Source organism: Anabas testudineus, chromosome 7 (assembly GCF_900324465.2).
Source record: "Anabas testudineus chromosome 7, fAnaTes1.2, whole genome shotgun sequence".
In the NCBI taxonomy this organism is placed as follows: Eukaryota; Metazoa; Chordata; class Actinopteri; order Anabantiformes; family Anabantidae; genus Anabas; species Anabas testudineus.
The window spans coordinates 22,357,020-22,414,294 of record NC_046616.1 but is presented as its reverse complement, the minus strand read 5'-3'; the positions used below and the strand labels follow the sequence as shown (position 1 = coordinate 22,414,294).

General features: G+C 40.9%; 4 protein-coding genes and 1 pseudogene across 4 annotated transcripts; all 5 read left to right on the top strand.

Moving 5' to 3' along the window:
- Positions 1 to 10,701: 10,701 nt before the first annotated feature.
- Positions 10,702 to 11,688, top strand: LOC113167738 (P2Y purinoceptor 1-like). The gene has a single exon (XM_026368560.1). The coding sequence runs from the start codon at positions 10,702 to 10,704 to the stop codon at positions 11,686 to 11,688; it is 987 nt and encodes a 328-aa protein (XP_026224345.1).
- Positions 11,689 to 16,245: 4,557 nt separating this feature from the next.
- Positions 16,246 to 25,788, top strand: LOC113167218 (P2Y purinoceptor 1-like). The gene is made up of 3 exons (XM_026367639.1): positions 16,246 to 16,984; positions 25,369 to 25,647; positions 25,771 to 25,788. Exons 1-3 carry the CDS (start codon positions 16,343 to 16,345, stop codon positions 25,786 to 25,788), a joined length of 939 nt encoding a protein of 312 aa, XP_026223424.1. The 5' UTR covers positions 16,246 to 16,342.
- Positions 25,789 to 27,093: 1,305 nt separating this feature from the next.
- LOC113167704 lies at positions 27,094 to 28,086 on the top strand (annotated as a pseudogene).
- Positions 28,087 to 44,466: 16,380 nt separating this feature from the next.
- Positions 44,467 to 46,486, top strand: LOC113166896 (P2Y purinoceptor 1-like). Its single transcript, XM_026367098.1, has one exon. The coding sequence runs from the start codon at positions 44,559 to 44,561 to the stop codon at positions 45,543 to 45,545; it is 987 nt and encodes a 328-aa protein (XP_026222883.1). The 5' UTR covers positions 44,467 to 44,558; the 3' UTR covers positions 45,546 to 46,486.
- Positions 46,487 to 55,161: 8,675 nt separating this feature from the next.
- On the top strand, positions 55,162 to 56,188 carry LOC113167722 (P2Y purinoceptor 1-like). Its single transcript, XM_026368538.1, has one exon. It carries the CDS (start codon positions 55,202 to 55,204, stop codon positions 56,186 to 56,188), a length of 987 nt encoding a protein of 328 aa, XP_026224323.1. The 5' UTR covers positions 55,162 to 55,201.
- Positions 56,189 to 57,275: the final 1,087 nt, after the last annotated feature.

Here is a 57,275-nt window from a genome sequence, read left to right as displayed (position 1 = left end):
TGTTTCTAAATGTCCTGGTATAGAACATGTGTGGAAGACTTTGAACACTCACCAGCAGCCAAACTACGACTGAGATAGTCATAGAACGAGTTCCCCTGACTCTCAGTGGATGACCAATAGCCAGGAATCTGTACAAAAGAATTGTGGCTTTGTACATTGTGTCACTGAGCACACAATGACCAGAGGGGAAAGCTCTGTGTGTAGGGGTGATTCTATTTTAGTGTAGCTATGTATAGTATTTGTGCTCTGCATTAACTCAACCCTGCTGATTTTAATTCAGGTCCATCTTGTGACCTAGACCCATAAAGTTTAATTCATAAAGACAAAAATTCATAAAGATATACTTTATTGATTTTTATTGTCAGCACTACTTTGGGGTTTTAGTGTCTTGTCCAACTGCTTTGTAGATGACTGCTCTACCAACTGAGCTACAGGGACAGCTGATTCACTGTGTTAGCAAATCCATGATCAGCATCACTGGAGGAGGAAATGACATACATGGTGCCATCACAGTCCAGCAGCTCCTCCACCGAGCCCTAAAACACCGTCAGTCTGGGAGTTCCCAGCAGCTCAGACTAAATGAGAAACAGTCGGACACACCGATGGTTAATGGCATTTTCAATTCATTCCCAGATTTAAAACAAACAAACAAAACAAAAAACACACAGCAAATTATACCTGAATGAATTCGGTATACCCGTCCAGACTGATGGGCTGTCTGTATCACTGCTGAGCCCACACACCCTGCACACAAACTGTTTAAGCTCCTACCCTCTGGTAGGCGCCACAGAGCTATAGCCACAAGAACCACCAGACACAGAGTCAGCTTCTTCCCCAGGCTGTGTCTGAGCTGAACTCTCCAATCACATAAAGCAAGGACTGTGCAATAACCCCATGTGATATAGTGTGCTGTATATTATGTAAATAATTGTAATTAAATATGTAAATAATTAATGTTCCATGCCACCAGAGGGCACAAAAAGACAGAGTCAGACCGTATCCAATTCCTGTTTGTCCTGTGCAAACTTGGCCTGTAAAGCTGATTCTGTACAGCTCCACATTCAAGCAGCGTAGGCCTGGCCCATTGTGACTGATTGCCCATCCCATCAGCCTCCCTGCAAGGTAGTATTTCTTCTTAGCAAAGGCCTGTTGGTCACAGGTAAACAGGAGGTCTCCATGTTTCCCTTCAAAGACCCCCATGGAAGACTGAACTTCCATCATTAGCAGTCTGCAATTAAGCATAAGTAAAGGAGAATATTGTTCTATGTTAAGACAAAGAATGGGAATTTCACAATTCTATGTTATAACATTAGGAACAATGAGGCATGCTCTTTGATGTACATACAGTACATCTGTATGTCTGAGATGACATAGAAGTCCTCTCTAGAATCCACCTTACATGGTGAGCTAGGTTGTGATGTATTCCAAGTTTATATAATGTGAAATTAATCAATGTCAAGTACAACCAGAAACATGTATTGGGTGAATACATATTGTTTATGTATTTATTTATTGATATGTATGTCGTTAGCCTTTTACTACATTGTAAAAGTATAGTTTTTCATTGTGAAAGAAGAAGACAGTGAGAATGAATTGCTGACAGGTTTGACAGAGGTTTACTATCAAGTGTAACAGCTTACAGGATGATACACAGAAGATATGCATACTATCATAAAGTAACTTCAGTGCAGGTGTTTTGCATGAGATGTCATTGGCCTTTAACTACAATGTACACAAATAGTGGTTTAACGTAACGTTATCAGAAAGAAGTCACTTGACATCATTATCTGAGGACATCAGTGTTCACTTAGTCTGAACAGTTCTGGGTCAACTGTGATTGGGTCAGTTAAGTTTGAATTTATAGGCTGTGAAAACCAGAGAGCGGAAATTATTTTACTATAACAGAGTGGCATTGTCGACGGCTTCCCACGTGACTGGAAGTAGAGTGGCATTTATCGATTTTTACGGCGCTTACGGCAGGGTTTATTGTTTGACAAAATTGAAAACAGCAACAGAGGTTTAACGTACCAGAAAGTGGCAAATATTGATACTTGTGGCTTTCCATACAAAGGACCAAGGAGATCTCCAGAGGGTGCTGTTGACTTAATGTGGTGAGGTTGATGAGCTACCTGGTGGGGAAGGATCAGTGTTCGAGTCTGGAGAGGGCAGTTTCTGTCACGTTGAAGAGGACTGCAGGCTGGTGTGGACATCCCCAAGTTTATTAGTTCTGGCTGCCAGAAACCAGAACCCTCTTGATCAGTTTGATTTTGTGATGTCACTTCTGAGAGGTCCAGCATTAGAAAAAGTGCATTTACGTAAGGATGAAGAAACTGACTAGACAAACAACCTGTTTAACTACCTTAGAGAAGCTTTTGGAGATAGGTGCAGGGCTTTGCAGTTGATTTTATAGCTGCAAAATGCTAAGCTCAGTTTTGAAACACTACCCAAACACTGTTGCCAGTGAGTTGCAATATCAGTTTGTGGAAGGTGTAAGAGATCCTGGATTGAGACCAGAGCAACGCAAATATGCATCACAACCGATACACAATGTTGAGTTGTCAATGCTTGTTAGAATCAAGGCTACCTTGAGGATGTCATGCAAGTTCTAGCTGTTAAAAGAAAAGTTAGTGCTAGAGGCCCAGCTGAGAAAAGTGTCTAAATTAATAATGTTGTGAGAGTTTTAGAACAGAATAAGAACAAGGCAAAATGGTTGCTGAACTAACCAAGGCAGTGAAGCATTTGACTACTTGTAATCAAAACCCTAGCTATACAGTAACTAGTAGACCCAAGACACTACCAAAGCTTGCAGCTGATGGTAAACCAAAATGCTTCAGAAGTCAAACTAAAGGTCTCATAGCAAAACCGTGCCCACAGAAGCTACGTAAAGATTCAGAGGGTTCCTGTGTTTCAAGTCAGTGGGGAAATGAGAACCCCTGGTTGCAGTGAGTCGGGCAATGCAGGCACAAATGTTAGACTCAACCAAACCTGAACTTACAAGAGAGTAAGTGATTGAACATGCAATAGGTCTGTCCAGTTGTTGAGCTCAGACCCAACAATGTGACAACTTGTTGCTTCATTATTTGTTGGGTAATGATGCTATGCTTGCTACTTCTAGCTGGCTCAAGATCACTGCTGCAAATGGGCTTGAAATCCCATACCTAGGCTATGTTGAACTAGAGGTCAAGACAATGGGCTTGGAAATCCCTAACTGTGGATTCTTGGTTTTAAAGGATTCTGATATTGTAGCCAGAACAGAACACTGTATCATTGGTATGAATGTCATCCGCAGATGCCAGCAGCTTGTTACAACAGAGTTTGAAACAGTGTTGGGTGAAACTTTGGATTCATGGTGGAGGCATGCCTTCCAGCAAATTGCGACATGTACTGTTGAAAGAAAATTCATGGCCAGGATTGCAGGTAGAAATAAGGCGTGTGTACCAGCAGCCTCAGTTGCAACAGTCATAGTTAAGCGCAACCTGTCAGCTGCAGACAAAGATTCACAACTGCTAATTGAGCCAGCAAATACACCATTTCCACCAGGTGTGGCTGTCATCCCAACACTTGTAGATAACCAAAGCCACAGCCACCCAGTACAGATTGTGAATGCCTCACAAGAGGATGTCTGGTTGTGTCCCATCTGCACTATCACCTCTACTGTTGAGTGTGTTGAAAGTAACCAACGCTGTGAAGTCAAGTTTTGTTGTATTTCTGCAGATGTCAAACAGGTTTCTGTGGATACCAGAAATAACCCGATTGTCAGCAAGGTACAGTCTGTATTAGACAAACTTGATATTGGTCACCTTGATATAAGCAAGCTGCTCTGTGTGCATTATTTGTCACAATTTAAGGAGGGGGGATGAGGCAGGAATGAACTGAAACAGGATTTATTATTGAAAAGTACAAAAACAAGGGAAACTAAGGGGGGTGTCAACAGACACTACAAAAACGGAAACATGATGACAAAGTAACAACTCAGGGATCAAAGGACAAAACAAAAACCACTGCACAAAGGCAGGAAAACACTCACGGGGAAAAAACAGGTAACACAGTCCAAGGTCCAGAGGGGGGAAAACAAGTCCAGGGAATCCGGGGGGAAGCAGACGGGGCCGAGGAGGACGAGCAGGGGCAGGCAGGGTTGAGTAACAGGCATGGAAACAGATAAGCAGGACACAGGTTGGGATCGATGCTGGAAACAGGTGGGGAAACAACGACGATCTGACAGAGGAAAGAGGGCTGAGGAGAGCTTATGTAGTCTGAGGGGAACACAGGTGAGTCCAATATGCAGCTGATTGCTGGGAGCAGAGGGAGAGAAGTGGCTGGTGGGCGGAGTCCAGAGGGAGAGCGAGAGGAAAATCCAAGACCGGCCGGGGCCAGGCCGAAACCATGACATTATTAGCTTGTTACGTTGATGTGTTTGCAGATGATGATAATGACCTTTGTTTTACTGACACAGTTAAACATGAAATCAAGATGGTTGATGACACACCTGTTACCCAGCCCTATCGAAGGATCCCACCCAGCCAATACAAAAAAGTCAAAGATCACATATCAAAGCTGGTAAAAAGGGGTATAATCCAGGAAAGTGAGAGCTCTTATGCATCCCCTGTAGTTATAGTGCGCAAGAGGGCGAGCAGCATCTGCTTATGTGTGGACTATACGAAAACCAAGAAAGATGCATTTCCACCACCACGGATTGATGAGCGCTTTGATGCGTTGAAAGGTGCAAGATACTTTAACCAATATAGATCTGGCAAGTCGATACCACCACCAACTTGTAGTAGATGAGTGTGACAGGCATAAGTCCCCGTTCGCAAAAACCCTTCCGGATTTTTAAGTATTTGCGCATGCCGATGGGTGTCCGCGATGCTCCTGGAAGCTTTCAGAGGTTGATGCAGGCAACTATGAATGACCTAATCTTTGAGATAATGCTAGTGTATCTTGATGACATCCTAGTATACTCCCCATCCTTTCAGTCCCACCTGGAAATGCTTGATGTAGTGTTTGCATGCCTAAAAAAACAGAGGACTCAAGGTTAAGTGGGGAAAATGCCACTTCCTTTAGCAAGAAGTCATGTTCCTAGGGCATCAGATATCTACAGGTGGCATTGCCTGCTAAGGTGGTAGCTGTTAATTAATGGCCAGTGCTATTCACCGTGAGAGAGCTGCAGTCCTTTTTAGGTCTGTGTAGCTACTACAGACGTTATGTTAAAGGATTTTCAGAGATTGCTGCCCCTTTGCATGAGGTAGTGAATTAGTGTCGGAATGTTTGCAGTTCAGCTAAGGCTAGTTTCATTCAGTGCATTGTGGGACTCTGACTGACAAAGGGCTTTTTACACGTTAAAGTAAAGATTTGTGACTGCACCAGTTGTAGGGTTTGCAGATTTCACTCGCCCTTTCATTCTGGAAACTGATGCAAGTGGTCAGGGTTTAGGCGCTATCTTGTATCAGGAGCAAGGGGGCGGGGGAAAGAGTGACTGCCTATTCAAGCAGATGGCTCCGAAATGCAGAAAGAAATTATAAAAACTACAGCAGCAAGAAGTTTGAACTTCTGGCACTCAAGTGGGCCATAGTTGAGAAATTTTGTGTACTTACTTGGCTCAAAGTTCAGTGTTCTAACGGATAACAACCCTCTGTGTCATCCAAAAAATACAAAGCTCGGAGCCATTGAATAGAGATGGGTGGCACAGCCAGCTTCCTTAGATTTTGATGTACAATATCAATACTGCTGAAGACGCTCTCTCACAGCACTCATTAGCAGGAGAGCCCACCACTGATAAAGATGACGAGGGATTTATTGATTGTGTTGCCATCTGTAACATGATTTGTAAAGAAACTCCTCTTGAAACTGAACTGGATACTGCTGGATTGGAGTGTTGCCAGGTCAATTAGATCAGGGCCTTGGGAGCTTCTAAGTGTCAGCTGACTGACAAGGAGACAACTGAGCCTCTGTCAGGTTATTCTAAAGAAGATCTGCAAACATTTCAAGTTCAGGATGCAGTGCTTGGTAAAAGACCCTATAGTTGCTGAGACACAGAGAAATTTTGCTGAGCTTTATAAACTGTATGGGGTAAAGAAGACACACACAACCTTGCATCATCCTCCTGGTAATGCACGGTGTGAGCGGTTCAGTTGCATGTTGCATGAGTTGTTGAGGACACTTTCAGCTAACAAAAAGCATTTGTCATATATGCCTACAATGTGAGTCCTCATGCCACAACAGGCTATTCTATATTCCATATTATTTGCTTTATGTAGTGGAACCACATGTGCCAGTTGATGCGCTTCTTGCCAATGAGCATCCTGGAGACAAGAAATTTGACTGGCTTGCTGTTTACTAGCAAAGACTCAAAGAGGCTCATGCCAGAGCTAAGATCTATGCAGAACAAAAAGAACACATTGCTCTCTAGTGTGAAAAGGTTAACTGTCCACCTGTAGATATAGGCTGGCACGTTTATCTGCGACATATGCCTGCGGGTTGCAACAAAATCCCAGATGCCTGGAGTGCAACTCTATACCAGGTTGTAGATATACCAAGGGAACACTTACACCGTACAGCCTGTAGAGGGAGGACCAGCAAAGAGGGCAAATAGACCCACCTGTACCAGTTCCCAGAAATGTGACAGGACGTGAGTGTGAGCCTCCTGTGTTCAGTGAGGCAAAGGCTGAATCAGAGGTCAGATGAGGAAAGAGAAGGGAGTTATGGTTGAAAAAATTTTTCTTTGGGTTACAACCAGAACTAAAAAATTAGAGTTTACCTGGGGAACTGTAACAGTGCATCAGCATATTCTGACACTGAAATGGAAAATGTAGAGCTGCGTACAGTTGATCTCAGAGAAGAAATGTCTGTTGAATCTGAGTCTAGGTTGCAACAAGACCAGGATGTAGAGACCCCTGTCCCAGTTGGTCATAAGAGATCACAACCCAGTTTGGAGCTAGGTGTTAAGCTCCTCATACCTGCTCTTCTGAGAAGTACAAGAACTAATGCAAGGACTCATTTAAACCCTTATCATGAGCCTAGGTCAGTTTTGGAGTCACTGAGCCTTGCAGTGGTATCACATATTCCTGCAGATTTGGGTACCGTATTATTCAGGGAAGCTCTAAAAGGAGTTACAAATAAGTACACTGTCACTGAGGACAGTGACAGTTAAGCAGGGGAGAATGTATCTAGGTGGAAAAAATGTGTGGTTATCCTGTCAATAAACCCTGTAAATAGGATGTAGTGACTATGGCAGATTTTCTGGAGATTTACACTTTGAGGGCTCCATCTAGCTGTTTTGCATGGTGGTGCAGTCTGTGAGAATTCAGGTTTTATGGTGAATTTGAATGTTTCAAATATATAGTAAACCTAAAGGTTGAATGTTTGGGGTCTCGGTTCACAAGGGCATCCCATGTCTCTCATCTCTTGAACTAAAAAAATCAGCATATATTTCATCTGAGGAATGCTGTATTGCCTCCCAGATCTGCTGTTTTTGTTGGTATGCTTCCACCCATCTAGAAGATCTCATTTAATAATAATGCATCCCAGAACAAGATTCTACAACCTCTGCATATCAAACACCTGTTTCATAAACAGGAACAAGTCTACCACCAGATGGAGACTCTTCTACTTGTGTTACAGTAATGATGCAACTCCTGCATCAAGTGTCTGTTTCCTTACATCTCATATTAAAGCAGCATGTGCCTGTACTCTGTGTGCTACAACTGGTGGTTTATGTGCAGCAAATGGGAATCATGACTGAAACTCTCAAACGCAGAATGCTGGTCACTCTTTGCATATAGGGTATAGGTTTTACACCTTAGAAGGTGACCTGGACATTCATTGACAGTTTAAACAGTGTGTTCACAGAAAATCTACGTTTACAAATGATTGTGTTTTCCAAATAATAAAAATTAGCTATTGATTTGTTTACAGTCAATTCAATGGACCAAGTTTGCCTGCTTGTGCAGAGATGTTGCACAATTGCAGATGAACTGCAGAACTTCAAACAGGAAATCCTCTTTTATCTGTGGTTGATCTCGTATCGTAGCTTAACCACAGCTAAAATGATTGGTACTAACTTCACATCAGAACTCAGAATAAACAAACCTCAAACACAGCCAATTGATACAGTCCTTGCTGCATAAATGACCAAAAACCTGGGTCACGTTTTTGTTCTCAGCCCTGGACTTGGTGATATTTTGTATTTGCTCACACTCTGCCATGATCCAAGACCTTGTTTTTGTTTATCTTGGTTTTCTTCTCCTTTTCCTTTATACACACCCCCTGACTATTTAATTCTATTAAAGATTTCTTGTACTTCAACTTCCCTGTTCTGTGTTGCATTCAGGTTCACTGTGTAATGTCCAAGTAAGCCGAGGTGGAAACACAGCAGGTAATAGTCGAGAGTATTCACAGTCAATGTTAACTTTTTTAATTGAACAGTGAGAATTAGCCAGTCATGAGAGGTGGAAGTTGTCAACTTACATACCGAACTGATCGCATGCTGGGTTAACAACAACTGCCACTGGTGCTGTTGATCTACAGGGTGCCAATGGAAACTAGGCTACTGTTGGTCAAAGAAGGAGAGGAGTAAGTCGTGCTCATAGGCAGAGAGTGAAGTGGAAAGGCAAGAATGTAGAAATGACACTATAGACTTTGAATGTTGGGACTCTGACAGTGAAGGCTACAGAGTTGGTTGACGTGATGCAGAGAAGGACGGTGGACATATTGTGTGTCCATGTGACCAGGTGGAAAGTTAGCAAGGCTAGAAGTTTAGGATCAGGGTTCATGTTCTTCTACCACAGTTTGTATGGGAGGGAGGGTGGGGAAGAGATGGAAATTGAAGGTGTAATGTTAAATTTTGTTAGTGGTTTTGGCCCACAGGTAAAATGTGTTAATTCTAGACATTGTGGAGAGATAGCTCAGGTGGTAGAGTGGTCGTCTTCAAACCCCAGGGTGAGAGTTTTGATTCCTGCTTCCTCTTGGCTACTTGCCGAGGTGTTCTTGGACATTGAAACCCTGTAGTAGCGCTGAAATGTACTGTCCAACCAAGTAGGGAATCAATAAAGTATTTAATTATTCTTATTCTTATCTGTAATAATGGGTGAATGCTGAGGTTGAAGCTGCCAGGCAGGAGATCTAGAGGAAGACCAAAAAGAAGATGAATGTAATGAGAGAAGACATGAAGTTAGTGAGAGAAAAGGATGCAGAGGATAGGATTAAATGGAGACAGATGATTTGTTGTGGTGACCCCTAAAAAGGAACAGTCGAAAGCAGAAGAAGAAAAAGACCAGCTAAAGGTTCCTAATAACCCACTTTATGAGGTAGGAGGGGTTGGTAGAGGTGTGACTATTAGATCTGTTCAGACCCTCTCCTTCCATTGTTTCACCTAACAAGATTATTCAGAGAAGATGTGATGTGAAACCAACATGGAGGATATATTTGTGGTCTCCAACCAACTATCCTCAAATTCGACCTAACAAGAGGTCCAGTTGAAGTCCCCCAAGCTTGGGGATTTATAAATTACTTTGGGGATACATGTTTTACACTATGAAATCAGGGCTCCAAACAGCTTCAAATGGGGGGCTGCACAATAGGTCAGTTTTTAGAGCAGACTGAAGCTGAAGATGTCTTTGTCTCATCCAAGCAGAGATGTCAGAGAGACAGGCAGAGATGCGTGATGTGAAAGTAGAGTCATCTGGCAGAAAGGACAGGAAGAACTGTGTGTAGGTTTGATTCCTGGTTCCTCTTAGCTACATGTCTAAGTGTCCTTGGACAAGACACAGAAATCCCACTGTAGCACTGATATGTACTGCTGGCACCTGTCCAGAAATCATATTTTTGAGGAGGACATGTAATTGGTAAATATGTATAGTCTTAATGTTATTTAATGTATTACTCAACTGTTAATTGATGCTGATTTCCACATTAAGTGAGGGTAATAGGGTTGTTTTAAACAGTAGGTTAAAGTATAAAGTAATACTTTAGTTAACATTAACATCTTTAGTGGATGCATTTGTTAACTGTACTTACCTGTTAATCATAGTTCATTACTGCTTTAAATAATGCCAATAATAAGTGTTACCAGTCTAACAGAATAAAAACAGCATGATTGACCTATTGTATAGTGTTAAACGTGTTAAAAGAAGGGAATACAGTGTTTAGTTCAGCCATCTGCTGAGACTATACGCTCCAAAAGAACAACAGCATTATTAGTGTCAGCTAGTGCTCGATAACGTAGTACATGTATGCTGTTGTTTTAACATTCACACATGGTCTACATTAAAGTACACCACCACTGGTTTCGAACCTCTAAGCTACAATCAACACGAGTGTACATATACTTTATATATGTCAGGTTGTGGGCTCAGGTACAGTTTATCATGTGTCCCTTCGCATTCTCTTTTTTAGTTTTTTAGTCTGTGCCCAGAGGCCCAATATTTTACAATCTATCCAGGGTTGTATGGATGCATCCTCTGTTACAGAGTGTAGACAGAGTACGAATTTAGTAAGTTATTTTAGTATAGTTAGTAAGTAATTTTGAAGAAGTATTAATAGGAAGTCCTCTGTGAACAAAAAGCCACAAAGTTGTCTCTCGCATCTCAGAATTCATATTTCTTTTATAGAAAACACCATCACCCTCACAGAGAGAAGGAACCGTTTCTTTCACTTCTAATCTGCCAGATCATCAACAGAGGAGAGGATTTAGACAGAGAAGACAGAATGAATCAAACATCCTGTACTCCAGTCAGTTCTGACTTTGAACACAAATTCCTGCCTTCTGTTTTTATCTTGGTGTTCATCATTGGTCTGGTAGCTAATGGATTGGGATTGAAGTCTTTGCTGCACAAATGGAAAAAACTAAAGATCATCAACATTTTTGTTCTCAACCTTGGAGTTGCTGATATTTTGTACCTGCTCACACTCCCGTTCCTGATGGTGTACTACTTCATGAAGAGTACATGGATCTTCGGAGATGTATTCTGCAAGATAACAAGATTCTGCTTCAATCTGAATTTGTATAGCAGCATTGGATTCCTTACCTGTATAAGTGTGTACAGGTACCTGGCTATTCTTCATCCAGTCAGAGTCCGGGGAAAATTAACTCTCACTCATTCTGTGGTTATCTCAGTCATAGTTTGGCTGTTGGTGAGTGTTCAAAGTCTTCCAGACATGTTGTACACCAAGAACTTTGGAAACAAATCTGAGAATTGCTATGATACAACATCAACAAAATATGTTGATGATTATCTGAAATACAGCCTTGGACGGACACTCACTGCATTTTGTATCCCATTCCTCATCATAGTGGGCTGCTATGGACATTTAGCTGTAGTTTTATGGACAATGAAGAGAATTGACAAGGTACAGAAACAACAAAGCATAAAACTGTTGTTCATTTTGATTCTTCTCTTCTCAGTTTGTTACATCCCATTTCATGTTTTTAAGAACCTCAACCTCTGGTCAAGAGTTCTGACCGAACAGGAGAAATGCCACAAATGGAATGATGGAGTCTACATCGCTCATCAGATAAGTCGTGGTCTTGTTTGTCTGAACAGTGCTCTCAACCCTCTGGTTTACCTTCATGGAAATGAAGACATTGGTGTTCAGTTCAGACAGCTGCTCCAGCGAGCCCACCACATGGTAAACCGGGCACAGAGCTGGAACTCCAGCTCTTTGCCTGTGACGCAAACTGCAGACGAAGTTTAGAACAAAAGAGTATGATTTGGAATGATTTTTTGAAGATAAATCTATGCAATTATGTCTTAAAATAAAAAGCTCTGTCCTATCTTGTATTTACATTTCATGAAATGGAAAGATTCCTGCCTGTAGCACTTTGCTCTAATGTTTTCTTGGCAACTTAGTTTTTTTGGTTGCCTTGAACCTCAATTGTGTGTACACCAAATGACAGAATGTATATGTAAATAGCTCCCATAATTTCCTCCTTTGTCGCCTTCATAAAACAATTTTGTCCTTATTTTCATAAGCTTATTTATATTTCATTTAAAAATAAACAATAAACTCCTTCAGTTTTTATATGAATTGAAGTGTCTTATACTTTGTTAATTAATTAACACAATTACATTGTAAAATCACCATTTTTGAAATCTGCTGAGATCATAAAAGGATTATTGCAATGTCTCATGTATGTTTCAAGGGTTTCATTTTGTGTAGAGCAGTGACTACGGCTAATAATGCATTCTAAAGATGATTTTAGGTGTACTGGATCAAAGTGTTCCTGCCATACAAACGGGGTGGTGGAGAACTGTAGCTGAGGCTATAACCACAGAGCTGGCCCCTGTAAGATCCGTCACAGTTGGGGTGTGCTGGGGCTGAGGCTGTACCACCCTTTACTTGTTCCAGAACATGATCTTTGGTAAAGTAACCTTACGCTACTGCCTAATGAGAGTGACTGGAGTGGCTGTGCTCGTAGGCATCATTCAGAGATCAGAATCAGAGATAGTCTCTGTTGTTGTTATTGTAATAACCAGTGGTTATCTTATTTTTCAACAGTGATATGACCTGAAATAAAATCTTGCCAATGAAGTTATTGTAGGTACAGCAAGTCCAGCAAAGTGATACAGATTATCTACTAGAATATTACTGCAGTGATCAATATGTTTCATCTGGCAAAACAACAAGCTCAACTGACTAGCTGAATATGCAAATGACCAGATTTTTCCATCCATGCATTTTATTCATCCCAGATTGCATGGCCAGAATTCATTGGAATCAAATTGTGAAAGAGTTGTTCAGGGAGCATGAGACACAATTTTCAACCATGGATTGGCCACCACAGAGTCCAGACCTTAACCCTATTGAGAATCTTTGGGATGTTCTGGAGACGACTTTACACTGGTCCAATTCCATCATTAATTCAAGATCTTTACTGCAAGTCTAGAAAGAATGTTTGCTACAATCAAAGCAAAAGGGGATTTAAGATTAGAGTGTGTGATTATTTTTTTCCAGCTCATTTATCTACATACTTAATGTGTAACTAATGCTAGCAATGCAACAAATTGCATATTTTCAGACTTTCAGCACAATAAAAGATGGTTAACAATGACAAAATGAGTTGTTTTTGCTGTATCTAGAAAATTGCGTTTTACACCTTACACTTTTAGATGAATGAAAAAATTATTTTCATGATGAAAGCAAGTAGTAAATTGATCACCAGGGGGCGAAGAAAAAGCCCTGGTAAAGGTCACTAATGATCTATTAGAATCAGACAATTGTCTACTCTCTATACTCGTCTTGTTAGATCTTAGTGCTGCATTCGACACTATAGATCACAACATTTTATTACACAGACTTGATAAGAATCTATCAGATAGATTTCCATTGTTATGCAGATGATACCCAGCTATATTTATCTATGAAACCAAAAGAAGCTAATCAATTAGTCAAACTTCAAGCATGAAAGACATACAGCCCTGGATGTCCTCCAATTTCTTTCTCCTAAATCCAGACCAGACACTATGTGTAATCACATTCTCACCCTTGATGATTTAGTATTGGCCTCAAGTAATAATGTTATCTTTGACCAGGATATCTTTAACTTCTACTTCTACTTTAACTTCTCTCCATTGGCTCCCTGTAAAACCAAGAATTTAATTTAAAATTCTTCTCCTCACATATAAAGCACTTAATAATCAGGCTCCATCTTATCTTAAAGAACTCATAGTTCCATATTCTTCAAGCAGAACTCTACGTTCTCAGGCTGCAGGTTTACTTGTGGTTCCTGGAGTATCCAAATGTTTAATGGGAGCCAGAGCCTTTAGCTATCAAGCTCCTCTCCTGTGGAACCAGCTCCTAGTTCAGGTTCAGGAGGCAGACACCATCTCCACATTTAAGACTAAACTTAAAACTTTTAAAACTTTTTTTTATAAAGCTTATAGTTAGAGATGGATCAGGTGACTCAGAACCATCTCTTAGTCATGCTGATATTAGTTATGTTATAAATAAGCGCTATACAAATGAAACTGAATTGAAATGAATTTAATAATTACAGATTGGTACCACCTGTGTTACCCTCTTTCTATGAAATCTCTTCTCAGTCCTCTGCCCACTGCCAGATTGTCATGTCTTTTCTTAACTCCCCACCTGCTACCAGCCCCACTCCTAGCCCTGCTACCAGCCATCTTCCTCGGCCCTGCTCTCTTCTCCCTGGACCCTCTGGACTTTGTCCCTCCTGCACTTTGGACTCTGTTACCTGTTTTTGTAAGTTGTTTGCCTGCCCCCGTGCAGTGACCTTTGGTTGTATTTTCATCTCTGGTTTCCGTTGTTATTTTCCAATTCTATTCATTTCAATTCAATTTATTTTCTTTATTTATGTTTTATTTGTAATTCTTGCAAGTATATAGAAGAAGTGAAACTTTGTTTTTAAAAGCTGTAACAGTAAATGATTTTTATTTTATTTTAATATTACTCCTACAGTTTTTATTTTTGTGATGTTTGTAACCAAAGACATATTAACATATAAATTAATGACGATTAATTAAAATAGCCCAAATTAACCTTATAGGTGTCACAGTTGCTGCCAATGACATCAACCCAATTCCTGCTGCCACCCTTCAAAACCACAGACCCACAATTACCCCTATGCTCCCGCAAGTGGTCGTCATCAGGTTATTAATAAAAAAAAAAACAACAGCACTCAAATCAAAACACATGCAAAAGACAACTTAACATGCAAAACAGTAGACACACCATGTCCAAAAAACAACACCATACAACGCATCCACAGATGACCTGTGACATTAGCAGTTCAGTCCAGTTTATCATTCGACTGCACTCCCAGGTATCTGTAAGTCTTTACAAACTGCCAACAGTCACCATTGATGGTCACTGTCTCTGTTTAAGTCCAGCACCTTCTCTCAAACAATTCTGGGCAATGTTACGATACCACTTCTACAGTTTACGTTGAGGATTACCTGAGATACAGCCTTGGACGGACACTTACTGCATTTTGTATCCAATTTCTCATCATACAGGGCTGCTTTGGACATATAGCTGTCCTACTGTGCAGAAGAAACACAATTGACAAGGTACTGACACAGAGGTGTTTAAAGTTGTTGTTCATCTTGATTATTATATTCTCTGTTTGCTAAATCCCATTTCATGTTTTCAAGAACATAAACCTCTGGTCAAGAGTCCTGTCCCAACAAAATATGCCATTACTCTAATAATGGAGTCGCTTATCAAATAAGTCATGATCTTGTGCATCTGAACAATCCTCTGGTTTACCTTCATGGAAATAAAAAAAATCCTGCTCAGCTTAGACAACTGCTGCGACAAATGTTGCACATGTTCACGTGTTTGCCTTTATCAGACTCTAATTGTGTGCCTGTGGCTTAAATCACAAAGTTTAACAAAAGTAAAAATGTTAGAGATTTCATCCAAATTGATTGTGACTTTATGTCCCTGTGCTGTTGTTGGAGTTAAATAACTTAATGAAAGATAGCTCAGATATTCACTTAAATTCTCTTCTTCCACAAACCAATCTCAAATAAAGGTTTAGAGGTTTAAAGGTTTAAATTTTATGTGTTCCTTGTAAGAATAGTTTGAAAAGTTTTTCTCCTGTAGTAAACCTTCACACAACAGTTATTGTAAAAGCTTTGTTTTCAAAAGTAACAAATTCTTACCACTCCATTTTCTGTGACTATTTATCCGTAGACATTAAAATGACTGATGATTAATTAACACAAATGGGCAACATTGGAAAACTGTTTGATGATGCAGTTCAATCACCATAAGTGAGATTTGCTGCGAAAAATTCTTACAGACTTTGATTGGTTTCATTTCAGCATAATAATCCAGTTTAGCATCTTTGTTGTTCACTACTGCTGTAAAAAATAAGTTAAACTTAAGCCATTGGCATTTTGGTGCCTATTGTCAGAAGGGGTGCTATGTCAACAAACCTATCTCCATACATGGGGCCACTGTTGCAAGAAAACAGTGCAACATATATCTCCCAGAGCTGCTGGTGTGATCTGCACATAGCTGTTGCTCCTCATACCACATTTTTTAAATATAGATTTCAGTCGTCAGTCACAATTCTTAGAAAATATAAATTCATATTGTTTTTTATATTGCTCCTAATCTTCTGCAAAAATGTGTTTGTTTCCTTTCTGTGAAGGGAGATCTTGATAGGAAGTCTTATCTTAACAAAAAGTCACAGAAAGAGAAGAGAAAACTTTTATACTTCACTGTTCACACCACCTATATAGAAAACACCAGCACACTTAGAGAGAAAGAACGCTACAAACTGCTGAAGTCTGCTTTCCCCCTTAATCAGCCAGATCATCTACAGAAGAAAGGATCTGGACTAACTTTCAACCGTAACATCTTATCACACGGCAGAATGAATCAGACCTCCTGTACTAAAGTCGATTTTGACTTTGAACACAAATTCTTACCTCCTGTTTTTATCTTGGTGTTCATCATTGGTCTGGTAGCTAATGGATGGGGATTAAAGTCTTTGCTGCAGAACTGGAAAAAACTAAAGATCATCAACGTTTTTGTTCTCAACCTTGGAGTTGCTGATATTTTGTACCTGCTCACACTCCCGTTCCTGATGGTGTACTACTTCATGAAGAGTAAATGGATCTTTGGAGATGTATTCTGCAAGATAACAAGATTCTGCTTCAATCTGAATTTATACTGCAGCATTGGATTCCTTACCTGTATAAGTGTGTACAGATACCTGGCTATTGTTCATCCAGTGAAAGTCATGGGAAGATTAACTCTCACTCATTCTGTGGTTATCTCAGTAATTGTTTGGCTGTTGGTGAGTGTTCAGAGTCTTCCAGACATGTTCTACACCAAGAACATTAAAAACAAGTCTGAAGAGTGCTATGATACCACCTATAAAACCAATGTTGACGATTACCTGAGATACAGTCTTGGCAAGACCCTCACTGGCTTTTGTATCCCTTTCCTCATCATTCTCGGCTGCTATGGACATATAGCTGTAGTTTTATGGACAATGAAGAGAATTGACAAGGTACAGAAACAACGAAGCATAAAACTGTTGTTCATTTTGTTTTTTCTCTTCTCAGTTTGTTACATCCCCTATCATGTTTTTAAGAACCTCAATCTCTGGTCAAGAGTTCTGACCAAACAGGGAAAATGCCACAAATGGAATAATGGCGTGTACATCGTTTATCAGATAAGTCGTGGTCTTGTTTGTCTGAACAGTGCTCTCAACCCTCTGGTTTACCTTCATGGAAATGAAGACATTGGTGTTCAGATAAGACAGCTGCAGCGAGTTTGTCACATTTTGTTTCTGTCAAACTCCAGCTCTGTGCCTGTAGCACAAAGTGCAGAGGAACTTAACACAAGTAAAACTGTCTCATGCCAGTTGTGTGAAAATATATCTGAACATGTCACTCATAATTTCAGCAGCATCTCTTGTGAAAGTTATACATGATTACGATATATGATATATGCCAACATATAAATGAATGGTTTTCAGAATAGGGGGCAAAGACATGTCAAAAATGTTTTATACTTGTATTTTATCACCACATGTGAAATCTGCTGAAATCAAAAAGCAGTTCTTGCAGAAATAAATGATTTTCAGTGAAGCAGAGTGAAGCGTCTCACATTTTTGACACTAATGAGTACTTCCTTTTTTGTTTCACGCATCATGTGTCAAGGACCTAATCAGAAATCTACAGGAAACACAAGCCAATGCAATGATAAGCAAACCAAAAGTAACACAAACTGCTCACTGTTGGGCAATACTGTCACGATGATATCTGACATGAAACATCTCAGGATGGTGTCCTGTCAGCAGGATTCCCAGATTCATGATGACTATGTAAAGTATGTGTAAAGCAGTTTACTCTGATATAATATATTATTAATCATCTTTCCACAAACGTTTAGAATTGTCCACAATTGTCCACAATGCACCAGCTAGTGGAGGAACATAGAGTAGCTCCATGATTTAATGTCTTGAGAATGAAGGACTCCAGCAGAGTTTTATTTATTAAGCAAGATAACAACTATTTCTGTTTTGTCAGAATTCAGCTGCAGGAAATTTTGAGCCATCCAACTTTTTATCTCATTTATACACTTATGCAAGAAACTCCTGTCAGTCCTCTGTGGTCAGAGATCTTAAAGAGACAGTACAGCTGAGTGTCATCAGCATTGCAATGAAAAGAAACACTTTGTTTACGAATAATATGTCCCAAAGGGAGCATGTACAAAGAGAAAAAGATTGGCCCCAGCACTGAACCTTGTGGGACTCCATACTTCACAGGATAAAAAGATGACTTACAGTTATTAACGGTAACACAAAACGATCTGTTGGACAGGTATGAAGAGAACCAGTCCGGTGCAGTGCCTTCTATTCCAGCCCAGTGCTTTAGCCGGTCCAACAAAATCTGGTGGTCTACTGTATCAAAAGCAGCACTAAGATCAAGGAGGACAGGAACAGGGCACATACCAGTGTCAGAGGCCAAAAGAATGTCATTAGATACCTTTAGTAGGGCAGTCTTTGTACTGTGATGTTTGCGAAAACCTGATTGCAATTCGTCAAAAATGTGTTTAGACTCGTACTTTTCTAAAATCTTTGATATAAAGGGTAGTTTGGAGATTGGTCTGTAGTTTTCAGGGGATGAGGGATCTAGACCAGGTTTTTTCAAAAGAGGTTGCACAGATGCAATTTTAAAATAATCTGGCACAATTCCAGTGGACAGAGAAGTATTGAAAATATTCAGAAGAGAGGGAGAAAACAAATCAATTATCAAGATTAACAATTTAGTTGGGGTGACATCAACTGGGCTGGAAGATGGTTTCATTTTAGAGACAGTTGTAGTAGCTCAGATAAGGACATGGGAGGAAAGCGGCTTAAAGTGCATTCTCTAGAGGGATGTGAAACTATGATTGGTGAGGAGTTAGGGATAACAGAAGCTCTGATTAATTCAATATTTTTGTTAAAATAGACTAAGAACTTCTCACACTCTGCATCACTTTCAGTCGGAATGCTGGGAGGGGTTGGGTTTACTAAATTATCAACAGTCTGAAATAAAAATTTAGGATTATGGAAGTGAGCAGTGATCAGGTCTGAGAAGTATTTAGCTCTGGCATTCTTTACCGTCAGCCACCTATTGTAGTGGAGTAATGAGTCTTTCTTAGCTTCATAATGCACTTGAAGTCCCATTTTCTTTCATCTCCGCTCAGCTTTCCTACATTCAGCTTTACATCTACGAGTGCTAACATCTATCCAAGGCTGTTTGTTGGTGTCTTTAGGGGCCCCTTTGCAGTCTTTCAGGGAGCAGCTTCCTTTAGCGCAGAGGCACAAATATTATTGAAAGGGCGGACGATATCATCAACATGTGATGCGCAAAAAATACTTTGCTTTAAGATAGAAAAGGTGCTAGTGAACTTTGCTGCTGACTGGCTGTTAAATAGACAGCGTTTAACTGTGAATTTTTGAGGTACAGTGATTGGATGAAGACAAGTATCAAATAAAACACATTTATGATCAGAGATGGAGTCCTTTAACTCAATGGAATTTAGAGTTAATCCTAAAGTGAATACCAAGTCAAGGATGTACCCCTGGTTATGGGTGTTACCTTTGACGTGTTGAACCAGGTTGAAAGATTCAGTAAAACTGATAAAATAATTTGTATTAGTATTATTATCTATATGAAAGTTAAAGTCTCCAGCAATAATTACTTTATCATAACTAACAACAATGCCAGCAACATACTTAGAGAATTCTGACAAAAGTTACCATTTGCTTTTGGTGGGCGGTAGACGACAGTACAACATACAGGAACAGAGCAGTGGATAAGAAACCACAGAGCTTCAAAACTGTGAACCTGCTTAAAGATCACATCATTACAGTACTAACAGATGGATGTACATGATGCATTTGGAGAGAGAGTGATATTTAATCTGACACAACATACATAGAGGAGTGTTCAGTGTGCATGGGTGACTCCATCAGGACAGGTCTGTGAAAAAACAGCATTTTATTCACTATATTGGACAAAAAACAATGTAAAAATGTAATAAACATAAATGTCAAGCTGAGCTCCTTTTGATAATCATCCACCATGCTACAAAATCTTCAAACTCCTATTAATAACAACAAGATGTAGTCAAAACAACATCTCATTTACTTATCTTTGTGTGTAATGTTCCATGGTTCTACTGTGACATCACATGTCACAATGACAACAGAACCTGCTGCAAGTACTAAGTGCACAATCCTGATCCAGTCAGTCACTTACTGAACCTGTTGAGTGAAAGTAGCAAGTTTTGTTTGTACCGTTCGATCTATTGATAATTTCTCTGTATCTATCTGATACTCATGGAGAGTCGCAAGACACCAAACTTCTTCCAGAAGTTTTGGAAGGAAAAGAAGAGCTTCAATGAAGACAATGATGTATGTATTCAACTCTATCAACATCCTCTTCATACAAAACGTTTATGTTTTGAGTCAAATTCAGTTTAATCTGATATATATTTACTGTGTAATTACTATCCACTGACAACATTAACTCAAGAATGAATATATGTGTGTATTATTTCACAACTACTGGAGATCTGTATGGAAAGATGCTCCAGCAATCAGGCCAGAATCCAGGAATTTGAAAGGGCAAAGTCGGCTGCACTGCTTCACCAAGCAGAGAGGCTGTGTGCTTCACAGAAACACCCGCACCAAGGCCGTTCTGAAGAGACTGGGTCTCCAACAGGACACCTCTCTCTCACGTCAGCCCTCAGCTCTTCCTAGAGGACACCCTGAATTCTCTCTGAAACAAGGAAGGATCAGGTCTGATTTCCATGGATGGCCTTCAAACATGGACAAGTGCAGCGGCACGTCAAGGAACAACCAGACGTGGGATCAAGACTCGATTTTTGATGAGACCTTCTACTCCTTGCTCCATCTCAGACCTTCTGTGTTACGATTTATTTAACCTGTTTTTCCCCATCCCTTTATAAGCTCCCCTCAGTCTTTCGTTGGTTGCTGGTTTGTTCACATTACTCCGTGCACTTCACATGGATCTTCCCCACTCGTTTGTTTGTTCGTCAGTTGGTCTTCGTCACCCAGTCTTTTTGGATAACCCTGGACCTTCCGTTCGTGTTACGCTGGACTGCACTTCAGTTTGTTGGACCTTGTTCTCATTTGTGAGTTTGTTTTTTCCTGCCGTTGCAGTGTTCTTTTGGTTGATACTTTGTACGTCTAGTTTGTCTGTTGGTTTCTTGTCCGCATTAGTGCGTGGTTTTTTGTTGTTACTTTGTATTATTCTGTTAGTATATTTTTCTCGTTTTACTGCCTTCGGCAATGATTTCTGTTTGTTACTTTGTATTTCTTGTTCAGTGAGTCGTTCGTTGGTGTGTAGTGGTGCTCTGTGTGTGTTTAGTTTGTTGTGTTTTGCCTGCACTTATTCAGAGTTTTCAGTTGTCACTTTGTATGTCAGGTTATGGTTTTGTTTGTATTTGTCCACCGTGTTTTCGGGTCTCTTTGAGTTGATACTTTGTTAGTTTGTGTTAGTTCCCTGTGTCCCCTGCCCTTTTTAATAAATATCCTTTTGTTAGTACCTATTTGGTCCCGGTCAGTCCAGCTTGTAACAGAACAAACCAGCCAGTATTAGTATTTCAGCTCCGGTTTTAGCTCTGCCGATCCAGTTATTGCAGCTAATGCTGTTTTTGTTGGTTCTGCAGCCTATGCTGCTTTTGTTATTTCGGCAGCCGAAGCTGCGTTTGTAAGTCGCGCAGCCGAAGCTGCATTTGTTAGTCGTGCAGCCGAAGCTGCGTTTGTTAGCCCTGCAGCCGATGCTGCTTTTGTTAGTCCAGCAGCCGATCCTGCTTTTGTTAGCCCAGCAGCCGATGCTGCTTTGGTCCCTGATCCTGCTCCTCCTGCTGCTGCTGCCACAGTCGGCACTATTGCTGTGCCAACTGTGCTCCTGTTCCAGTCACCGTAACTGCTCTGGTTCCTGTTCCTGTCTAGGGTCACCGTAGCCACCCTAGTTCCTGTCACTGTTCCTGTTCTCGGTCCTACAGCTGTCGCTGCAGTTGCGGCTACTTTGGTTGCTGCAGTCACCGGAGCTCTAGTCTGGGCCACAGCTCCAGTCCGTTTCCCAGGTGGGTCGACGCAGAGGCCGTTGGCACCGTCTCTCTAGTCTCCGGATGTGTCGACGCGGAGGTCATCCTCGCCATCTCTCCAGTCTCCGGACGGGTCTGAGAACAATAGTCCTGTTCTGGCTCCTCCGCTCCAGCTGGATCAAAGTTTGGCTGGGAGTCCACCTAGGGCTCTCCAGCCTTGTTTTTCGCCACCGGGCAGTCCGCCTGGGGCTCTCCAGCCTTGTTTGTCGCCGCTGGGCTGTCCACCAGGGAGTCCTCAGCAGGCTTGTCGCTCCCCGGCTCTCCACTCCCCGTCGGGCAATCTGCCTGTGGTTCTCCTGCCTCATTGGTCGTCTCCTGGCAGCCAGCCTGGGGGTCCTTGGCCAGCTCTCCTGTCAGCTCTCCGGTCTCAGGCTCTCCCTTCTGGTTCGTTGCCTCCCAGCCATCTGCCCGAGGCTGTGGCTTCTGATTTGGGGTGAAACCCTCCATGCATTGTAAGGAGCTTCCTTGTCTTGATGGCAGTGGCCTTGTCAGTGGCTTCCATCTCCTCCTTTGGCCAGCTTATTATGCCAGCGGGATACCTGATGACCGGCTGAGGGGGTTCAGGCCTATGCAGAACAGCAGTGGGGACAGAGCATCTCCTTGGTATATGCCACACTTGATGTTGACTTGGGCAATCGGCTTGAAGTTGGCCTCTAGGGTTGTTTTCCACTTTCCCATTGAGTTCTGGACGAAGGCTCTTAGAGTCTTGTTGATCTTGTACAGTTCCAAGCATTCCATGATCATGGAGGATACTGCACCTTATGGCTTGCATTGATCTTATAGCCAAGTACCTCAAGGATCACGTTTGCTGCGCTGTAGATCAGCTGATTGGTCTCAGTGATGGTCAGGGTTGGTATTGTCTGTAGTGCTGCATTCACATCTTCTAGCATAAGGTATTTCACTAATTCTTGGTAACCGGACTCGGGGGTTCCAGGTGTCCATCTTAGCCGTGATCTTGAATTTTAGGTCAGCTGCTCTTGCATTAAGCTCTGTTACTGGGGCTTGGAACCCAATCTCTGATTGTGGGGAGGATGATTGTAATATCTTCCCACTGACCTGTCGTCCTGGCTCCCCCTAGCCATAGCATTTGTGTTGTACCTCTTCAATCTCTAGTTGTGACTTGCGGATGTTAGAACACTGTGCTACTAGTTGTTTAGGTGTTAGCCTTGATGATGGGTTTGGAAGTATCCATAGTTCCCACATCCTCTTCATGTAGCTCTGCTCACTAGGGTTACTTATGTAGTAGCATTCCAATAGTTTCCTGTTCTCATCTCTTGTCCATGAATGTCCTTATCCTTTATGTATATATATATATATATATATATACATATACAGTACAGACCAAAAGTTTGGACACACCTTCTCATTGAAAGAGGTTTCTTTATTTTCATGACTATGAAAATTGTAGATTCACACTGAAGGCATCAAAACTATGAAATAACATATGTGGAATTGTATACATAACAAAAAAGTGTGAAACAACTGAAAATAGGTCATATTCTAGGTTCTTCAAAGTAGCCACCTTTTGCTATGATTACTGCTTTGCACACTCTTGGCATTCTCTTGATGAGCTTCAAGAGGTAGTCACCTGAAATGGTTTTCACTTCACAGGTGTGCCCTGTTAGGTTTAATAAGTGGGATTTCTTGCCTTATAAATGGGGTTGGGACCATCAGTTGTGTTGTGCAGAAGTCAGGTGGATACACAGCTGATAGTCCTACTGAATAGACTGTTAGAATTTGTACTAAGGCAAGAAAAAAGCAGCTAAGTAAAGAAAAACGAGTGGCCATCATTACTTTAAGAAATCAAGGTCAGTCAGTCCGAAAAATTGGGAAAACTTGAAAGTGTCCCCAAGTGCAGTCACAAAAACCATCAAGCGCTACAAAGAAACTGGCTCACATGCGGACCGCCCCAGGAAAGAAAGACCAAGAGTCACCTCTGCTGCAGAGGATAAGTTCATCCGAGTCACCAGCCTCAGAAATCGCAGGTTAACAGCAGCTCAGATTAGAGACCAGGTCAATGCCACACAGAGTTCTAGCAGCAGACACATCTCTAGAACAACTGTTAAGAGGAGACTGTGTGAAACAGGCCTTCATGGTAGAATATCTGCTACGAAACCGCTGCTAAGGACAGGCAACAAGCAGAAGAGACTTGTTTGGGCTAAAGAACACAAGGAATGGACATTAGACCAGTGGAAATCTGTGCTTTGGTCTGATGAGTCAAAATTTGAGATCTTTGGTTCCAACCACCGTGTCTTTGTGCGACGCAGAAAAGGTGAACGGATGGACTCTACATGCCTGGTTCCCACCGTGAAGCATTGAGGAGGAGGTGTGATGGTGTGGGGGTGCTTTGCTGGTGACACTGTTGGGGATTTATTCAAAATTGATACTTGAATTGAATACTGAACCAGCATGGCTACCACAGCATCTTGCAGCGGCATGCTATTCCATCCGGTTTGCGTTTAGTCGGACCATCATTTAATTTTCAACAGGACAATGACCCCAAACACACCTCCAGGCTGTGTAAGTGCTATTTGACCAAGAAGGAGAGTGATGGGGTGCTGCGCCAGATGACCTGGCCTCCACAGTCACCGGACCTGAACCCAATCGAGATGGTTTGGGGTGAGCTGGACCGCAGAGTGAAGGCAAAAGGGCCAACAAGTGCTAAGCATCTCTGGGAACTCCTTCAAGAATGTTGGAAGACCATTTCAGGTGACTACCTCTTGAAGCTCATCAAGAGAATGCCAAGAGTGTGCAAAGCAGTAATCAGAGCAAAAGGTGGCTACTTTGAAGAACCTAGAATATGACATATTTTCAGTTGTTTCACACTTTTTTGTTATGTATACAATTCCACATGTGTTATTTCATAGTTTTCTTCAGTGTGAATCTACAATTTTCATAGTCATGGAAATAAAGGAAACTCTTTGAATGAGAAGGTGTGTCCAAACCTTTGGTCTGTACTGTGTATATATATATATATATATATATATATATATATATATATATACATATATATATATATATATATATATATATCTTTATACATATATATATATATATATATATATACATATATATCTTTATACATTTTCTGTTACAGAGTAAGAACATTGTGTTGTGTGCATAGTTTCATTGTATTGATTCATATTGCCTAAAATATACAGCCTTGGACGGACACTCAATGCATTTTCTATCCCATTCCTCATCATTCTCGGCTGCTATGGACATATAGCTGTAGTTTTATGGACAATGAAGAGAATTGACAAGGTACAGAAACAAAGAAGCTTGAAGTTGTTGTTCATCTTGATTCTCCTCTTCTCAGTTTGTTACATCCCCTATCATGTTTTTAAGAACCTCAATCTCTGGTCAAGAGTTCTGTCCAAACAGGGGAAATGCCACAAATGGAATAATGGAGTCTACATCGCTCATCAGATAAGTCGTGGTCTTGTTTGTCTGAACAGTGCTCTCAACCCTCTGGTTTACCTTCATGGTAATGAAGACATTGGTGTTCAGTTCAGACAGCTGCTCCAGCGAGCCCACCACATGGTAAACCGCAAACTGCAGACAAAGTTTAGTACAAAAGAGGATGATTTGCAAAGATTCTTTAAATATAAATATATGCACTTAAATCTTAAAAAGCTCTGTCCTATCTTGTATTTGCACTGAAAGATTCGGAAAGATTACTGAATGTTTTATCCGCCACTTAGTTTTTTTGGTTGCCTTGTACCTCAATTTTGTGTCGGCCAAACGACTGAATGTATATGTAAATAACTCCAATAATTCTAGGAACTGTGAAAATGTCTCCCTTGTCGCCTTCCTAAAACTATTTTGTCATAATTGACTAACAGGTGAAATGAATGAGCAATTAGTCTGGTGAGTGGAGAGTGGAGGAAGAGGAAGTCCATATACGGGTGTGGCAGGAGAGTGAGCAACAAAACAAAACAAACCCACAGACAGGGGCAAAGGGAGGAATCGTAACAGATTATTGTAATGTCTCATGTATAGTGAAGTGTTCCTACCATACAAATGGGGTGGTGGGTAGCTGAGGCTATAACCACAGAGCTGGCCCCTGTAAGATCCGTCACAGTTGGGGTGTGCTGGGGCTGAGGCTGTACCATTCTTTACTTGTTCCAGAACATTATCTTTGGCAAAGTAACTTCACGCTACTGCTTAATGAGAGTGACTGGAGTGGCTGTGCTCGTAGGCATCATTCAGAGATCAGAATCAGAGAGAGAGATCTCTCTCTGATCTGTTGTTGTTTTTATAATAACCAGTGGTTATCTTATTTTTCAACAGTGATATGACAGACACAAAATTTATAAATAAATGTGGTGTCATTGCATAAGCTTACTGAAGCAATGCCACAGCAAATGTTTGCTTCAATCAAAGCAAAAGGGGGTTTAAAATTAGAGTTGTGATTATTTTTTTTCCACCAGATCAATGAAAAAATAAATTTGATGATGCTAATTGTTGATAATTTTGACCACCAGATGGCGACTCTTACCTTCCCATTACTCTTAATAATGCAGAGCCTGTGTTAACTGTTCATACCCTTATATCTTACACATAATATCATGCACCTGTATTTTGTATGCTAAAACCACTGGTATATAAGGACATATATATGGGAATCATGGTTGAAATATTAATTCCACTATGTTAATTTTGCATAAACACATTGACACATTAGATTTTACGCCTTAAAATGTCTCATAGACATTGACTCTCTTTGTAAACAGTGTCTTCAACAGAACATTTCTGCTTAAAAATGTGCTTCTAAATAATGCAATAATGGCCAGTAGCTGTGCACAAGATATTGAACAAGTAGCTGGCATTGAAGTTTGCAGGCACGTGCACACATGACGAACAAAGATGTATGGCAGCAGTGCATTAAACAGGAAATACTTGAACAAACAGTAGATCATGCTACATTTCACTGCTCATAAGTCTACAGATCAAAAGGTTGGTTGTAGCTTCTTATCAAAAGACAGAATGAATCAAACCTCCTGTGCTACAGTCCTTTTTCTACTTCGAACACAAATTCATACCTCCTGTTTTTATCTTGGTGTTCATCATTGGTCTGGTAGCTAATGCATGGGGATTGAAATCTTTGCTGCACAAATGGAAAAAACTAAAGATCATCAATGTTTTTGTTTTGCAACCTTGGAGTTGCTGATATTTTGTACCTGCTCACACTCCCGTTCCTGATGGTGTACTACTTCATGAAGAGTAAATGGATCTTTGGAGATGTATTCTGCAAGATAACCAGATTCTGCTTCAACCTGAATTTATACGGCAGCATTGGATTCCTTACCTGTATAAGTGTGTACAGGTACCTGGCTATTGTTCATCCAGTGAGATTCCGGGGAAGATTAACTCTCACTCATTCTGTGGTTATCTCAGTAATTGTTTGGCTGGTGGTGAGTGTTCAAAGTCTTCCAGACATGTTCTACACCAAGACATTTAGAAACAAGTCTGGTAAATGCTACGATACCACCCATAAACTCTATGTGGAGAATTATCTGATATACAGCTTTGGATGGACACTAACTGCATTTTGTATCCCATTGCTCATCATAGTGGGCTGCTATGGACATATAGCTGTAGTTTTATGGACAAGGAGAATTTACAAGGTACAGAAACAACGAAGCATAAAACTGTTGTTCATTTTGATTCTTCTTTTTTCAGTTTGTTACATCCCCTATCATGTTTTTAAGAATGTCAATCTCTGGGCAAGAGTTTTGTCCAAACAGGGAAAATGCGATCAGTGGAATAATGGAGTCTACATCGCTCATCAGATAAGTCGTGGTCTTGTTTGTCTGAACAGTGCTCTCAACCCTCTGGTTTACCTTCATGCTAATGAAAAGATTCTTGTTCAGCTCAGACGACTGCTCCAGGGAGCTCGTCAGATGTTCACCTGGGCACAGAGCTGGACTTCAAACTTCCACTCTGTGCCTTGTACTCAAACTACATATGAACTTTAATACAAATACACAGGTAATTCTGTGAAGATAAATCTGTTAATGCCTTCTATAATTCTAGTATCGCTTGTAAGAACTATTAACATTTCTCCCATAATATTGCCTTTTTACTAAAAATAAGAATGTTATTGTTGCTATTTTATTTGTGATTTGTGCCAGTATGTAGAAACTTTCTTTTCAAAAGCTGTAGCAGTAAATTTCTATCACTCTTACAGTTTTTATTTTTGTGATTTTTTTTTGTAACATTGTAACATATAATTTAATGAAGATTAATTCATATAGCCCTAATTAACCTGAACAGTTTGGTTATTTATTGTATGTATGTATGCATTTATTCTGCTTACCTGTTATGGTGTCATTTTTGTCGAGTGTTATTGGCTGACGTGGATGTGTTGCATGATTGGTTGCATTACACCGCAAGTATAGCGAGCCAGATATAGTATAGTGGGCCAGATATAGTATAGTGAGCCAGACATAATACAGTGAGCTAGATATATTATAGTGAGCAGATTCAATTCAATTTAGAGTATTGGTAGAGCACTTTTTACAATTGACATTGTCACAAAGCAGCTTTACACAACCAAAGAACAGTACATGAACAGTGAATGAGTAAGAATCATAATAATCAGATTGTCCCTGATGAGCAAGCCGAGGGCGACAGTGGCAAGGAAAAACTCCCTGAGAAGGCTACAGGAAGAAACCTTGAGAGGAACCAGACTCAACAGAGAACCCATCCTCATATGGGTGATTACATGCTGTGTAGGCAGCAGGCAGTCCAGTATAACAGTTAATGTCCTTTTAAGTTAATATGGAGTCCAGTTAGTTAATTGCAGGTAGACTTGTTCCATTCCTGGACTATCAAGCATTGAGTCAAGACCTCCTAGAAACGGCTTCCGACGTCCGCCGAGGCCAAGACCAACTTCATAGTAGCGTGTGACCAACTCCAGTCTCCACACGCATCCCATAGGGCAAACGGTGGATCCAGGCAACGAGATCTCCAGCCAGAAGTTGGGCATCAGGACGAATCAGACAGGTCCAGAGGGCAAAGGGTGGAACGACATGTAGCTCGACAGAGACAGGAAGAGGGAAAAGAGAGAGGGAGAGAAAGAGAAGAGGAGAGATGGCAGTTAGTTGTATTCACAGTCAGATAAAGTTTGAGGTGAATGTATATTTAGTGTAGTGCAGCAGGGACTCCGGCAGGACTAATTATGACAGCCTAACTAAAAGGGTGGGCCAGAAGGAAACACAGAGATGAGGGCTCACTAGGATGTAAAGCAACCGAACACTTCACCATCAACAAACCTAAGTGATCAGTGAGAGTTGGGAAGACAGCATCTAAACATACCAGTTCACCATAATGCTCTACGTCCATGAGTCCTTCCCAAATCTATTTACAAAAATGCTTGACTAAATAAATAGGTTTTCAGCCTAGACTTAAACACTGAGACTGTATCTGAGTCCCGAACGCTATTTGGAAGGCTATTCCATAACTTTGGGGCTTTGTAAGAAAAAGCTCTGCCCCCAGCTGTAGTTGTCATATATGAGGTACTGACAGGCAGCCAGCATCCTTTGATCAAAGTAGGCCTAGTGGATCATAAGACACAGCAGTTCACTGCCACGCAAGACCATTTAATGCTTTAAATGCCAAAAGTAGTATTTTAAAATCACTGCGAAATTTCACAGGGAGCCAATAAAGTGTAGATAAAATAGGGGTGATGTGCTCATATCTTCTGGTTCTAGTGAGGACTCTCGCTGCTGCAGATGCCAGATATAGTATAGTGAACCAGATATAGTACAGTATTCTGGTTTCTGATTATTTAACAGAAAATCACAAAAACTATGATCACATGAATATTGTTGGATGTTGTAATCCAACCATATTCGTGTTCTTCCTGTATTTACTGTTTCTGTTCTAGCAGCAAACAATCTAACCAATAAGTGGAGAGGACGTTCTTGCGTAGTTTAAAGTGACGTTCGCTTGGATTTTTGTGTGTGTGACAAAACCTGACCGAGGAGAAATTGCTACAAGCTTACAAGCTCATCAACTGATTCGGACTAAAGCAAACAAATTAAAGGTGTGAAAGCACCCTAAGAGACCTTATTATGAGCAATTATGTTGATACCACAATAAGAATGCTTTTTTGTAAATTACATAGCATGATAACTTGCTGAGAAACCTTAAGTATATTTACTTTGTCTACATGAAGTTTTGCATGTTATCTAAGAAAATACTCCCTTCTTGCCGGTTCAAATGGTGGAGGTGGCGGTATTTAAAGGAGGGTTTTGTATGTTTCACTGGTGCCTGTCATCGACGGTGCAAGCTACTTTCTTCAATGCAAATCTTTTTACAAATCTTAAAGCGATTCAGCTGAAAATGTTACGAACTAGAGCTAACTAGTGGACCCAGTTGCAGAAAGACAGCAAGACAACAGAGTGTGATTTCCCACACAAGATTTATTAACAGAAATAATAATATGCAGAACAGAGGTGATGTAATGCAAACTAAAATAAAATGAACGAACAAAAAGCTCAAAAGGAGAATCAAACTAAAAAACACTGCAAAAGGCAGGCAAACTAGGAACTCACTAGTCTATATAATAAACAAAAACTCACAGCAAACATGATACAACAGAAAACAAAACCACAGAAAACGCTGGGACGAATAACCTAACACTACACAGTAAAAGCTGGACCTATAAGAAACAAAAAACACAGCTAAATGCTGGAACAAACAAAGCAAAGCAAACAAACTGACTAGACTAACAAGACTTACGAACCGTGGATATCAAAGCTAGAGGTCGAGGAAAAGGTGAATGGAAGATGCAGGGAACGAACGAGGTAGACACACTAGCAAATAACAAACACACAGACATGGACTTAAATACAAGACAAACTAATGAGTAACACAAAACACCTGCTGAAACCCACACCTGTTGCCACTCCAATCAGCCAAGGCATGACCCCGGAAGTGAGGGAAACAAAAACAAAGAGACAGAGACCTCCGGGGACACTGCCTCGGCTGGCCGGAGGAGGGAAATGTAACAGAAAATCAGCCAAATAAAGAAGCTGAAGGAATGAATCATGTCCTCACCCACAGAATTGGTAATGACACCATTGGAGTCACATATGATGTGCATATTTAAAGAATGATATTTATTAAAACAATGAGCTCAAGCTTAAAGAAAAATAAGAACACAATGACTGGATACAGTCCTAAAATATACCAATAAATAAGCTAAGCATGTAAACCCATAATATATAAAACCACAGCAGCATCCACGGTGTGTACAGGCTTAGTCTCCTCCTCAGTAGGTGGCCTCCCTGTCGTTCACCCCTCGGGTTTCACAACAACTCTTGGTTGTGTTGATATGCAGGTGGTGGGAATCACACCGTGAAACAATATTAGTTTCCTGTTCCCTCCCCATACAATCCATGACAGCAGTGTCATCAGTGAACCTTTGCACATGGTAGGACTTCAGGTTTTATTGGAAGTCCAATGTGTGCAGGGTGAACAGGACCAGAGAGAGCACAGTCATCTGCAGGGTGTGGTGTCACAGTTTTAGTCTATCTATTGGGCCAATTCAGTCAAACTCTTTTCTTAACAGTGTCAAAAATGTTGCAGAAGTTCTTCATAAAAATCAAAGACGCAGCAAAGTGTGTTCAAAAGTGAGGTTGGGTTTATCGACAAAAGGTCAATATACACATCCAGATAAGTGTCTGAAAAGCTGACTTTGGACACCCTTTAAATACCTTACATGTTGCTCAGTACCCCCTCCCATGGCAGATTTCAAGTTTTTATTTCTTGTCTTGTTCAAAGAAATCAGAAATTGTCAGTTTATCTCTGAAGAACAGGGGCTGGATAGTATTGAAAGCGCTGGAGAAGTCCAATAATCTTTCCTCTGTGATGGGGTTGGTTCCTGGGGAGAGAGGGAGAGCAGAGGGAGGAGTGGGGGGTACAGTGAAATGAGACGTGAATGACATCGGGTGGTTATAATTGTTAGAAGTTATTAAGCTGGTTCATTCTTCACACATCTCCTTCAACAGTGTTAGCCCACTTTGAGCTGCATCTGTTGATTATGTTAATCCTGTCCCACACCTCCTTCATGATGTTGTTCTGCACTTTCTGCTCCAGCTTCCTCTATTAATGCTCCTTTGCCTCCTTGTGCTGTACTATGAGTTCCCTCCACATACACGGGGATCCACACCAGCAGGGGACTTAGTTTTCATAGCACGTAGATGATTACTCAAATAAATGAGTTTTGGCAATATGGCAATATCCACAAGATAGATGGTAATCAGGTCCAAAAAACCAAGAAAAACAAACCATAAAAAGACAAAGTATACACATGGAGCTGCTAGAAAAACTACCACTCGTTGGAAGATTGTGCCCTGTCTTTTATTTTAAGAAACCAACCACAGCAGCTGAAGGTTGGAGAAATAGAACATTCATCAGTTTGTTCTTCGCTCTCTGTTCCTGTATAAACTGAGCAGCTTATGACACAAGAATTAAATGAAGTTTAAAAGCAGCAGCTCCTGCAACTTTGTTATGGAGCTCTTAAATACAGGAAGATTGAAAATCTGCATTTCAGGGATTTGAGGAATTTGAACTAATACTGTGTGTAAAACAATAAAAACCATGTGAAAGGTGTTGACATGCAAACACTGTTAAATTTATTCTTTATTGTTTAACTTTTTAATTTATTTAGTGTAACAAGACCTGGGAGTTGGTTTGTCCCCAGTGTATCAGAAGCTAAAACCTGTAACTGACATGTACCAACTAGTTTCTCACAAAGAGAGGTTTGTGTTATTTAAGTATATGTCCTGTGTCAACATGCTAAATGGCACCTTAAACCTCAAGATATCATTCTATTAATTGCCACGGCAGGTAGTGAGATCATGCTGATAGATTTCCTGTTTACTCCCACACTGATGTTAAAAAAAAAATAAGAATTGACAGGAAGTCTCAGTAAACCTAATCATTTTAGACATCATTGCACAAGAGTTTATTTACTAGTTTCCAGAGTTAAGGTTCAACTGTTTATATAATGAATATCACAGTTTGTCATCATGTTAGATTTGAGTTAACAGGTCAATTCCTGCCTCTTGTTTATATGCCAGTTTACTACTAGTATGGAATTCTTGTTTTCAACAGTAATAAACTGCTGCCGTTCGTATACTTTCTACTTTTGTGACTTTTACAGTCACAGGCATATGTATACATATATATATATATATATATATATATGCCAAAATATTACTAGGTTTTCAAAATAGGGGGCAAAGACATGTCAAAAATGTTTTTATAATGGTATTTTAGCACCACATGAAATTTACCATAATCAAAAAGCAGTTCTTGCAGGAATAAATAATTTTTAGTGAAGCAGAGTGAAGCGTGTCACATCTTCTTCTTTTTTGTGTCATGCATCATGTGTCAAGCACCTAATCTGATATCTACTGGAAACACAACCCAATGCAATGATAAGCAAACCAAAAGCAACACAAACTGTTCACTGTTGAGCAATACTGTCACGATGATATCTAACATTTAACATCTCAGGATGGTGTTGTGTCAGCAGGATCCCCAGATTCATGATGACTATGTAAAGTATGTGTAAAGCAGTTTACTCTGATATAATATATTATTAATCACGTTTCTACAAACGTTCAGAATTGTCCACAATTGTCCACAATGCACCAGAGCTAGTGCAGGAACATAGAGTAGCTCCAGGGTTTTTATATTAAGCAAGTGGCTTGAATCCAAAGGGAAAATCAACAAGTTTCCACGATCATAGGTGGACAACACAGTTGCTGAAAACTGCAGGATTTCTTTTGTCTTTCTTTTTTCTCTCTCTCTAATTAATGGATTGAATCTTCTTTTAATGTTTATTTATCAAGACTTTTTGCAGTGGGCTTAGAATTATCTAAGAGAGAATCCATGCAGGGCAAGATGTGTTTGGCTATACATTGTAAACTGATAACAACTATTTCTGTTTTGTCAGAATTCAGCTGCAGGAAATTTTGAGCTATCCAACTTTTTATCTCATTTATACACTCATGTAAGGAACTCAGTCCTCCGTGATCAGAGATCTTAAAGGGACAGTACAGCTGAGTGTCATCAGCATAGCAATGAAAAGAAACACAGTGTTTACGAATAATATGTCCAAAATGGAGCAAAGAGAACAAGACTGGCCCCAGCACTGAACCTTGCCTTGGACTCGGTTCTTCACAGGAGAAAAAGATGACTTGCAGTTATTAACGGAAACACAAAACGGTCTATTGGACAGGTATGAAGAGAACTGCTCCAGTGCAGTTCCTTCTATTCCAGCCCAGTGCTTTAGCTGGTCCAACAAAATGTGGTGGTCTACTGTATCAAAAGCAGCACTAAGATCCAAAGCGAATCAATGATCGAGATTAACAACTTAGTTGGGATGACATCAACTGGGCTGGAAGATGGTTTCATATTTGAGACAGTTTGTAGTAGCTCAGATAAGGACATGGGAGAAAACCGGCTTAAAATGCATTCTCTAGAGGGATGTGAAACTATGACTGGTGAGGAGTTGGGGATGAACAGAAGCTCTGATTGACTCAATTTTTTCGTTAAAATAGGTTAAGAACTTCTCACACTCTGCATCACTTTCAGCCGGGATGTTCGGAGGGGTTGGGTTTATTAACTTGTTAACAGTCTGAAATAAAAATTTAGGATTATGGAAGTGAGCAATGATCAGGTCTGAGAAGTATTTAGCTCTGGCATTCTTTACCGTCAGCCACCTATTGTAGTGGAGTAGTGAGTCTTTCTTAGCTTCATAATGCACTTGAAGTCCCATTTTCTTTCATCTCCGCTCAGCTTTCCTACACTCAGCTTTACATCTGCGAGTGCTGACATCTATCCAAGGCTGTTTATTGGTGGCTTTACGGGACACATTTGCAGTCTTTCAGGGAGCAGCTTCCATTAACGCAGAGGCACAATTATTATTGAAAAGGCGGACGATATCATCAACATGTGATGCATGAAATACTTTGCTTCAACATAGAAAAGGTGCTAGTGAACTTTGCTGCTGACTGGCTGTTAAATAGACAGCGTTTAACTGTGAATTTGGGGTACAGTGATTGGATGAAGACAAGTAGGTGGAGTCCTTTAACTCAATGGAATTTAGTATCAATCTTAAAGTGAATATCAAGTTAATGGTGTGCCCCTGATTATGGGTGGGACCTTTGACATATTGAACCAGGTTGAAAAATGTTGTAAGACTGATAAAATCATTTGTATTAGTATTATTATCCATATGAAAGTTAAAGTCTCCAGCAATAATTACCTTATCATACCTAACAACAATGCCAGCAACATACTTAGAGAATTCTGACAAAAAGTTATCATTTGCTTTTGGTGGGCGGTAGACGACAGTACAACATACAGGAACAGAGCAGTGGATAGGAAACGACAGAGCTTCAAAACTGTGAACCTGCTTAAAGATCACATCATTACAGTATTAACAGATGGATGTACATGATGCATTTGGAGAGAGAGTGGAATTTAATCTGAGACAACATACATAGAGGAGTGTTCAGTGTGCACAGGTGACTCCATCAGGACAGGTCTGTGAAAAACAGCATTTTATTCACTATGTTGGACAAAAAACATCAATAATGTTTATTTGACTCAAACCATAAATGTCAAGCTCAGGTCATTTTGATAATCATCCACCATGCTACAAAATCTTCAAACTCCTATTAATAACAACAAGATGTAGTCAAAACAACATCTCATTTACTTATCTTTGTGTGTAACGTTCCATGGTTCTACTGTGACATCACATGTCACAATGACAACAGAAGTACTAAGTGCAGAATCCTGATCCAGTCAGTCACTTACTGAACCTGTTGAGTGAAAGTAGCAAGTTTTGTTTGTACCGTTCGTTCTATTGATAATTTCTCTGTATTTATCTGATACTCATGGAGAGTCGCAAGACACCAAACTTCTTCCAGAAGTTTTGGAAGGAAAAGAAGAGCTTCAATGAAGACAATGATGTATGTATTCAACTCTATCAACATCCTCTTCATACAAAACGTTTATGTTTTGAGTCAAATTCAGTTTAATCTGATATATATTTACTGTGTAATCACTATCCACTGACAACATTAACTCAAGAATGAATATATGTGTGTATTATTTCACAACTACTGGAGATCTGTATGGAAAGATGCTCCAGCAATCAGGCCAGAAACCAGGAATTTGAAAGGGCAAAGTCGGCTGCACTGCTTCACCAAGCAGAGAGGCTGTGTGATTCACAGAAACACCCACACCAACGCCATTCTGAAGAGACTGGGTCTCCAACATTATAAAACATTTACATTTACATTTAGTCATTTAGCAGACGCTTTTATCCAAAGCGACTTACCTGAGACATTTACTTAAGACATGGAAGTAAAATGGAGACATGTGACCACAATATGAATCCTGAGTATTGTTTCGTATTGTGCTGTTAATCTGAGCAGGCACGGTGGCAGATGGATGCACGGCCGAGTCAGCTAAGACTAAAATTGAGGAGTTTATGGAAAGGCTGGGTCAATGCCATCCATCACCTCAGCCTCCAGCTGCTCCAAAAAGAACAGGCATGGCTCCGCATCCTCCAACAAACCCTGCCCCAGCCTGCAGAAGTCGTTTACCTCTGGCTCCTCCCAAAAAGACGACTATGGTCTCAAATCCTCCAACACCAGCTGCCTCCACCCACAAAATTCAATCACGTCAACCTCCGGCTGCTCCCAAAAATGTGCTATGGTCCCAAGACCTCCAAAAAGACCAAACAGAAGAGGGCCTAAACGTGAAACACAGCTGAAAAAGGAAGACCTCAAGCCTTTGAGGAACCCTTCAGAGAGCCTGTCTCTCTGTTTCAAACAAATCGACTCAGAGGACTGGTAAGACAAAGACACAACAGACTACACTACTGAGAAAGATTTTGAACAGACTCACCAGCAGAGGAACTGTGGTCTGTTGTTTCTGAGAATATGATGATTCGGTTCAATCATTTTTATCATCTAAAAATAGGGAAAAGAAAGTTGATGGACTTAAAGCAGTTCGAGCTCTGGCAAGACATCATCCAGAGATTCTGCAGGCCAAACTGCATGAACTCTGCATCATCATCTCACAAGAGGTATTGTAGACATGTGTATTTATCTGCTTGTACATCTGTCTCTTCTGTGTGTGCACACGTTTTCACTGGTGTTGTCATTTCCTATCTAGGTGAAGAACCTGCGCTGTAACATGGCCTGCGCTGCAATCGACACCATAGCAGAGCTGCATGTTGATCTGGGAAAGACCATGGACCCTGAGGCAGAGAGGACAGGAAGTGCTCTGCTGCTGAAGTTGGCACAGACAACCAGCATCTTCATTCACCAGCAGACCAACCATGCCTTGGATGTGCTGGTGGAGGACTGCAGTCCTGGTAGAGTCATAAATGCTCTCCTCAACACAGGATTGAGGTATGAGGGGAAGATTTCATCCACATTTAGTAAGAAGTTTGGCAGCAGTGGCTTTAAGAGAAATGCAACGTTAGCACAGTGGTAATAACATTTCCCCATCTCTGTCCTTCCTCAGTCACCCCAGTGCTGCAGTGAGAGGCAGCACAGCAGAACACCTGCACCAACTTGCAGACATCATGCGAGAGGATCGGATCCTGACAGCAGGGAGGATCTTCACAGAGCGTTTCATCATAGCTGTCAGTAAGATGGCTGTGGACGCTGCCCCGGAAGTCAGGTGGCTTACCAAGTGTTGCATTTTCTTATGTTTGGCGCTTCCAGTGAAAATGTATTTCTCTTTGCTCCATCTCAGACCTTCTGTCTGTTGATACACTGCACATTAGTAAATTACACATGTATCTTTGCACAGGCAACATGGGGAGAAGATGCTTGACAGACTTGCTCATCAGAAGGATTTCATTGCTCTGTGGGATAAGTTTGTTCCAAAGAAAGATCAACGTCCCCTGGCAAAGATTTTGAAGAAGATGAGGGAGTAGGTGGAAGTGACAACATCAACTTTGGACTGGAGTAGTGCACTGTCGCCTCGCAGAAAGATTGTAGCATGAGCTTGGGTCTTTTCTGTGAGGTGTCTGCAATTTCTCCCCATGCCAGTCTAGCCTTACTCCAGCTGCTGGAGCTTCCTCCCACCATCTCAAATACTTGTATTGTTATTACAAGCATGATGACTTGTAATACAAATATGAGTGTTTGAACTGCCAAAAAAAAGCAAACGTTTATTGTGCAGATTATTTTTCTGTTTTCATTTGAAGTTAAATCTCATAGATATGGTACAGTATCTAATGCTGACTGTTTCCTCAAATGAGCCACACTTTTAAATCATAACTAAAACTTGGAGGGATCGACTTCTTTGTGTCTGTGAGAAAAGCAATCTAAATAGTGGCTCATCCATTACATCTAAGAACACATGGTGTGACACTCTATAATGCACATTGCACACTTTATCATGCTTTTAAACATGGAGTATTATTTCAGTTATCCTCAGTGAAAACTGCATCCATACTCTTATGCAGAACTAACTGTGTATAACAAGGAAGCTTACAGAAAAAAGGCTGAAGTTCTTTTTAAAACTAGTCACTGACTTAAAATAATCAGAAGATCGTGTTGTGATCCCGACTCAGAGCAGCTTCATCTATGAAAACTCTGATCTGTTCTAAGCAGCAACGTTTGTGTAGTTTAATGAGTTCAAACTTATAGTCTGCAGTGAACTGAAAAGTGAACTATAATTTGACTTGATATTAAAGGCATCATATTTTATTATTAGTTATGTAGTGTTTGGTTAAATTATCAAATAAGATAGATTGAGTCATGAACAACTGCACTCCAAAAATGACATAATACATAAAAAGTCTAGTGTTGTTATGACTCTTTCTAGTTCTAATTGTATTTTATTTTTAAATTTGCCCTTTATGCAAATAATTTGACATTAAGTTACTGAAAAAAAAAAGAAAACTTTGCAAATATTGTTGACTGTTATGTGCACGAAAGCATTTCTCATTTATGAACTCCAAGCTGAAATTCTGAAAGTCTTGTAGTAGGGGCACTAATATTAGTACTGGGGTTGGTCAGAGGCTTAACAAGATTGGAATAGTTAATTTTGTACAGCTCTGTAGCCTGTTTGCTGTCTGCAATTGATAATAACTGGAATAATATTGACACTGATTGGATGTTTGAGGGAGCTGGCGAAACGCCTCACTGATGAGGAGTTACACCTGCTCCCCCCTTGATGACAACCTGTGACAGGTGTGTTATTCTGAGGTGGTGCAGAGTGGACAAGACAGCTAGAGGAGAGAGAACCTAGGTTAGTGGGAATCACAGAACACAGAGGGGAGGTGAGGGGAGCGGATCCCTGAGATGAAGGTAGGAGGCGAGGATCTCCAGGTGGTAAAAGGAGGGACCATCAGTCATGAGGAGTACACTGAATGGCGTGCTGTATATTAGCAGCAGGCATGAAGCTGCCTTGCGCCTGGGGTGCAAACCATCATTCCTGAAAAGTGAGGGTTGATCCCAGAAGAAATTAAAGTTGTCAATAAATCCTAGATGCTGAGACTTGCATGCAGAGAGTAATCGAGTGACTCCTCTGCTCTGGGCTAATTTTGAATGGTGGTTCGCATATTTTAGCTGTATGGAAACAGAAAAGACACTATTTCCTTTCTTTCTCTCTCGGCTTTCTTTTTTTTAATTTGTGTTTTGGGGAAGTGACTGACAACGCTGTGAGAAGGAGACACACAGAACCAGACAGACAGTCAAAGAGCTCCTGTTAACACTGTGGACTAGGTCCAGGGTACATCCTGGACATGTAGTCAGCCCATCACAGGGTTACATACAGAGACAAACATTCACACACACAACCACACTTATGTGCAATTTAGAGCGACCAATTAACTAATAATTAACTAACTAATAATTAACTAATTAAAATAGCATGCGTGTCTTTGGACAGTAGGAGAGGGTTAGAGTACCAAAAGACAACCCACACAGATACAGGAAGAACATGCAAACTTGACACAGGATGCACCTGACCTGTAGATGTGTCCGTCTTGTTGTGAGGTTACAGTGCTAAACAATAAACTAGTATGCCACCTATGGCAAATGATCACTAAATACTTCACTGCAGCTCAGGGCACTATGACACACCACTGTGAAAAGCTGTACACAGGATATAATAAAACCAATGCCTGACTGAGCTGTAGGTTCAGTATATTCCATCAGAGATAAAAAGTAAAAAGATGCTCAGTCATGAAGGGATGGTTAAACCAAAGGTGCTGTTTAGTACTTTTATATAAGCAGTGTTTGCACATATATACTGTGTATACTGTATTTTACTATTGTGGTTTTAAATAAGGGAAATATTAAATATTTTTTTCTGTACTCTAGTGTATCTGGATATTTGGATCTGTAAGAATTCCAGTTTTATGGTGAACTTGAATGATTTAAATATACAGTAAACCTAAAGGTTGAATGTTTGGGGTCTCAGGTCACAAGGGCATCCCTCCCTTTCGGCCTGTCTCTCATCTATTGAACTAAAAGAATCAGCATGTATTTCATTTGAGGATGCCAGTATTGCCTCCCAGAGCTGCTGTTTTTTTATGGTACGTTTCCACCCGTCTAGAAGGACCTACAGTCTCACTTAGTAATACTGCATCCCAGAACAACATTCTCCAACCTCTGCATATTCAACACCTGTTTCATAAACAGGAGCAGGTCTACCACCAGATGGAGACTCTTCTACTTGTGTTACAGTAATGATGCAACTCCTGCACCAAGTGTCTGTTTCCTTACATCTCATATTAAAGCAGCATGTGCCTGTACTCTGTGTGCTACAACTGGTGGTTTATGTGCAGCAAATGGGAATCATGACTGAAACTCTCAAATGCAGAATGCTGGTCACTCTTTGCATATAGGGTATAGGTTTTACACCTTAGAAGGTGACCTGGACATTCATTGACAGTTTAAACAGTGTGTTCACAGAAAATCTACGTTTACAAATGATTGTATTTTCCAAATAATAAAAATGAACTATAGGTTTGTGTACAGTCAAGTCAATGGACCAAGTTTGCCTGCATGTGCAGAGATGTTGCACAACTGCAGAACTTCAAACAGGAAACTCTCTTTTATCTGTGGTTGATCTCGTATCCTAGCTTAACCACAGATAAAATGATAAAATGTACACAGAATAAAACAATATATAGGTACGGTGCTTGCTGCATAAATGAACAAAAACCTGGGTCACGTTTTTGTTCTCAGCCCTAGACTTGGTGATATTTTGTATTTGCTCACACTCTGCCATGATCCAAGCCCTTGTTTTTGCTTATATTGGTATTCTTCTCTTTTTCCTCTATACACACACCCCCTGACATGTACTTACCTGCTCCCAGTGCTCCTGTCTCTGTTCATATACTCAAACATCCACCTGGTCATGCCCCTGCCACTCATACACATACAGCCATGCACAGCTGCTGCTCCTGCCACACTCACCAGTTGCCAGATTGCTTGCTACATTGCGAAGCTTCTTCTGTTGCCCCCTGGCTCTGACTGTTTCCTGTCCCTTTTTTCAAGTATGTTGTTGGACTAAGTTTTTGAATGTTCATGGCTGCCTTCTGTCTCGATAATGTTTTAATCTCCTGTCTGGTATTTGTGTTTTTACATTCTGGTTAGTTTTCTTCATTCAAATTGTTCTTGTTTAGACCTCCCTCTTCCTCTTTAGCCAATCCTTACTTAGGTAAGCTCTATTTAAAAGCTAATTTCACTCTCACCAGCTCCAAATTAACTTGTCTCTTTTTTAATTGAACAGTGAGTGAGAATTAGCCAGTGATGAGAGGTGGAAGTTGTCAATGATGTCCCTTTAATATGTTTGTTCACTGACAACATTTGTACAGTTGGAAAGAAAATGTTATTTGGTTATTTCAGTTGGTTTATTCTGAAGCTCAAATAAACATGATCATACCTCTGTACAGCCCTGCAGGAAAGGTTTTCTTTGAATGCAACTGATGGAACTGCAGCACATGCACTGAAAAACAGAACACACTGTCGCTTGTGTGATCAATTCATATCGTTTATATACTGAAGACAGACAGCAGACTCTGTCCTCAGAGAAGCAGCATCTTGTTAACCATTAGCATTCGGATAACAGAGCTGATTTGATTATTCACACAACCCTTAGTGCCTGTTAGTGTTCATAATTTACTGTACATTGTTTTAGCAGTGTTCCCATTGAGTTAAACATCTTGATTTAATAAATGATCAGCTTTTTGAAGCTGACAGCTTGGTACTTAAAGAGAATGATGATGCAATTTATTACCACTAAGTACAGGCCAATCATGTTAGGGTTTCCTGCACTTGTGGCATGAAAGGTTTGCAACAGCCAGTACTACAAACCTGAAAGTTTGGAGTTATTTTAAACATTCAAGACAGTATTGTACCATAAACTGTTACAATTGTATTTTCTGCTTTTAATTAAACAGTGTGAAGAACACATCTTGTCCTTTTGTCAGCTTTGAATTTACATACAGATTCCTGCTGCATGTTTTCATCTTGGTGTTGTGGACAGTGGTGGGAAGGAGTATTTATAATGGTAATGATGATGTGATGACTTTCATTGATCCCCTAAAATCGTTGGAAATTGTTGTTTGGACAGCTGCAGTAGATGACGACTCTACTGTGGGGTGTCTGTGTCTTGTCCAAGGACACCTCGACATATGGCCAGTAGGGAGTCGAACTGATCCTGGGGTTTATAGACGACCGCTTTACCAACTGAGCTACATGTCACTCAGATCATTTGCCTACTGTATGCAAAAGTCTCAGTACCAAAGTGTAGAACTATTCTGTTACATGTAAAATCCTGCATTCTGTTTCTTAAGTACAAAAGTATTAGCTGAAGATATACTGATTAAATGTAAAAGTAAGTCAGTAAGTATATATAATAATCCTATTGGCATTACATATTATAGTAATTAGTATATGTAATGTACCATCAAAACCATTCCTCCATTTCCTGAAAACTCAGGCCAAATTCACACGTCCACCAGGTTGACCACATGTAATGCAACCAAAAGTGGGCACAATCCAGTGTCATCTTGTGCCGCTCTCAAGTCTGGGTTGCAGAGGGTTGTGTCAAGAAGGGCTACAGTGAAACATTTGCAAAACGTAACCCGGAATCATCAGTACAACTTCAAACCGGATCGATCGCATCCTGGGTTAACAACAACTGCCACCTGTACTGTTGACCTACAGGGTACCGGTGGAACGTGGGCTACTGTTGGTCGAAGAAGGAGAGGAGGAAGTCGTGCTCGTAGGCAGATTGAGAAGTGGAAAGGTATGAATATAGGAATGACACTAGGGAGTTTGAATGTTGGGACTATGACAGTGAAGTCTACTGTTCCACAGCACTACTGGCAAAATATTCTATGGACAGATGAAACCAAAATTAAGTTGTTTGGAAAAAAAACACACAACACTATGTGTGGAGAAAAAAAGGCACAGCACACCAACATCAAAACCTCATCTCCACTGTAAAACATGGCGGAGGAAGCATTATGGTTTAGGGGCTGCTTTGAAGCCTCAGGGCCTGGACGGATTGTTGTCATTGATGGAAAATTAAATTTCAGAGTTTATCAAGACATTTTGCAGGAAAACCTAAGACCACCTGTCCGCCAACTGAAGCTCCGCAGAGGATGGGTGATGCAACAGGACAATGATCCAAAGCATACAAGTAATTCAACAAAAGAATGGCTTCAACAGAACAAAATACAGCTTCTGGAGTGGCCCAGTCAAAGTCCTGACCTCAACCCGATTTAAATGCTGTGGCATGACCTTAAGAGTATCCAGACATCCCAAGAATATTGCTACACTGAAACAGTTTTGTGAAGAGGAGTGGTCCAAAATTACTCTAGATTGTTGTGCAGATCTGATCTGCAACTACAGGAAACGTTTGGTTGAGGTTATTACTGCCAAAGACGGGCAACCAGTTATTAATACATACTTTTTCTACCCTGCACTGTGCATGTTTACATGTTATGTTCAATAAAAACATGAAAACATATAATGTTTGTGTTCATTTTCTACAGATTGTGTTTTTCTATTCTTGTGAGTTAGATGAAGATCAGAGCACATTTTGCAAATTAATGCAGAAAACCATGAAATTCCAAAAGGTTCACAAAGTTTTTCTTGCCACTGTATATATATTACTGTGGTGTGTGTAGGTGTGTAGGAAGAGTAAGAACATTTTGTTGTGTGCATAGTTTCATTTCTATACCACAAATTTAAAAGAAGTATTAATAGGAAGTCCTCTGTGAACAAAAAGCCACAAAGTTGTCTCGCGCATCTCAGAATTCATATTGCTTTTATAGAAAACACCATCACACTCACAGAGAGAAGGAACCGTTTCTTATACCTCTCATCTGCCAGATCGTCAACAGAGGAGAGGATTTACACAGAGAAGACAGAATGAATCAAACCTCCTGTGCTACAGTCAGTTTTGACTTTGAACACAAATTCCTGCCTTCTGTTTTTATCTTGGTGTTCATCATTGGTCTGGTAGCTAATGGATGGGGATTGAAGTCTTTGCTGCACAAATGGAAAAAACTAAAGATCATCAATGTTTTTATTCTCAACCTTGGAGTTGCTGATATTTTGTACCTGCTCACACTCCCGTTCCTGATGGTGTACTACTTCATGAAGAGTACATGGATCTTTGGAGATGTATTCTGCAAAATAACAAGATTCTGCTTCAACCTGAATTTATACGGCAGCATTGGATTCCTTACCTGTATAAGTGTGTACAGGTACCTGGCTATTGTTCATCCAGTGAAAGTCCGGGGAAGATTAACTCTCACTCATTCTGTGGGAGTCTCGGTAATGGTTTGGGTCTTTGTGAGTGTTCAAAGTCTTCCAGACATGTTCTACACCAAGAACTTTAGAAACAATTCTGGGAAATGTTATGATACCACTTCTAGAGTATATGTTGATGATTACCTGAAATACAGCCTTGGATGGACACTCACTGCATTTTGTATCCCATTCCTAATCATTCTGGGCTGCTATGGACATATAGCTGTAATTTTATGGACAATGAAGAGAATTGACGAGGTACAGAAACAACGAAGCATAAAACTGTTGTTCATTTTGATTCTTCTCTTCTCAGTTTGTTACATCCCCTATCATGTTTTTAAGAACCTCAACCTCTGGTCAAGAGTTCTGACCAAACAGGGGAAATGCCACAAATGGAATAATGGAGTCTACATCGCTCATCAGATAAGTCGTGGTCTTATTTGTCTGAACAGTGCTCTCAACCCTCTGGTTTACCTTCATGGAAATGAAGACATTGGTGTTCAGTTCAGACAGCTGCTCCGGCGAGCCCACCACATGGTAAACCGGGCACAGAGCTGGAACTCCAGCTCTGTGCCTGTGACGCAAACTACAGACGAAGTTTAGTACAAAATGGCATGATTTGCAATGATTCTGAATCTATGCACTTAAATCTTAAAATAAAAAGCTCTGTCCTATCTTGTATTTGTATTTCATGAAATGGAAAGATTCCTGCCTGTAGCACTTTGCTATAACGTTTTCTCCGCAACTTAGTTTTTTTGGTTGCCTTGTACCTCAATTGCGTGTACGCTAAACGACTAAATGTATATGTAAATAATTCCCATAATATATAAATAACTCCCATATATATGTAGGAACTATGAAAATGTGTCCCTTGTCGCCTTCATAAAACAATTTTGTTGTTGTTGTTTTGACTTTGCTCGTAGGCATCATTCAGAGATCAGAATTAGAGATAGTCTCTGTTGTTGTTATTGTAATAACCAGTGGTTATCTTATTTTTCAACAGTGATATGACCTGAAATAGAAATCCTGTCAATGACGTTAATGTAGGTACAGCAAATCCAGAAAAGTGATACAGATTATCTACTAGAATATTACTGCAGTGATCAATATGTTTCATCTGGAAAAACAACAAGGTCAACTGACTAGCTGAATGTACAAATGACAAGGTATTTTCATTTATGCATTTTATTCATCCCTGAATGCATGGCCATACTCCAAGATACAGAGCTAGAATTCATTGTAATCAAATTGTGAAAGAGTTGTTCAGGGAGCATGAGACATCATTTTCAACCATGGATTGACCAGTCCAGACCTTAACCCTATTGAGAATCTTTGGGATGTTCTGGAGACGACTTTACACTGGTCCAATTCCATCATCAATGCAAGATCTTTGTGATAAATTACTGCAGGTCTGGAAAGAATGTTTGCTACAATCAAAGCAAAAGGGGGTTTAAGATTGTGTGATTATTTTTTTTCAGTTTGCTTATGTACATACTTTATGTGTAACTAATGCTAGCACTGCACCAAATTGCATATTTTCAGACTTTAAGCACATTAAAAGATGGTTCACAATGACAAAATGAGTTGTGTTTTCTGTGTCTAGAAATTTGCATTTTACATCTTGAACTTTTTTATCAATGTAAAAATAATTTTGATGATGAAAGCAAGTAGTAAATTGACCACCAGATGGCGACTCTTACCTTCAAGCACCAACTGTTCATACCCTTACATCTTACACATATAAATATAATATAATATCATGCACCTGTATTTTCTTTGTTCTCCCACTGGACTCCACTTCAATTGCTCCACCCACTAGCCACTTCACTACTCACTCTCCCAGGCCATACTTACAGATTGGTACTGTGGGTGTTATCCACCATGACTCGTGGGTACCGCCTCCAGTTCCAGCGGCAGCCTCCGGTGACGTCCTCCATGTTGTTTACGACTGTGGCCGATCCCCAGCACGCTGCCATCCTCACGGAGGAACTCTCCTCCCTCCTCCAGAAGGGCGCAGTGGAGGAGGTGTCGGTAGGGGACGCCCCCGCGGGCTTCTTCTCGTGGTACTCCCTGGTTCCCAAGAAGAACGGTGGTCTCCGCCCAATCCTGGACCTCCGTGGCCTCAACCCCTTCCTGAGGCCCCTGAGGTGCAGAATGCTTACCATGCCCCAGTGGACCTCAAAGACGCCTACTTCCACGTCCCCATCTGGCCCGGCCACTGGCGGTTCCTCCGCTTCGCCTTCGTCGGATGGGTGTACGAGTTCGGGTGCTGCCATTTGGGATATCCCAGGCACCCTGGACCTTCACCCGGTGCATGGACGCATTCCTAGCTCCCCTCAGGGCACAGGGCCTGCGAGTCCTGAATAATCTCAACGATTGGCTTGTCTGTGCGGCCTCCCAAGAGCTGTGTCGCCGCCATGTTGCCCTGCTCCTGGATCACATACAGTGTCTGGGCCTTCAAGTCAATCTGGCCAAGAGCAGGCTCCATCCTGCACAGGTGGTTCCTTTCCTGGGCACGACTCTGGACACCACCATGGTCACTGTCACCCTGACCCCAGAGAGGCAGCAGGCTTTCCTGTCCTGCCTGAGTCATTTTCTGCTTCATGCCCCAGTCACCTGGGGGCTTTGCTTTTCTCTCACACTTATTGTCTTATTGTGATTAAAAACAGTTGCTTGTAGTTATTTGTAATCCATGCTAAAATACATTTTCAAAAGCAGAAAACATCCAGACATTGAACTTGCTGGTTTCTGATTATTTAATAGAAATGGAAATAATTTGCTGAGATCACAAAAAATCTGATCCCATGAATATTGTTGGATGTTGTAATCCAGGGTTTGCATTGCTGGTTACGGTTGGTACCATTTCTTTCCTGCTTTTGGATGATCACTTATTAAAGGCTGAACATCAGCCTGTCAGTAGTTCTCTGTTATCACTTTAAGATACCTTATTGTGACCAATTACCTTTATATCACAATAAGAAAGCTTCTTTGTGAATTACATAGCATGATACCATGCTGAGAAACCTTAAGTATATTTACTTTGTCTACATGAAGTTTTGCACGTTATCTACTAAGAAAAAACTCCCTTCTTGACAGGTTCAAATTGTGGAGGTGGCGGTATTTGTGGTGGTAGGGTTTTGTATGTTTCACTGGTGTCTGTCATGGACTGTTCAAGCTCTTTTCTTCAATGCAAGTCATTTTTTTACTAATCTTAAAGTGATTCAGCTGAAAATCAGTCAGAAAAGAAGCTGATCCTCAGAAGGAATGAATCATGTCCTCACCCACAGAATTGGTAATGGCACCATTGGAGTCACATATGATGTGCATATTTAAAGAATGATATTTATTAAAACAATGAGCTCAAGCTTAAAGAAAAATAAGAACACAATGACTGGAAACAGTCCTAAAATATACCAATAAATAAGCTAATCATGTAAACCCATAATATATAAAACCACAGCAGCATCCACGGTGTGAACAGGCTTAGTCTCCTCCTCAGCAGGTGGCCTTCCTGTCGTTCACCCCTCGGGTTTCACAACACCTCTTGGTTGTGTTGATATGCAGGTGGTGGGAATCACACCATACAACAAAGACCTAGATCAGATTCCTGTCCCCTCCCCAAACAATCCATGACAGTAGTGCCATCAGCACTTGGAAATCCCCTCTCTCATTACTGAAAAGAAGACAAGGATTGATCTCTCTTTCACCTGTGAAGCACACACTTTCTGCAGTACACAGTTAAACATACAGGGCAGTGGTGAGTATGATGGCACTTCCAAGATGGCTGTTGAACAGAGGGTGAAGACAGAGAACTCTGAGACACGTGGCTGGTGAAGTTGGTATTTCAGGTGAGTAGTTGCAAGTTTGCCCAAGCACAACATAAAAAGTTAGTGTCCAAAAACAGATTAATATGATAGGTCCGGGGTCATACACAAGTGGACAGTTCTGACAATAGAGTAAGCTGAGGACAAAATCCAACACAGGGAGATCCAGAGCATAAAACGGAGCAGGACAGAGAAAGCAGGGGGAGCACAAGGGAAAGAACAGGTCAGGTGGAAATTCACTCACGGTACCGGAGAGTCGAGCAGAGGCAGGGAAAGGTTCCGGGTCAGGCAGGGTTAGAAATAGCGTGGCAGGTCCGGTACTGAGTTGGGGAAGAGCACAAGGGAAAGAACAGGTCAGATAGAAAACACTCACGGTATTGAGGGGACAGGCAGCGGCAGATTCAGGTCAAGCAGGTTTGGGCAACCGGAAGTCAGTCCGAAAGTCAAAGCTAGATAGTGTATCTCTAGTGATGTGTCGTTTGTGAATCTTTCGTTCAATATGAACTAATCTTTTATATGACTTGGGAGTAATGAGTCCTCTCAGTGAGTGATTCGTTCATTTTCAGTTCATTGCAATACCTTCTCTTGCCACATGGCACCAGCTGCTTAAGCTCAGTCAGCAGGACAGGAAACATAAGTTATTAGTTCACGACTCACTCGATATGCGTCCGTCAGCAGGTGCTCGTTCTTTTGTCACATGACAGCCAGGCCTCTGGAGCAGCAAGCACTACAGTTCTTCCACGAGTCTTTCATACGGATCGTTACGGATCGTTCTTTCGTTCATTTGTCATGTGACAGCTGTGGCTCAGCTACGGGGCTGTTGACTGAGAAACAAGGAAATGAATGATGTCTGATATCTGACGTTCAATTATTGACACCGGACATATTATTTATTCATGGAATCATAATTAATCAGTGGTCTTTGATTCTTGTAGATGTGTGTAGTGTTATTGTATGTATAATGTAAAGTGTGTTTGTAAATAAATACTTTTGAAAATTATATCAACATGTTGATTTTGTGTTATGCTCTGCCACAAAATAATAAAATATAACAATATTAATAACATACTATATACTGCACAATATTAATAACATACGATTACTAACATAATATAACAACAACAACAAAAATAATAACAATAATAATTATAATTATGTCACGTTTTAGACACAATAAATGCACCATGTAAACATTTTAGGGAACCTATTGTTACTTTTTGCTTTAAAAGTCTCACTAATTGTCAAAATAAGTTTTCCTTTCACTTGTCCTCTACCAGCCGTCATGTGAAAGGCAACTCGGGCTGCACGGTTACGTTAATTGTTCTTGTTCAGCTCAGGCTGTGTGGCCATGAGCAGTACACTAGTTCTCGGATAGGTCTCTCATTCATTTGTCACAGGACAGCTGCCAAGTCACTGTCACGCTGTTAAACAACAATGGCAAGGAGGATGCAGGACACAAGTCACTTTGCTTTCCTAGGTTTTCACATGGTTTAAATTGCTTGTGGCATTTGTGTATTATAATTTGTCAGCTGAAGCAAACCATGTTGTCTTCAGTATATAGTGTTTGAGAACCGCTGTCATTTTTACAACGCCCATAAGAGGGCTACAGCGCCACCTGCTGTAAAATGAACGAAATGACTCAAAATGATTCATTCACTTTACTGTTGGAGATTTAAAGATCTGAGTCAGTTAAAAGAATCAAACTTCCCATCTCTAGAGATTATCTGGAGAAGGTATGAGGCAAACGGACCTGCTTATACAAAGAGAAGCAGGTAAAGACCTGGCCAGCAGGAGCCATCTCTGCTCTTCAGGACTGCTTTGAGTGCACCGACTGGGACATGTTCAGGGAGGCTGCAACCACCGGTGATTCCGTCAACTTGGAGGAGTACACATCATCAGTGACCAGCTACATCAGCAAGTGTGTTGATGATGTGACCATCTCCAAGACCGTCACTACACGCTCCAACCAGAAACCGTGGATGACTGCTAGGGTGCGTGCGCTGCTGAAGTCGAGGGACTCCGCCTTCAGAGCAGGAGACATGACGGCCTTAAGAACAGCAAGGGCTGAACTGTCCCGAGCCATCAGAGAGGCGAAGCGTGCACACGCCAGGAGGATCCTCGGCCACTTTGAGGATAGCGGAGACAGCCGGCGCATGTGGCAGGGCATCCAGGCGATCACTAACTACAAGACAACTCCACCCGTCTGTGACAGCGACGCCTCCCTCCCAGATGTGCTGAACGACTTCTACGCCCGATTTGAGGTACAGGTAAAGAATAACACGGTAGCTAAGAAATCCACCCCTCCCTCAAATGATCAGGTACTCTTTCTCTCCACAGCCGACGTGAGGAAGACTCTACGCAGAATCAACCCACGGAAGGCTGCTGGTCCTGACAACGTTCCTGGCAGGGTCCTCAGGGAATGCGCAGATCAGCTCGTGGATGTCTTCACGGACATCTTCAACATCTCCCTGAGCAGCGCCGTTGTTCCTACATGCCTCAAGTCAACGACCATCGTGCCGGTGCCGAAGACGTCTACTGTCTCCTGCCTCAACGACGACCGCCCTGTTGCACTCACACCCATCATCATGATGTGCTTCGAGAGGCTGGTCATGAGGCACATCAAGTCCCAGCTTCCACCCTCACTGGACCCTCTGCAGTTTGCATATCGTCCAAACCGTTCCACGGACGATGCCATCACCACTACTCTCCACCTGGCTCTCAGCCATCTGGACAACAAAGACTCATATGTTTGAATGCTGTTCATAGACTTCAGCTCAGCATTCAACACCATCATTCCCCAGCAGCTGATTGGGAAGCTGAGCCGACTGGGTCTGACCACCTCCCTCTGCAACTGGATCCTGGACTTCCTGACTGGGAGACCCCAGTCAGTCCGGATCGGGAACAGCATCTCCAGCACCACCATGCTGAGCACTGGGGCCCCACAGGGCTGTGTGCTCAGTCCACTGCTGTTCACTTTGCTGACTCACGACTGTGTAGCGATGCACAGCTCGAATCAGATCATCAAGTTCGCTGATGACACGACTGTGGTGGGTCTCATCAGCAAGAACGACGAGTCAGCGTACAGAGAGGAGGTACATCAGCTCTCAGCCTGGTGCAAGGCCAACAACCTGTCTCTGAACGTTGGGAAAACTAAAGAGATGGTTGTTGACTTTAGAAGAGCAAAGAGTGACCACTCTCCACTGAACATCGATGGAGCGTCAGTGGAGATCGTCAAGAGCACCAAATTTCTTGGTGTCCAGCTGGAGGAGAACCTCACCTGGTCACTCAACACCTGCTCCATCAGAAAAAAAGGCCCAGCAGCGTCTCTACTTCCTGAGGAAGCTGAGGAAAGCCCATCTGCCGCCCCCCATTTTGACTACATTTTACAGGGGAACCATTGAGAGCATCCTGAGCGGCTGCATCACTGCCTGGTTTGGGAACTGCACCGTTTCGGATCGCAAGGCCCTACAACGGATAGTGAGGACAGCTGAAAAGATCATTGGAGTCTCTCTCCCCTCCATCACGGACATTTACACCACACGCTGCATCCGCAAGGCTACCTGCATTGTGGACGACCCCACCCACCCCTCACACCCAATCTTCACACTTCTGCCATCAGGGAAGAGGTTCCGGAGCATTCGGGCCTCACAACCAGACTTTTGAACAGTTTCTTCCCCCAAGCCATCAGGCTCCTCAACACACACACAACAAACTGAACTGAGCACACACACTCGCTAGATTTGACATGTTTCCATCTTTCAGTTGTAAATTGTATTCATTTCCTCTACTGGTCGCTCTGACGCACTGTCTTCTGACGTCTGTCTGCACTTTTTCTTTGTGTTCTTGCACTGTTTGCACTAGGTTGCACAGGATGCACTTTATGTGTTTTGCTAGGACAACTTAGCAGTCCTTAGCCCCATGTTTGTCTTGTTGCCGTTTTATGTAGCACCATGGTTCTGGAGAAACGTTGTCTCATTTCACTATGTACTGCTTCAGCTATATGTGGTTGGAATGACAATAAAGCTTCTTGACTTGACTTGACTTGAGAGGCTTGTGTCATTTAAAGTATATGTCCTGTATTAAGATGCTAAATGGCACCTTAAACCTCAACCATCATTCTATTAATTGCCAAGGCAGGTAGTGAGATCATGGCAATAGATTTCCTGTTTACTCTCACACTGATGTTAAGAAAAATAAGAACTGACAGGAAAACCAGTAAGTAGACCTAATCATTCTAGACATCATTGCACAAGAGTTTATTTGCTGGTTTCCAGAGTTAAGGTTCAAACAGAGATGTTGTCTTTTAATGAGATGTCCTCACTGGTGTCAAGTGAAGCTGGTCTGTCTGGCAACCTGTGGTCTCAAAATGTTACTGGGCAAATGTGCAGCAGTTGTTTCACTCCAGGAACAAACACTCCAAAAGAAAAATTTTATAGTTTGAGAGAGGGGTTCAGGAAGCAGAAAATGTCATGTGCAAATAATCATCCCCTCACTGAACAGAGGTGGAGGCTTTAGGCATTGGCTGTCTTCAATTTGTCATGCTCAAGGCTAGAAGCTTAGGATCAGGGTTCAGGTTCTTCTACCATGGTGTGTATGGGAGGGAGGGTGGTGAAGAGATGGAAATTGAAGGTGTGATGTTCAATGTTGTTAGTGGTTATGGCCCACAGGTAGGATGTGATAGAAGTAAAGGAAAAATTCTAGAGATTGTGGAGAGATTATAAACATAGCTCAGGTGGTAGAGCAGTCGCCTACAAACCCCAGGGTGAGAGTTTCGATTCCTGCTTCCTCCTGGCTACTTGCCGAGGTGTTCTTGAACCAGACACTGAAACCCTTTAGTAGCACTGAAATGTACATTCAAACCAACTTGGAGATCAATAAAGTATTTAATTATTCTTATTATTATCTGTAATAATGGATGAATGCTGAGGTTAAAGCTGCCAGGAAAGAGATCTAGAGGATGACCAAAAAGGAGATTAATGACTGTAATGAGAAAAAACATGAAGTTAGTGAGAGAAAAGGATGCAGAGGATAGGGTTAAATGGAGACAGATGATTTGTTGTGGTGACCCCTAAAAAGGAACAGCTGAAAGCAGAAGAAGAAAAAGACCAGCTAAAAGTTCCTAATAACCCACTTTATGAGGTAGGAGGGGTTGGTAGAGGTGTGACTATTAGATCTGTTCAGACCCTCTCCTTCCATTGTTTCACCTAACAAGATTATTCAGAGAAGATGTGATGTGAAACCAACCTGGAGGATATATTTGTGGTCTCCAACCAACTATTCTCAGACTGAAGAAGCTACTTGGAGGAGTAGATTCGACCTAACAAGAAGTCCAGTTGCCATGACTCATCTTTCACAAGATGTAAGGGTGTCCTTGGACAAGACACAGAAATCCCACTGTAGCACTGATATGTACTGCTGGCACCTGTCCAGAAGTCATATTTTTGAGGATGGACATGTAAGTGGAAAATAGTTATAGTCTTATTTAGTAATGTTATTTAGTGTATTACTCAACTGTTAATTAATGCTTATTTCCACATTAAGTGAGGGTAATAGGGTTGTTTTAAACAGTAGGTTAAAGTATAAAATAATACCTTAGTTAACATAAACATCTTTAGTGGATGCATTTGTTAATTGTACTTACCTGTTAATCATAGCTCATTACTGCTTTAAATAATGCCAATAATAAGTGTTACCAGTCTAACAGAATAAAAGCAGCATGATTGACCTATTGTATAGTGTCAAACATGTTAAAAGAAGGGAATACAGTGTTTAGTTCAGCCATCTGCTGAGACTATACGCTCCAAAAGAACAACAGCATTATTAGTGTCAGCTAGTGCTCGATAACGTAGTACATGTATGCTTTTGTTAACATACAAACATGGTCTACGTTAAAGTACACCACCATTTGTTTCCAAACTCTAAGCAACAATCAACACGAGTGTACATATACTTATATACTACTATATATGTCAGGTTGTTGGTCTCAGGCACAGTTTCTCATGTGTCCCTTCGAAGTGTCTTTTTTACAGGTCTGTGCCCAGAGGTTCATTATTTTATAATCCATCCAGGGTTGTATGGATGGTTGAACAAAACAATGAACTTCAACACAGGACAGGACACCACTATTCTTTTCCTTTTATTTCATAATGAACAAAAAGGAAATGAACAGTAGTGTTCTATATATATATATATTACTAAGGTGTGTAGGAAGAGTAAAAAACATTTTGTTGTGTGCATAGTTTTATTTCTGTACTACACATTTAAAAGAAGTATTAAAAGGAAGTTCTCTAAAAAGGCACAAAGTCTCTCGCCTCTCAGAATTCATATTGCTTTTATAGAAAACACCATCACACTCACAGAGAGAAGGAACCGTTTCTTTCACCTCTCGTCTGCCAGATCGTCAACAGAGGAGAGGATTTACACAGAGAAGACAGAATGAATCAAACCTCCTGTGCTACAGTCAGTTTTGACTTTGAACACAAATTCCTGCCTTCTGTTTTTATCTTGGTGTTCATCATTGGTCTGGTAGCTAATGGATGGGGATTGAAGTCTTTGCTGCACAAATGGAAAAAACTAAAGATCATCAATGTTTTTATTCTCAACCTTGGAGTTGCTGATATTTTGTACCTGCTCACACTCCCGTTCCTGATGGTGTACTACTTCATGAAGAGTAAATGGATCTTTGGAGATGTATTCTGCAAAATAACAAGATTCTGCTTCAACCTGAATTTATACGGCAGCATTGGATTCCTTACCTGTATAAGTGTCTACAGGTACCTGGCTATTCTTCATCCAGTCAGAGTCCGGGGAAAATTAACTCTCACTCATTCTGTGGTTATCTCAGTCATAGTTTGGCTGTTGGTGAGTGTTCAAAGTCTTCCAGATATGTTCTACACCAAGAACTTTGGAAACAAATCTGAGAATTGCTATGATACAACATCAACAAAATATGTTGATGATTATCTGAAATACAGCCTTGGATGGACACTTACTGCATTTTGTATCCCATTCCTCGTCATTCTGGGCTGCTATGGACATATAGTTGTAGTTTTATGGACAATGAAGAGAATTGACAAGGTACAGAAACAAAAAAGCATAAAACTGTTGTTCATCTTGATTCTTCTCTTCTCAGTTTGTTACATCCCCTATCATGTTTTTAAGAACCTCAACCTCTGGTCAAGAGTTCTGACCAAACAGGAGAAATGCCACAAATGGAATAATGGAGTCTACATCGCTCATCAGATATGTCGTGGTCTTGTTTGTCTGAACAGTGCTCTCAACCCACTGGTTTACCTTTTTGGAAATGAAGACATTGGTGTTCAGTTCAGACAGCTGCTCCAGCGAGCCCACCACATGGTAAACTGGGCCCAGAGCTGGAACTCCAGCTCTGTGGCTGTGACGCAAACTGCAGACGAAGTTTAGTACAAAAGAGCATGATTTATGATGATTCTTTAAAGATAAATCTATGCACTCCTATCTTCTTAAAAGTCATGCATTTGCATTTCATGAAATGGAAAGATACCTGCCTATAGAACTTTGCTCTAATGTTTCTCTGCCACTCACGTTTTTTTGTTTGCCTTTTACCTTAATTGTGTTTCTGCAAAATGACTGAATGTATATGTATATAACTCCCATAATATGTAGATAACTCAAATAATTTCAGTTATTTCACATGTAGGAACTATGAAAATGTCTCCCCTGTCAGCTTCATGAAACAATTCTGTCGTTATTTTCTTAAGCTTATTTAAATTTCATGTAAAAAATAAAGCAATAAACTCCTACTATTTCTACAGTTTTTATATTACTTAAAGTGTCTTATACTTTGGTAATTAATTAACACAATTACATTGTAAAACAAAGTCAATATACAATTTAATCACCATTTGTGAAAAAAGATCATTGTAATATCTCATGTATTTTTTAAGGGTTTCATTTTGTGTAGAGCAGTAACTACTGCTAATAATGCATTTTAAAGATGATTTTGGGTGTGCTGGATCAAAGTGTTCCTGCCATACAAACGGGGTGGTGGAGAACTGTAGCTGAGGCTATAACCACAGAGCTGGCCCCTGTAAGATCCGTCACAGCTGGGGTGTGCTGGGGCTGAGGCTGTACCACCCTTTACTTGTTCCAGAACATGATCTTTGGTAAAGTAACCTTACGCTACTGCTTAATGAGAGTGACTGGAGTGGCTGTGCTCGTAGGCATCATTCAGAGATCAGAATCAGAGATAGTCTCTGTTGTTGTTATTGTAATAACCAGTGGTTATCTTATTTTTCAACAGTGGTATGACCTGAAATAAAAATCCTGCCAATGAAGTTAATGTAGGTGCAGCAAATTCAGCAAAGCGATGCAGCTTACCTACTAGATAATTACTGCAGTGATCAATATGTATCATCTGGAAAAAGAACAAGGTCAACTGACTAGCTGAATGTACGAATTACCAGGTTTTTATGCATTTTATTCATCCCTGTTTGCATGGCCATACTCCAAGATACAGAGCCGGAATTCA

What these genes read in the sequence shown, in the direction of transcription:
- LOC113167738 (XM_026368560.1), top strand. Translation starts at nt 10,702, where the DNA reads ATGAATCAAACATCCTGTACTCCAGTCAGTTCTGACTTTGAACACAAA.
- LOC113167722 (XM_026368538.1), top strand. Translation starts at nt 55,202, where the DNA reads ATGAATCAAACCTCCTGTGCTACAGTCAGTTTTGACTTTGAACACAAA.
- LOC113166896 (XM_026367098.1), top strand. Translation starts at nt 44,559, where the DNA reads ATGAATCAAACCTCCTGTGCTACAGTCAGTTTTGACTTTGAACACAAA.
- LOC113167218 (XM_026367639.1), top strand. Translation starts at nt 16,343, where the DNA reads ATGAATCAGACCTCCTGTACTAAAGTCGATTTTGACTTTGAACACAAA. An exon ending in CAATGAAGAGAATTGACAAG is followed by an intron (nt 16,985 to 25,368) that starts GTACAGAAACAA and finishes AGAATTGACAAG; the next exon opens with GTACAGAAACAAAGAAGCTT.